General features: G+C 32.2%; 1 protein-coding gene across 1 annotated transcript; it reads left to right on the forward strand.

Annotated features, from left to right (window-relative positions):
• Window positions 1-438: 438 nt before the first annotated feature.
• Window positions 439-41,304, forward strand: LOC140059289 (uncharacterized). The gene is made up of 27 exons (XM_072105155.1): window positions 439-963; window positions 3,300-3,410; window positions 3,655-3,765; window positions 5,373-5,477; window positions 5,681-5,785; window positions 6,165-6,269; window positions 7,177-7,281; window positions 7,482-7,586; window positions 7,967-8,071; window positions 8,981-9,085; window positions 12,571-12,655; window positions 12,807-12,972; window positions 13,113-13,213; window positions 13,553-13,615; window positions 14,442-14,548; window positions 15,258-15,347; window positions 15,497-15,694; window positions 31,908-32,153; window positions 33,544-33,738; window positions 34,136-34,288; window positions 34,420-34,719; window positions 35,006-35,101; window positions 35,197-35,401; window positions 36,819-36,848; window positions 37,076-37,123; window positions 37,602-37,802; window positions 39,293-41,304. The coding sequence occupies exons 1-27, from the start codon at window positions 439-441 to the stop codon at window positions 39,820-39,822; spliced, it is 4,296 nt and encodes a 1,431-aa protein (XP_071961256.1). The 3' UTR covers window positions 39,823-41,304.
• The last annotated feature ends 30,785 nt before the right edge of the window (window positions 41,305-72,089 follow it).

The raw sequence follows: 72,089 nt of genomic DNA on the forward strand, positions 1-72,089 counted from the left end.
AATCGGAGCAACACCTCTGATTCAGTTGTTGAAATTAATTGCCGACTTTCCGAAGGAGAGAAAAAACTTCTTTCCCGATGACTTAAATTCTGCCCAAAACCAAGGCAGGTCGGCGCACAACAACTATCTTTGGATATGGAGTCTTTCTCCAGAAGATTACGATTACGTGAACATTTTGCTGATTCAGACAGCAGCACCACGCAAAACGAAGGCAACGCTAACAAATTTAAACCAACAAGTTCCTGGAATCCACCTAAAAATCGTTGTCCAGCTTTAGAAACATTTATTCAGGCTATTGAGGAGGATGTACAAAACTACGTCCCGAGTCCAGATAAACGTGACAATCTCTCAAAACAAGAGAGGCAGGCCATTGCCAAATTGCGTCAGCGTAATGATATTATCATTAAACCAGCTGATAAAGGTTCTGCCACTGTTGCCATGGACATCAAATTTTATGAAGTGGAGTCCGTAAGACAGCTAAACAATCCTCTTCATTATCGTAAACTTACAACGGATCCCACCCCGGAAATTGCGGATAAGGTGGCCAAATCTGTTTCTGTGATGGTAAAAAAACACTCCATCGATCCTAAGATTAGACCTCATTTGGCACAGGTCAATCCAGTATCAGTCAGATTTTATTTCCTACCTAAAATCCACAAAGCAGGCAATCCTGGTAGACCCATTATTTCGGGCAATGGCACTGCTACAGAGAAAATTTCTGAATATGTGGATGATTTACTAAGACCATATGTGATTGATCTCCCTTCATACATCCAGGACTCCACGGACTCTATCAGCAAAATTAACCAAATTCAAAATTTACCTAGTAATTCTGTTCTGGCTACATTAGATGTTTCATCATTGTATACTAGTATCCCTCACGAAGAAGGAACCGACGCATGTATTTTAAATTACATACAAATTCCAGGCAAAACGCATACTAAAGCTCATTTACGAGAATTGGTCATGTTGATTTTAACCAACAACAATTTTATTTGTTGAAATGACCATGAATTTGAAATTCATGGCACAGCGATGGGCACAAAAATGGCGCCATCTTTTGCAAATTTATTTATGGGACAATTTGAAGCCAATTTTCTGTCCCTCCAACCAAATAAACCACTTGTTTAGTTTAGATACATTGACGATATCTTCATGATCTGGACCCATGTTGAAGATAATTTGGAATCTTTTCTTCTCAATATTAATTCAGCCCACCCAGCAATCAAATTTACAGCTACCAAATCCACTAGTAGCGTTGATTTTTTGGACACTATAGTGACCATAGAAAATGGTACACTCAAAACTGACCTATTCCGTAAACCCACGGATAAATGTACCTGCTCCCTAGAAGTTGTCATCCCCGACACTGTACTAAAAACATACCGTACAGTCAAGCATTACGTATCAGACGTATCTGTTCTTCAGATTTAGATTTTCAGAATCGTACCAAAGAACTAACCGGACATTTCCGGAATAGAAATTACAAGAAGGAATACATCGAAACTGCTATAAAGAAATCAAAAGATATTCCTCGATGTCAAACACTGACGTACAAACCACGTCAGCCAAAAAAATTTGACCTGAGTGCCATTGGTCACAACCTACCACCCTAGGTTGCCTCCATTACGGGGTATTATTGAGAAACATATGCCCATTCCACAGTCCACAGAACGTCTCAGGACTGTTTTTCCGGAACCACCCATTATTGCATTTCGTAGACCTCCAAACCTTCGTGATATATTAGTCAGATCCAAATTTAAGAGTGAAATTAACTCTCATGACAGCCACAATTTGGGCAGTCACCTTTGCGGCAAATCTTGCAAAACTTGTTCATTGGTTGATTCTACTGAAACATTTGAGAGTAACCAAACTGGCCGCATTTTTCGGAAAAGACAATCAATTAATTGCCTAAACAAAAACGTCATTTATCTCATATACTGTAATATTTGTGGCAAACAGTACGTCGGAGAAACAAAAAACACTCTCCGTATGAGAATGACACAACATAGATCGGCTATCAAAACATTAAAGCTTGATCAACCTGTAGCCGAGCATTTTAATTCAGCTGGTCACTCGATTGCAAATTTCAGAGTTATTGCAATAGACCACAATGTCAAATGGAGCGACAAAACTCGCAAAGACAAAGAAAACCACTGGGAATTACTACTTAAAACCACAAAACCTTTTGGACTTAACATTAGGAATATACTCCCAGATCGGTAAAATTACTCCATTGACTACCAACATTTAAGTTTCAATATTAACCACCATTTAATCTATTTTTAAGTCTCATTCCAAAATTGTTTATATCTCTACCAAGCTACCTTATTTGTTTTCTACTCTTATTCAGACTCGACCATGGCTCCCTTTGTTATATTTCTTTTATTCCTGTCCACCCAGGCAGCACTTGCCAGCTTTATACTATGACGTTATCCAAATTCCTTCACTTGCACTGGTGAAGGGCTTGTGTTGCTCGAAAGCTCTGCTAACTTTTCTGGCTGTTTACTTTATCGTTTTGATTTAGCTTTTCCCTTTTTATTTTTGTATCTCCATTGAGATCCAGCCACTGATACCCACTTTAACGATAAAGTAAACAGCCAAAAAAGTTAGCAGAGCTTTCGGGCAACACTAGCCCTTCATCAGTGCAAGTGAAGGAATTTGGATAACGTCATAGTATAAAGCTGGCAAGTGCTGCCTGGGTGGACAGGAATAAAAGAAATATATATGTGCGTGTGTGTGTGTGTGTTTAATTATCCGCATCGTTTGTTTAATTACATTTTATATTGTATGAATAATACGTGTGATTTGCAATGAAATTGAGAGAAAAGTGACTTACGTACATCTTCCTTATTATAATATAATAATATATATTTATAAAGGTTTTTTACCACATAGTAAATAAATGGAGGTATCTTTTTTTGTGTTTAGTTCAAGTGATAGTTAGGTCCATATGAAGTGATACCAGCTAATAGCATTTTGCCTAACTATAATTATTTTTCTGCAATACACTGTATAATATACACTTCATGAATATAATTTCTTTAAGGGACGGAAACACGTCACTGCATAAATACATGCGTTCTAATGAACCTACCTTAGAAGTAATATATAGGCTTTCGATATGGTATAATTATGATCACACCAACAAACCTATAATCTGCACCGCAAACATTATCTTATCCACTTTATTTTATATCATATTACAATTATAAAAGAGCTGAATTTATGTTATCCGTTGTGTCTAACAGTATCATTTATAAGAATAATTATATTTTATGTTTATGATTTCTTCACAGAATGGATATGGATACACACCGATAAATATTTATCTGGAGCGTGATGATGTTAAATTAGATATATTGTACTGTCTGATAACCAATGGTGAATCACAAACATTACGAAAAGATGTAATTCGACAAAAAATGTAAATTGAAATAGTATGGCATACTGGTAATAGTACACGTATGCTTAATAATAATTACTATTTTTGCTCCGTTCTTGCTCATCATTAGTATTACATTCAAATACATGTTAATTAGTATTAACATGATGCAACTGCTCTTGGTATACATAATATATTTTAGCTACTTTCGATTAATATGATTTAAAAATATTTATTTATTAAAAATATAACATTTTTTATTTTTTTAGGAAGGAAGCAATGCTCTACATATACATCTAAGTGGTAGATATGTTAAACCTACGTTAGAAATAGTGACTAATCTCATTAAGCTTGGTGTATCTCCAACATTACAGAATAAGGTAAAGTGCATAAGAGTTGGCATATATTCCCGTGAACTAACATTGTGTAATTATCTGGTGGGACTCAAACACACCTCAGATCACGAGTGTTGTGTTGTTCATAACTCTATACCTGCACAAGAGTGGTTACAACAACCAAATACAGTTGGACACCACTAACGTTCGTGGTACCGAGATTAAATCTCTAAATAGGAAAAGAAAATATATATTTTTTTAATTATCCGCATTCTTTGTTTAATTTAATTATTTATTGTGTAAATTAAGTACGTATGATTTATAATGAACTTGAGAGAAAAGTGTCCTACGTAAGTAAAGTAGTAAAGTTGAAACCTAAGCTAATGCTAGCGACCTTGGTGCCAATCTCCATTTCCTTAGCGTTTGGGCCAGGCTCCACTAAGTATGTATGTTTGCGGGGGTACGCCACTCACGCAAACACGAGTCTGATTTACCTTCCCAGTACTTTTACATACCGGTACCCATTTCTATCACCTGGGTGGGGAGGAACAGTGTGGATAAAGAATCTTGCTCAAGGACTCAACACCGCCGTGACCGGACCGGGCTTTAACCGGCAACCTCTTGATTGCAAGTCCAATGCTCTAACCACTGCGTCACAGTGCTCCACTAAGTGCTGCCTTACGTACGTCTTCATTATTATGTAATACTACATCTTCATATCACATTTCATAAGGTAATAGGGATAGAGATAATTTATTGAATGAATTATCAATTTAACTATGTTTTATGTAGACATGTCATTATACAATGGTTGAATTTAGAATGATGACTGAAGCAATGTTCACATTAATCTGTATGTATAAACTACACGATTATGTTTTTTTTGTCAGTAAAATTGCAAAATTAGGGAATCCACAGACAATTGGTAAAATTCGGTCTACGTTCAGAGCATAAGCACCAGTAAAATATTTTTTTTTTTATTTATGTGTGTATTATTTATCATTGCATAACTAAAATTATTTTCTGCAATAACCTTTATGTATAATTTCTTTATATGATGGAAAAACCCCGCTGCATGAATACATGCGTTCAAATAAACCTACCTTAGAAGTAGTAAACTATCGTAGGAAACAAGGTGCTTCAATAACAGCACTAAGTAAGGTAATATAGGGTTACAGATAAGTTATTATGATTGCACCTATAACATACGTATGATCTGCACCGCAACAATATCGTATCCACTTATTTTATATCATATTACAATTGATAAAGTTATTTAGAATTACTTGCTGCTGCAATAATTATTTAGTAGTAATTAAACAAGATCCTACAGTTATTGTGAGATTGGTATATTGACTATAATAATTTTATGTGGACATGCTATTATAAAAGAGCTGAATTTAGAATCATGACAGAAAGCAATGTTTACGTTGACATATATGCATAAACTACACGATTATGATTTCTTTTATGATTCTGTAAAATTACAAAATAAGAGACAATTGATATAATTCGGTCGACGTTCACAGGATATCCACAAGAAAAACGTTTTATTTAAATTTCTTTGTTTGTATTGTTTATCATTATCTAACTATAATTATTTGCTGCAATACACTGTTTGTATAAACTTCATGATTATAATTTCTTTAAAGGACGGAAACACCCCGCTGCATGAATACATGCTTTCAAATGAACCTATCTTAGAAGTAGTAGACTATCTCACGAAGCAAGGTGCATCCGTAACAGCACTAAATAAGGTAATAATGGGCTAGAGATCATTTCAAAATAAGGGAATGCATAGACAATTGATATACTTCGGTCTACGTTCACAACATATGCACCAGCAAACATTTTATTTCAATTTTTGTTGTGTATTATTATCATTAACTCATTAACTAACTATAATTATTTCCTTCAATACACTGTTTGTATAAACTTCATGATTATAATTTCTCTATAGGACGGAAACACTCCGCTGCATGAATACATGCGTTCAAATGAACCTACCTTAGAAGTTGTAGACTATCTCACGAAGCAAGGTGCATCCGTAACAGCACTAAATAAGGTAATATATGGCTACAGATAAGTTATATGATTGCACCTAACGTCGGCGAAATTATGTTTATTTATCTATTTTTTACCTCATTTAAAATATAATGTTTTGGTGTGATGTCACTTACAACAATGGCATCAAAATAATCAATAAGGATACGAATGAATTATGACTGGAAGAACACGCCGCGGAATGTTCAAATGTTCTATTCCAGTACTAATACTACTTTCAATTACAACCTAACTATCTCATATTGCATCTTGCATAACACTCAACATCTCCTTACCACAATACTAATTTTCATATAGATTCCAATATATTCATGGTATGTGGTACTGATATTGTTTACGTTTAATAATAAACTTTGTCTTAATATTTTGTTTCTCTATAGGACGGAAACACCACGCTGCATGAATACATGCGTTCAAATAAACCTACCTTTGAAGTAGTAAACTATCTCAGGAAACAAGGTGCTTCAATAACAGCACAAAACAAGGTAATATAAGTCTAGAAATAATTTATAATTATGATTACACCTATAACGTACGTATGATTGTCACGAACTCCTCTCACGTATGTTTCCGGGCGGTTGAAAATACTTTAGAAACTCCCTTGTGACATAAAAGTATAAATACAAAATCCACAAAGTTGTAAAATAACTCAAAACAAAGCTTTAATTTCAATCAACTTCAACTTTTAACAATCCAGTAAGCACTTTAAACAACAGCTTCACAATGACTTTACAATATAACATCCAACCTCTAATCCAACAACCTTACAATAGTTTACATTCCTTTATATACAAGATGCTCCTATCCTTCTAGATCATTCTTTATCATTATTACATGAATACAGTTTCTATTAATAGCACTTCTGGAATGTTCTTGATTGTTCTTATTAATTATACATGGTTTCTTAAATCAAAACATCTTATTCTAGAATGTTCATGTAAATACTATGTTACTCTATGTTAGAGAATGGTAATTTATTACAATGATATGTGCCGCAAATATATGTTATCCACTTTATTTCGTATCATATTACAATTGATTGAGTTATTTAGAATTACTTGCTGCAATCATTATTTAGTAGAAATTAAACAAGATCCTACAATTATTGTGGGATTGGTATATTGATTATGTTTTATGTGGACATGTCATTATAAAAGAGCTGAATTTAGAATCATGACAGAAAGCAATGTTTACGTTAACCTGTATGCATAAACTACACGATTATGATTTGTTTTATGATTCTATAAAATTACAAAATAAGAGACAATTGATATAATTCGGTCTACGTTCACAGGATATGCACCAGCAAACATTTTATTTCAATTTCCTAACTATAATTATTTGCTGCAACACACTGTTTGTATAAACTTCATGATTATAATTTCTTTAAAGGACCGAAACACCCCGCTGCATGAATACATGCGTTCAAATGAACCTACCTTAGAGGTAGTAGACTATCTCACGAAGCAAGGTGCATCCGTTACAGCACTAAATAAGGTAATAATGGGCTAAAGATCATTGCAAAATAAGGGAATGCGCAGATAATATTGATATACTCCGGTCTACGTTCACAACATATGCACCAGCAAACATTTTTATTCCAATTTGTTTGTGTATTATTATCATCATTACCTAACTACAATTATTTCCTTCAATACACTGTTTGTATAAACTTCATGATTATAATTTTTCTACAGGACGGAAACACTCCGCTGCATGAATACATGCGTTCAAATGAACCTATCTTAGAAGTAGTAAACTATCTCACGAAGCAAGGTGCATCCGTAACTGTACTAAATAAGGTAATATATAGCTACATATAAGTTATATGATTACACCTAACGTCTGCGAAATTATGTTTATTTATCTATTTTTTATCCTATTTAAAAATGTAATGTTTTGGTGTGATGTCACTTACAACAATGGCATCAAAATAATCAATAAGGATACGAATGAATTATGACTGGAAGAACACGCCGCGGAATGTTCAAATGTTCTATTCCAGTACTAATACTACTTTCAATTACAACCTAACTATCTCATATTGCATCTTGCATAACACTCAACATCTCCTTACCACAATACTAATTTTCATATAGATTCCAATATATTCATGGTATGTGGTACTGATATTGTTTACGTTTAATAATAAACTTCGTCTTAATATTTTGTTTCTCTATAGGACGGAAACACCACGCTGCATGAATACATGCGTTCAAATAAACCTACCTTTGAAGTAGTAAACTATCTCAGGAAACAAGGTGCTTCAATAACAGCACAAAACAAGGTAATATAAGTCTAGAAATAATTTATAATTATGATTACACCTATAATGTACGTATGATTGTCACGAACTCCTCTCACGTATGTTTCCGGGCGGTTGAAAATACTTTAGAAACTCCCTTGTGACATAAAAGTATAAATACAAAATCCACAAAGTTGTAAAATAACTCAAAACAAAGCTTTAATTTCAATCAACTTCAACTTTTAACAATCCAGTAAGCACTTTAAACAACAGCTTCACAATGACTTTACAATATAACATCCAACCTCTAATCCAACAACCTTACAATAGTTTACATTCCTTTATATACAAGATGCTCCTATCCTTCTAGATCATTCTTTATCATTATTACATGATTACAGTTTCTATTAATAGCACTTCTGGAATGTTCTTGATTGTTCTTATTAATTATACATGGTTTCTTAAATCAAAACATCTTATTCTAGAATGTTCATGTAAATACTATGTTACTCTATATGTTAGAGAATGGTAATTTATTACAATGATATGTGCCGCAAATATATGTTATCCACTTTATTTCGTATCATATTACAATTGATTGAGTTATTTAGAATTACTTGCTGCAATCATTATTTAGTAGAAATTAAACAAGATCCTACAATTATTGTGGGATTGGTATATTGATTATGTTTTATGTGGACATGTCATTATAAAAGAGCTGAATTTAGAATCATGACAGAAAGCAATGTTTACGTTAACCTGTATGCATAAACTACACGATTATGATTTGTTTTATGATTCTATAAAATTACAAAATAAGAAACAATTTATATAATTCGGTCTACGTTCACAGGATATGCACCAGCAAACATTTTATTTCAATTTCCTAACTATAATTATTTGCTGCAACACACTGTTTGTATAAACTTCATGATTATAATTTCTTTAAAGGACCGAAACACCCCGCTGCATGAATACATGCGTTCAAATGAACCTACCTTAGAGGTAGTAGACTATCTCACGAAGCAAGGTGCATCCGTAACAGCACTAAATAAGGTAATAATGGGCTAAAGATCATTGCAAAATAAGGGAATGCGCAGATAATATTGATATACTCCGGTCTACGTTCACAACATATGCACCAGCAAACATTTTTATTCCAATTTGTTTGTGTATTATTATCATCATTACCTAACTACAATTATTTCCTTCAATACACTGTTTGTATAAACTTCATGATTATAATTTTTCTACAGGACGGAAACACTCCGCTGCATGAATACATGCGTTCAAATGAACCTATCTTAGAAGTAGTAAACTATCTCACGAAGCAAGGTGCATCCGTAACTGTACTAAATAAGGTAATATATAGCTACATATAAGTTATATGATTACACCTAACGTCTGCGAAATTATGTTTATTTATCTATTTTTTATCCTATTTAAAAATGTAATGTTTTGGTGTGATGTAGCTTACAACAATGGCATCAAAATAATCAATAAGGATACGAATAAATTATGACTGGAAGAACACGCCGCGGAATGTTCAAACGTTTCTATTCCAGTACGAATACTACTTTCAATTACAACTATCTCATATTATTGCATCTTGCATAACACTCAACATCTCCTTACCACAATACTAATTTTAGAATACAATACAATTCATGGTATGTGCTACTCTTATTTTTTAAGTTTAATAATAAACTTCGTCATAATATTTTGTTTCTCTACAGGACGGAAACACCCCGCTGCCTGAATACATGCGTTCAAATAAACCTACCTTAGAAGTAGTAAACTATCTCAGGAAACAAGGTTCTTCAATAACAGCACACAATAAGGTGATATAAGTCTAAAAATAATGTATATGATGATGAGTTATTTAGAATTACTTGCTGCAATAATTATTTAGTAGTAATTAAACAAGATATTACAGTTATTGTGAGATTGGTATAATGACTATGTTTTATGTGGACATTTTTATTATAAAAGAGCTGAATTTAGAATCATGACAGAAAGCAATGGTCACGTTAACCTGTATGCATAAACTACACGATTATGATTTTTTTTATGATTCTGTAAAATGACAATATAAGAGACAATTGATATAATTCGGTCTACGTTCACAGGATATGCACAAGAAAAACGTTCAATTTCTTTGTGTAATGTTTATCATTATATAACTACAATTATTTGCTGCAATACAGTGTTTGTAAGCTTCATGATTATAATTTCTTTTAAGAACGGAAACACCCCGCTGCATGAATACATGCGTTCAAATGAACCTACCTTAGAAGTAGTAGACTTTTTCACGAAGCATGGTGCATCCGTAACAGCACTAAATAAGGTAATAATGAACTAGAGATCATTTCAAAATAAGGGAATGCACAGACAATTGATATACGTCGGTCTACGTTCACAACATATGCACCATCAAACATTTTATCTAAATTTATTTTTGTATTATTATCATTATACCTAACTATAATTATTTACTGCAATACACTGTTTGTATAAACTTCATGATTATAATTTCTTTAAAGGATGGAAACACCCCACTGCATGAATACATGCGTTCAAATGAACCTACCTTAAAAGTAGTAAGCTCTCTCAGGAAACAAGGTGCATCCGTAACAGCACTAAATAAGGTAATATGGGCTAAAGATCATTGCAAAATAAGGGAATGCGCCGATAATATTGATATAATTCGGTCTACGTTCACATCATATTCACAAGCAAAACCTTTTATTTCAACTTCTTTGTATTACCAAATTATAATTATTTGCTGATTTACACTGTATTTATAAACTTCGTGATAACAATGTTTTCTCTATAGGACGGAAACACCCTGCTGCATGAATACATGCGTTCAAATGAACCTAACTTAGAAGTAGTAGACTATCTCACAAAGCAAGGTGCATCCGTAACAGCACTAAATAAGATAATATAGGTCTAGAAATAATGTATATGATTTCAACTAACGTACGTATGATCTGCACCGCAACATATCATCTTACCCACTTGATTTCATATCGTATTAAAATTGATCGAGCTATTTTAATTGCTGCAATAATTATTTAGTAGTAATTAAACAAGATCCTACAATTATTGTGAGATTGATATATTGAGCAATGAAATTGATACTTTTTTTATGTGGACATGTCATTATACATTTTTTGAATTTAGAATAATTACAAAAAGCAATGTTCACATTATCTTAAACTATTATGATTTCTTTTTTCTTTTCTTGGATTTTTCTTTACATTTCATTAACATTTCAAAATAAAGGAATGCACAGACAAGTGATATAATTCAGTCTTTGTCCACAACATATGCACCAGCAAAACCTTTTATTTCAATCTATTTGTGTATTGTATATCAAAATCTAACTATAACTATTTGCAACAATAACCTGTATGTATAAACTCCATGATCATAATTTCTTTATAGGACTAAAACACCACACAGCATGAATAATTAGTCATTTGAATGATAGTTGTTTTGTTTCTTCAAAAACATTTAATCCAAATTCTAGCAAATTGATTACGTCGCCCATGCATATACACTATACTAGTACAAAAATGCCTTTCATTAAATGTTCTTTAAACTTAATTTTAAATAGAGTTAAAAACAAAATCATTTTGTTAACATTAATTATAAATACTATAACTTTATTGCGTGAATTAGTTCCCTTTGAAGAGACGTTGTTTATTATTGCATGAGTTATTACCACATTGAGGGCGCAGTTATTTTGTATGGAAGGCTGCACGCAATTTTAAGTTTATCTGGAAATATAGCTTTTAAAAGGTATTCCCTGATTGTTTACTATGTTTAAATTTACCAGTATATAGTGTACGGTAATGATAGTTAATTATTATTGGGCTTACGCGGAGCTACACATTGGAAGGATGGGAGATGTCCTGTCACTGGTCATTCAATATTACATTTACGGCGAAATTATGTTCCTTTATTTGGTTTTGACCCCATTGAATTGAATAGTCATGAAGAAAGTAATGTATTGTGTATATGGTTGTATATATACATGATTTGCAATATTGTAATAAATACCAATGGATACGGAATTGTTTGTTAGTTAGTGTAAATAAGAACCGTTCTTCATTATAGACATCTGTAAGTACAAGGTGTTTAGAAGTATACTAACTAGAATGTTTTACATATGTATATTTGTTGTTTTTAATTTATTTAAGTTTACCGCAATTTTAGGTTTGGGATTCCCTTTTGATGAATACATTTAAATTAATATTTGAATTTCAGAACGGGGTTTACAATTACTATGAAACAGTGTACTTTGTACTGCGACACGGTATTTTCTTAGAAGCTCTATGCTTAATTTAGAATTGACTTATGATGTGTCTACAAAAATATTCATTTTGATTTGCTTGTTGTTTGCACTCACTTACTACGATTGGGGTTTTATATATGTCTGATTCCATAGACATATTGTTTCTTTGATTTCTAAATCGGTTTATGAACAAATATTTCTACTATTAGCAATGCTTAAAACACTTTTATGTTTATAGGAAGGAAAAACAGCAGTATCTGTTTTAGAAGAAAATACGCAGATAGAACAAATAACAAAAATCAAGATTGTAGAGTATTTTGACAGTAAGCTATTATAATAAAATTTTTAACATGAAAAAGACAATGTTAGTAACAAATATTTGAATTCTGAAACAAATGTTATTCATAATGTTTACATAAAACCATGAATTTGAATGTATGTATGTTATGCGTATTTTCTATATCTTAATATTAGAATTGTTGGTTCCTCCTGAAATATTTGCCAGGGGTAAACAGGCTATAAAAATATATAAAAATGAACTTAAAGATGGTAAAATTGCAGTGGTAAATTCGAGATGTATGTTTCTTGGGAAGGAAGGTGCTGGTAAGACTAGCTGTGTAAAGGCCATGCTTAAAGAAAGGTAAGTAATTGCAAATTATTTAACGTATACATCATACATTTTAGTATTGAAAAAATGATCAGTGTATTTTTAATTATATATTTGATGTAGATACTAATACTATTTTAACCATTTTACCTCACCATACGTTGTTAAAATAGATTCAATCCCGACGAACCATCGACAGACGGTATCGTTACACGGACAGTGTTTCAATCAAATAGTAAGAGTGAATGGAAGAGGATTAAAGATGAAAACGACGGTAAGATGTGTGTAACTACCTGTAGAGTAGAAAATCGAGTTTCTGCCGTCATGTGATGCCAAGCGAACGTGGAATTAATATCTGTGATTGTAGTACTAACAAGTAGAGTTTTGTTATACTCTTACTCTAGAGTTGTGGCTTGTTAAATTGTGTAGACCTATACTTATTAGAGAAATTACCAACAATGTACCAGGAATAGGCACGATGTTATATGTAATGTTTAAAATGATTTTATTACACATTGATCCAGATTAAATGAAATTCAGTGTTTCCTATAAACTCCAACCAGCATAAATATTTGTATACATATTGTTTTAACCAATTGCTATTTTTGTACAGATGCCGACCTAATCAGGAAAATGCGTGAACATGTAATAATACAAAGGGTTAATAAGGAGTTAGGTATGTAATACCGCAACACAAATTATAATATAAAGCTTTTTAACAATTGAAATAAATCATTTAACCTTGAACCATATTTTTTAAACGGAACTATTATACAAATAATGAATGTTTATTAGTGTAATGATACAATATGCCCTAATTGCATGAGGTTAATGATGAAAGGTTATATATCAACGAGGCAACGCCAAGTTAATATTTAACCTTTCATCATTCACCAAATGCCATTATTTGTACCATTACACGAATATAACATTTATTATTTGTTTATATAACATCAAAATAGATTCCTGTCATTTGAATCAAATAAAAGGTAGCCCTCTAGCCAAGGCCTACATTTGATTCACATTGATTAAAACAGTAACATTTGGTTTTTAATAATATTATATTAAATGTTATATTTATATGGATTTTATAAACACACGTACTTTAGTGTTAATTATGTTCATAAACGACCAAACAATCATAATACTAACAGGCCTAGGCTTATGCTAAACCCTAGTAGTAGCTTGACGCTGATTACATTTTAATGTACTATTATGTAAATATGAAATGCAATTTTGACAGTACATGGCCAGGCAATACTGCCTCTCATATGTTGTTGCTGTTGTTTGATATTGTAGGTATAAGTTAAAAACGTAAAGGTAGGCGTCTGGATCGTTTAAAATGTACAAGTTAAATAATACGATTTTATGTAATATGAGATAATATGAATGTGAATAAAAGTGGTGTTTGCGCCACAAAAGAGAAAAAAAAATGGTACTTTGTCAAAATGGTCGATATTCGGCAATCTATAAATACTTTTATTTTATTTATTTTATAATAGAGGACAACCAAAGCTACCCAATTGGAGGTGATTCTGTGAACATTCCAAATGAAATAACTAGCATATGGGACTACGCTGGTCAATTGGACTATTACATAACGCACAGGGTATGCCTATCAATATGTTGTTTATTGGCAGAATATGATCTGATAATCACATAATTAATGTAGTAGTAGTGATATTGACAGTGATGGTGGTGGTGGTGGTAGTGGCAGTGACATTAGTAGTAGTAGTGGTAGTGGTATTAGTATTTAGGGCCTATATTGCGTTTGAATAATCTGAAAACAATTATATTCTAATAATTTTTTCTCGATTTACAGTATATTGTTTTCCCCCCACTTGTTAAACAAGCGAAGATGGCTTTATCTCAATAGAGTTGCCCAGACATCTATCTAATGTTACATTAAGATTACAATTATGAGTAGTGTTTTATTATAATTATCATGACTTGCACCATGTTCTTGACACGCACGTGTATATTAATTTGTAATTATGTCTTTAAAACATTGTTTAATAATAGTCTTATATACTACGAAGAACTTGCGGTCCACATTCTTATATACGCAACGGTGTTAAACTGTAATTATTTTCCTCCTTATATTCTTTAAAAAGGAATAAAAAGAAATATAATATGTAGCGTTCTGATTTAACATTAGTATCGACATACTCGCTTCAATATGCAGTATTCCCGCTACAATTATTGCATCGATGTAGGCTTACTACATGTCACTAATTATAATAAAAGACTCTCTCCCGATAGAATATGGATAATTATCCATCATAATAACCACCTTATATCTGTATTTTGTTGTTCAGTTTTTCCTCACAAATACAGCATCGTACTGTGTTGCATTTAATGCTTTGGATAACTTGGATGAACCAGCTAATGCAAGAGATCCATCAGTTGTAAGTTCAACATTATTTTAAACTTCAATTATTACTATCATTAATTGTTACTCGTAATAAACAAAATGTTTTATTACAAAAAATATATACTAATATAGTATATTACCGTACATTACAATTTTTTTTATTTTACCTACCTTTTATTTTAGGGTCCACTAGGAATGACTAACTTAGACATGAATTTGTTTTGGATAAGGTCAGTATATGAGCATACTGTGGCGCAACATGCTTCAGGAAACCCCATTTCAATTGATGGCAGGGTTTCCATAGAGTCACCTCCCATCAGTTTGGTTGCTACTCATATGGACAAATTGCCATCATGGAGAAAATCGAGAAATCGTAAAAAGGTAATTCATTCTTGAGTGAATGAACTGAACAATCTAACATGATATGATACTGAATACCAATGATGCTAATTTAGCTTATCAATTATTCCTCATCCAATTTAATTCTTGTATCAATAGGTGCTGTCATTAATGCCACGTAATAGTTATTAACTTTGAACCAAAAGTTGGATAGAAAAAACAATTATTTGCCAAAAAAAACATTAATTTAAAACAAGGTTAAGTAGAAGAAAAGGTACTTCAGTCAGGAAATGACCTTGGGGTATTTCATGGTGGTTGCGCAAGAGTTATGTAATTACCGCCAGGTGTTTCTAATGAAGGTCATTCATTTCCTGGTACTTCAGCCCAAAGTTGACCTTGGTGTATTTCCTGGTGGTTACGTAATAATAATAATAATAATAATAATAATAATAATAATAATAAATAATATATTTATACAAGGATAAAACAATCAGATAACAGTGTATCTGTTTTACATTGTGGTCCTGTCTTAATCAAAATATTCAAAAGAGAAACTTAAAGATGTATTGTCCCTTTGACTAATTCCAAAAAAATAAAAAATAAAAGATTTCGAAAAAAGGTGGGTCATTTTGAAGTATCATAATAGTTATTAACTATCACCAAAAATTTTTCAAAAAAAAAAAAAGTTTAACTGAAATACAGACGTTTTTTTGTTTAAAAAATAACTTTGACTTCCAGTCAAAGTTTTCAATCAAAACATATCCCATAATGAAACGCGATTGTTTGGCTACTCTGTATGCATAATCATAAAACTTCCTCATGATCTGTGTGAAAATACCTTCTTAACCGTGACGAGTTTTAAACAATCCTAATTTAGCATATACATAATGCATACTCATGGTTTGAAATCTTTGTTTACTTTCGCTCGTGACAATTTTCCAGATGAAATGTAATCAAACTAATTTACCTGTTAATTACGTAAACTTGTTGTTTTTGGCTCAAATTTTCGACTTAAAGTGAATAACTTTAATATTACTTTGATATGGCCACTTTAAATTTAGAATATTTTGACCTTCATTTTTTTGTGTTTCAAGGGACAATACATCTTTAATTAAATATAATACATGTCAGTTTTTTATGAAAAGAAATGAGATTTGTATCTAGCCTTAAAGGACGTAACTGTTGGTGCCGATTTAATATTAACTGGTAAATTGTTCCATATTTTTGAGCCTGCAACTTTAAAGGACGAATGTAATTTCCGCCAGATGTTTCTAATGAAGGTCGTTCATTTCCTGGTACTTCAGACCCGAAATGACCTTGGGGTATTTGCTGGTAGTTTCGCAATAGATATGTAATTTCCACCAGATGTTTCTAATGAAGGTCATTCATTTCCTGGTACTTCAGCCCAAGGTTGGCCTTGGTGTATTTCCTGGTAGTTACGTAATAGTTATGTAATTTCCACCAGATGTTTCTAATGAAGGTCGTTCATTTCCTGGTACTTCAGCCCAAAGTTGGCCTTGGTGTATTTCCTGGTAGTTTCGCAATAGATATGTAATTTCCGCCAGGTGTTTCTTTGTCTCTTATTTATTAATTTTTGGCGCGATGTTCTGGTACGTGGTGAGTGACGTCATTACTTTATTTATGATTTAAGACAGTGAAACAAAGTGAAGCGGTTATTGTTGTACTATTTTCCTGTTTTTTTTTGTCTATTTTTGCGTAGAGTATCTCTTTACAGTATTTCATTATGTCTGGAAGTATATATTTTTCGCAAGGGAGTTGTGCAGATAATGTTATAATAACTAGCGATGATGAGGAGACTGTTGTTCCAGGCAGTGATAGATGATCGTTACACGGGGGTCGAAGAGGTTATCCCCGCCGGTATAGTTGAAGGAGTCGAGAGGAGTAAAAGGCCTACAAGTTGTATATTTACGTACGTAGACGAGGTGGAGAGAGAATTTTTGCTGAAAATGGAGCGTTTGATTAAACAACCAGTTGTTTCCTTTTAATTGTTTGCAGTGATTACCGTTTAGGTATAATAAATTATTTTTCTGGCGCGTATTTTTGATTTGTCCTTTCACTACATCTCTCAATTGTTTCCCTTTGTTGTTTTAATTAAGGTGTTTCCGGGGTCCATGTTTTCCGTTTGGTCGAAGGCTAAATCTAATGGTCACTGTTGTGGGAGGGTCTTCCTAATTATGTAAGGGCTGTTTGACCAATCTTAATAGCGGACACATTTCCTAAAGGAAGTTCTAAGTATCTTTGTTTGCATATATTATTAAATTTAATTAGTGTCATGGGGTGGTATAAAAAACAGCGTAAGTGTGGGTATTTTTTCATTCGCTTACTGATTATTCTAGACTTATTACTAATTTTTTTACAATGGCTCATTACGTATCATCATCATCATCTTCCGATTCTAACGATAGCTTGTTTAAGATAAGATAAGATAAGATAACTTTTATTGATCCTCAAAAAGGAAATTCATTGCCCGTCATAATAACAAAGAAAACACTATAAAAACAAATATAGCATAAAACCAATCATATAAAAACATCTAAAAAATTACAATATAAAATTATCTTCTTGACTTCCTGTTGTACTGGATGATACCGGAGGGAATAAAGGATTTAGCAAATCGATTTGTTTTCACACTGAGGAGCCTCAATCTACCACTTGGATTAAGTTGGTCTATGATCACTTTGTGGAGAGGATGAGAGGCATCCGACTCAATGCGTTCGAAATCTTTCTGGAGGTGTTCTAGGTGCACATCGGTAAAGGAAGGCAGTTCCAGACCAATCATTTTACCAGCCCGACGGATGAAAGTTTCAAGGCGTCCTTTATTCCCTCCGGTAACATTACCAGCCCAACAGGAGAGGCAATACGTCCAAACACTACATATTACGGATCTATAGAACGAAAGTAACATCAAATCACAGGAGTTAAATTTATATAAAGTTCTCATACAATACATTCTGGGACTTAATTTTTTGCTGATGAAGTCTATATTGTCTCCCCAACTCAGTTTATCATTGAAAACAATTCCTAGATACTTGTACTGGTCAACAATTTCAATTTCTTTACCTTTGATAGTGATTGGTTGAAAATTAAATTTATGTTTAGTCCTAAAATCAATGATCATCTCCTTTGTTTTTGATGCATTTATTTGGAGATAATTATCGTCACAAAATTTAACAAATCTTTGTATTTCGCTACGATAATTTTCATCATTGTTTGAAACTATGATACCAATAGTACTAGTGTCATCAGCGAATTTAACAACGGGGCAAAGCTCATCATTTAAAGATCTGTAATCCGCCGTATACAAGGAATATAATTTAGGTGCGTTGACAGTACCCTGAGGAACACCGGTGTCAGAGGTTACGATTTCTGACTTAACACCATTAATATTAACAAATTGTTTTCTATCACAAATGAAATTTAAAACTAAACGAACAATCGGACGGGGAAACTCCATATTCAACATTTTGTCTGCTAAGATATGGGGTTGTATGGTATTAAACGCAGATTGAAAATCAAAATACATAATACGTGCCGAGTGGCCTTTCTTTACATTATCTAGATGTGAATACAATTTATGTAATTTAAAATAAATCGCATCACTGGTACTACGGAGTGATCGGTAAGCAAATTGCAACGGGTCTAACACTTTTTCAGCATAAGGTTGCATAATTTTTAAAATAATACGTTCCAATATTTTCATCGCGACAGACGTGAGTGCAACGGGTCTCAAATGATTCATGCTGTTAATCTTAGGTTTTTTAGGTACCGGTATTATGCATGAAAGTTTCCAAATATCCGGGAACGCATGATAAGAAAGACACATATTGAAAATAAATGTAAATATACCATCAAGGTGAGGAGAGCAGACCTTAAGTACTCGTGGTGGGATTCTATCCGGCCCAGCAGCCTTCGATGAATTGAGTTTCATGAATTCGTTATGTACATCAGAAATACTTATACTAAATTTGGGATCATCTTCAGTCACCCGACACAAGCTAAATAGAGCCTCTCTTTCTTTTTTAAAATCATGAACATTAAAACGGTTATAAAATTCATTTAACTCATTAACATATTGCACAGTAACATTCGGAATCGAGGTGGGTGTATTACCACCGTTTGTGTAACCACTCATAAGTTTCATACCCTGCCAAACTTGTTTCATATTATTAGACCTGAAGTTATGTTCAACTTTTTTCCTATAAATGTTCTTCTGTTTCATTATTTCAGATTTAATCTCTCTAGTCAATATTTTCATACGATTAGAGTCGCCCATCTTAAAGGCTTTACGTTTCTCACACAACAGTAATTTAACGCCTTTCGTGATCCATGGCTTGTTGTTAGGGTAGATTTTCACTTTTTTAACTGGAACGCATTTATCAATACAAAAGTTTATGTACGAGCTCACTGCATAAGTAATACTATTCAAATCTTCATCCTCCGTAAAAATATCCCAATCGGTAGATTCAAATTCCGCTATCAGGGCTTCCTCGGCTTCAGGAGACCATTTACGTACATTAATAATTTTTGGTTGGCATGTCTTATTTAACTTGCGAATTTGTGAAGGAAATGTTTTCCTCATTAGAACTTTGTAACGACAGTGATTTGGTAAGTAAATTTCTTTTTTTTTCATTTATTCTCATTTTTGGTAATCAAATGTTTCTATATTATCTTTTATTTATTATTATTATTTTTATAGGAACTTGCTCTATGTAGTACGAAGCTAGGAATTAACAAAGCATGGTACTTGATCGACTGGCTAGTAGACATTTATAAGGCCTTGCTGGAACGAATTGTTTGGTGACGTTGGATAAATAAAAAATTTAAACAAGAAAGAGGAGAGATTACAATATTTATATTGGATACGATAAAATAAAAAAATACAGTCACCATTACGTACGTCTTTTGTTGTTGTTGTTGTTATCGTCATCGTCTACGTCAACATTAAGAAACAGACAAGTATATATAAACAAGTACAGTGATTCAATTTATTTCAAATTTCGCATAAAACAAAATAACTTTACAAAAATGTATTTGCTTAATCTGCAAAATGAGAAACGGTATCGACATAAGAATTCAAGTCGAAAAATATTTAAATTAAAATTACAAAAATATTGCTTAATCTACAAAAATCGACTTTATAAGTATAAAATGTATTAACATTAAAACAGTTATAACAATATTTACTTAATCTACAAAAAAAGAGAAACGGTATCGACATAAGAATTCAAGTGGTAAAATATTTAAATTAAAATTACAAAAATATTGCTTAATCTATAAAAATAGATATTATAAGTATAAAAGTTATTAACATTAAAACAGTTATAACAATATTTACTTAATCTACAAAAAAAGAGAAACGGTATCGACATAAGAATTCAAGTGGTAAAATATTTAAATTAAAATTACAAAAATATTGCTTAATCTATAAAAATAGATATTATAAGTATAAAAGTTATTAACATTAAAACAGTTATAACAATATTTACTTAATCTACAAAAAGAGAAACGGTATCGACATAAGAAATTCAAGTGGAAAAATATATTTACTTAATCTACAAAAAGAGAAACGGTATCGACATAAGAAAATCAAGCGGAAAAATATTTAAAAATATATTTACTTAACCCGCAAAAATTCGACTTTAAAAAACGGGTATAAAAATTATTTATATTAAAACAGATATAAAAATATTTACATTAAAACTACAAATATATTTTGTTCAAACTATAAAAAGAGAGAGAGTACGGTGAAGAATGTATAAAGAGTAACAAATAATTATCTATAACGAATTATGTTTACATTTTTAAAAAGAAATTTATGGCCGTGATTCACCAAACATACCCGTAAGGAACTGTACGATAATTTTCGATAATAATTCTTTTGTCGTACACGATTCGATAGTCTTTAGTCGATGTTTCGTTGACTATCTTTCGTATTTTTGGCTTGCGCGTTATGCGATTCTTCTCAACCGTCTTAATTGTATCGGGGCCAACACCCCTTACCATATTGAAGACGGTGTCAAAATTAATTTTCTGAGCGTTTGTAAAGTTAAGGGTAAAAATAGATATTATAAGTATAAAAGTTATTAACATTAAAACAGTTATAACAATAGTTACTTAATCTACAAAAAGAGAAACGGTATCGACATAAGAAATTCAAGTGGAAAAATATATTTACTTAATCTACAAAAAGAGAAACGGTATCGACATAAGAAAATCAAGCGGAAAAATATTTAAAAATATATTTACTTAACCCGCAAAAATTCGACTTTAAAAAACGGGTATAAAAATTATTTATATTAAAACAGATATAAAAATATTTACATTAAAACTACAAATATATTTTGTTCAAACTATAAAAAGAGAGAGAGTACGGTAAAGAATGTATAAAGAGTAACAAATAATTATCTATAATTATCCAACACCCCTTACCATATTGAAGACGGTGTCAAAATTAATTTTCTGAGCGTTTGTAAAGTTAAGGGTAAAACCCTTAACTTTACAAACGGTCTTCCCCGTATCCAATTTATAGGCGTAGTTCTTAGGCCCCCCCAGAAACGAAGGACTCGATGAATTTACCATCTTTAGGATCGACCTCGGTCGTTAACTGACCCAAATAGTCGCCCAGGGGAGGGTCCCAATCCCCGGGTTTTGATACGAAGATTACGCTGTCGGTATCGTAATACAGGACGCGCTCCTGTAATTGTTCCAACAGCTCGTACAATTTTAAACGCGCTAACGCTGTGGTAAATGCGGCAATGACAACGTTAACCTTTCGGTTAACTTCTACAAATTGTTCCTCGTCCTCGTATTTTACCTCCGCCAAATCATCATTAACAAAATTTATGTCATGAACGGTTATCCCAGGGTTCGATAAAATATCGTAAACCTCGTTAGGATCTTGCGTATATTTAATTCTCGTGAGATTTTCACGCTGGCCAAATTTACCCCAAAAACTATTTAGCATTAATTTGGCCAGAGATCGAAGCCCAGGATTGTACGCAATGTCGTCATGATTCAAGTCGATACCTTCTACGGTTCGATAATCCGAAATGTATTTTTGTTTATCTTCGGGCGTTTTACACCATTCAGGCCAACCCGAAGCTTCTTGTTTCAATTTTAAAAAGGTGTTAATGTAAGAGGCAAATAGACCGGACGAGTGAGAATCTGCAGAGTACGCGCTTTTATTTTTAAAGTGCCATACTACGTGAACTTTACGTATCTCGTACCCAACTTCCACGGCTTTAGCGACTTCGATCGTTGCCCAAGAACCCGTAAATTCTCTATCTGTACCGGAATGATTGCAAGCGGTTTGTTGTTGGGAATCGGCGCATGTTCTACAGAGGGCAAACATTAATTTACCGTTTGATCTATAAGGTAAGACCGGATTGAATAATTTTTTAGGCGCTTCGATTGTACACTTTATCAAGCCGAAATAATCATTGATATCCGTGGACATGTCGTTGCGATCATTGATTTCAGGATGCCCTACGGGGTAGGTACCGTATTTATTTACATAAGGGTACAAGGAAGTATAATCTATGTAATTAATTTCTTCACCCGGTTTTACCTTATAGAACAAACAACTGGCATTAGTCCACCCACCGAAAAACGCGTCTCTTGGATTCAAAGTTTGCCTAATTAAAGGAACTTTGGAGACGATAGATTTAATGTTTGGGCCAACGATTGTTTGATCCGTTTCCATTCGTGCTCCCAAATTTCGACGTACTCGAAATCCGGAAATTGTTCCTTCAGAAACCGTGATTTCTTGCTTGTCTTGACAAAGCATTCCAACATGGTCTCGTTATTGAAGGGATTAATGGAATCGGGTCTATAACAATCTTGGCACCCGTGGAAAAAACAACCGATAAATTCGAAAATTATTTTGTTTTCTGAACATGCGCCGTCGACAGAGTAAGGCCCAAACATTTTTTCCCCTCCATTTCTGGCATGATGGATAAAGACCCCCCTTTTATGCGCCTCGTAGCACAGCCATTCCATGCTAGAGTGAGAATGGTTAACGGTTGTTAGATACCCTGATGATGGAAATAGAGCGATGGTGGATGGTTTTTAAAAAATTCTAGAAAATACGTGGTTACACGCTGAGGCAATTGCCATTAAATTATTTGAAAAGGGGTCAACACCGCCGAGTAGAGGGTTTTTCGGCGATATAGTTACTTTCAAAAAAAGATGTCTAAAAGTAAGACAACACTTTCTGAGAATATCTACATCGCTGATACAATAGTCGACGAGTTCTTTTTTAAGATCAAATAGTTGATTACTTTCAATTTTCTGGTTGTACCATTTAAAGAAAGATTCTCGACCTGAAGTAGTCATTTTATCGGGGGAATAATTTGAAGAATCGGGGTAAGGACCTACGTAATTTTGGTTTTTTAAAGAATTAAAATAATGAGGAAAGTAACCCTTTTTAAGTTCGGAGATGCCAAAAGTTTTGGGCAATTTGGATAGAGGCATGGGCAGAAATGAAAGGGAATCGATGAATCGAATACTCGTTTCTTTAGTCCTAATCGAAATAAGTTTACCACCGCGAGCAATTACATCCGGTACAATGGAGTTTTCGTACAGGTAGTTGAGCACGAAGTAGCTATCATAACCCTGGAAGTTGTGAGCGATACACGTAATATTTTCGTTAAATTTGTAATCTTTGAATACGTAATTGCAGAAATCTTCGCATGCAGACCCCCCGTGAAAAACCACTGTTTTATCCCCACACACATCACAAACGGCGGAATCATTAGCACCGTCGATACAATTAAGACAAGTTTTTTGAAGAACGCATACATTTGGTTTGTGTTCGCCTGTATCTTGCGTGCATTCGAAATCAAAAAAGAAATATTTGGTGACAGCTCTGTTACGGGCCTCCTGATTCTTAAACTTTTTTTAGTATGCTTAGGGGCTACAACCGGTTCCATGTAGCATTGATGATCGTATGAAACGAAAGTCCTACAAATTCTACAAAAGCGGTTTTGACAATTGTGATCTTTTTGAACGATCCTATTACAAGTTGAACAATTTTTAATTTTGCCACATACTGAAACTTTAGAATCAGGAGATTTTTTATGATTGGTGAAACATTGCTTATCCTTAAAAAATTACATTCTATTCAATTCTACTCTCTCTATTTTCAAAATAATTAGAAGAGGGGCAGTCATTGTGCTTGCACAGCACGCACGTAAATTGACAATTGTGTTGGTATTTGTGAATATACCCCTTATGACATCTATCGCAGAAATAGTCAATTTTTAGAAAACCTGTCATTGTGGTTATGAGATCGTAATGGTTAGAATGATGATAAAGATATATCTGCTTCATTCTATAATCGCCGCTAAAAATGACAGAATTTAAATTGTCTTTTTAAATGACAATAATTTGGTAATTTGGTAATTTTGATTGCATCTTTTTTATTTCCTCGATGCCGCATGTCTGCTCCCTAACCCCCGAATCTCTAAGTAAATGAAGGGCGGCTATTTTTTGCTGACCCCAACCTCGACTAATGTTATTCCATCTAGTTACGTTGTTAATTTTGTCTTCGAGCATAGAAATACCCGTAACAATAGCGCGTGCGCAGCAGATAGTTTCGTTATCATCATTCTTAATCTTAATTATACATTTAGCATTTAACAATATGTCGATACCGTTTCTTCTATAGCCCCCACCCCTAGGCATTCTCATGTGGAGAACGTTAAATTTAAACTTGTTATTTTTTTTTTTTTTTGTCTTGTGTGGTGTCTTCCCACTTTTATTATAATTCTCAGATTTATATGTATATATATTATATATAAAATAAAGGTACATTGTAGCAATTAATTATTTGTATGAATATTTCTATTTCTGTTGTATATTACTAAGATTGTTACAAGTTAACAAGTAGTTAAAAAGTAGGCATATTTACATAAAAAGATGATTAATTTCAATATAATAACCATGCTTTCATTTTCAATTTTAAAAAGATGTTAATTAAAATATAAAGATAAAAGATGGTAATAAAAGTCTATGAACTGTCATTAAAAACGTACTTATAAAATCTTGTTCATGTTCTGGTAGAGAGGCTATAAACTCAGAGGAGGAATATAAAATATCCTCCCTTTTCACCAAGACAAAAAGGATGAGATGAAAAAAGAGGAATGCAAAAGTTTGAAAACTAGATAAGGATGATAGAGTGGAATGAAATATTTAAATGAAAACCGTAAGGTTAGAGTCCATACACCGTGCAAGTCCAAGATGCCATTTTGGCTCTGTGTGTATGTGAGACGCTTCATACCCGATGACATCTTATTATAATACTACTTCTACTTCTGTATACAATTTGTAATTGGGAAATAAACAAAACATATTGCATTTTAGAAAACATGAAAAAAAAAAACTTCATACAGATTATATTCATGCTATCAATTGTAACAGAGTTTCCTTTTTTGCACCCCATTTACGTTGTGCCTTAATGAAGTTACACATATGTTCATTTTCTATTAGATTTTTAACTTCAGCAGTGAAAAGAATCCAGATCTTTTTTTTATCATCTTTATCTTTTCTTCCACCATTGGATATTATGTGTACCTTGTATATACAGAATAAAAACATAGAAATCAATTCATTTACAATATTGTTTTTTGTTCCTGTAACAATTTTAAACCATGTAATATTATCTTCAGCTTGAAAGCAATTAGCCAGCACACCTTTAAATTTGTGCCATGTCCATTGAATGGCATTGCATTCAAACAGCATGTGCTGTTCACTTTCTATCTGATTTATACAATTGTCACATAAATTATTTTCTGCCAAATTCCATAATTTTAATCTTTTTTTACACGGTAATATTCGATGTAAGAGTTTAAAGTTGAATTGAGCAACTTTAACTATATGTTTCATCTTGTATACCTTATAATACCATACTTTATTCCAATCTATTTCTACGTTATTTAGCTCACATTCCCATTTTCTTTGTGAACCTGGTTCAGTGGAACGTTTGTTTATAAAATACTTATAGTAGATAGATCCTTTAATGTTCTTATGCAACAATGAGTCATTATTACCTACATCTTGATTATTTGTATTGTCTTTTCTAATAATTTCTTTCCACCCATTTGGTATGGCATTCATAAGCTGTAAATATTCAATTAAACCATTATGTTTTTTATACAAATTTGAGATTATTTCACCTGCGGTACATACTCTATCATTTATAAATATGTCACCAATTATTTTATAATCAGAATATAACCATGATTTGAAGTACAATGATTTATTGTTAGATAGTATAAACTTATTTTCCCATAGTTGTTGATTTTTTATTTCTATTAAAGTTGTTGGTTCTGAATACACAATATTATTAAATTTTACAACAGCATTAATCATGTTCTTGTAGAATGTAGGCATATCTCTCAAGTTAGCATGATCATGTACATTAAGTTTAGTACTTTTTATTGTATATTCAATTGGGTGAAGGAAATATTTTGGTATGCATTTCCATTTACCTGGATCTGGACTTAACAGTCGCTTGACCCAATTCAGTTTAAGTGATTCAACCACAGAGCTAATATCTGGCATGTTTAAACCACCTTCCTTAATATTTTTAATTAAGGTTATTCTCTTTATCTTTTCCCTTCTGGTTCCCCATAGGAACGTATATAATAGTTTTTCTATTTGTTTAACTATATCTTTGGGAACATCAATTATACTTGCGTTATATATAAACTTAGACAATGCAAGTGTTTTAATAATAGTTATTTTACCAAAAAAGGTAAGATTCCTTCTTTTCCATAAATTTAATACGTTTTCTAGGTTGGTAATTTTTTTGTCCCAGTTTCTCTTTTCACATAAATGCTTATTGTAACCTATATGGATTCCTAAAAATTTAACAGGTTCACTAGTCCATGTAATATCTAATGGTTTTGAAACACTATTTTCGTTTACACCAATCCACATACCATTTGTCTTTTTTCTATTTAATGTTAACCCTGAAACACTACAAAAAGACTCAATCTCATTAAAGAAATATTTTAAACTACCTTCGTCATGTGAAAAAATTACGGTGTCATCCGCTAATTGAGCAATTTTAACGATATTATCATCATCGTCATTGCTATTAGGTAACGTAATTCCTATACATTTAGAATTATTTCTGATATTTACTGCCATTATTTCTGATACCAGAATAAATAGCAAAGCAGATAATGGGCAGCCTTGCCTCACACCACACTACATTTTAAACTTTTCTGACAACCATCCGTTGTTTACTATGACACATTCTGTTTCTTTATACATAACCTTTATCCATTTGATAAATGAATTTCCAAAACCAAAGAGTTTTAAAACCTTAAACAGCAGTATTCTGTCTATTGAGTCGAAAGCTTTTGCATAATCAAGAAAAACAATAGCACCTGTCATACTTTTTGCTTTTGTGTAGTCTAGTATGTCGTTTACCAGTCTTACATTTTCTCCTCCAAACCTTTTCTTAATATAACCTTTTTGATCTTCATTTATAATGGAACCTATAACGTTGTGTAACCTAATAGCTAGAATGTGAGCCAATATTTTATAATCCACATTAAGTAGTGTTATTGGTCTCCAATTGTTTAGGTTTTCCCTCTGTCCATTTTTGTATAAAAGATTAATAATACCTCTCCTTTGTGTTGTTGATAACATGCCTTTAACAAAGCTATAATTCAATGAATCACACAATAAATATTTTACATTCTCCCAAAATGTACGATAAAATTCTACACTTAATCCATCAATACCAGGACTCTTATTTATTTTCATTTTAAAAATCGTTTTTGTGCATTCTTCGACTGTTACAAGACCTTCACATTTTATTACATCTTCCTCTAACAACGTTTTTAATTTTGTGTGCTTTAGATATTTGTTCATATCGTTTAGAGGTATTTCTTTATTAGAGTATATGTTTGCAGAGATTATCGACGACATGCTCGAAAATTCGATACAGTGTGGGCAGAAACACCTCTAAACTTATATGTTCAATATTAAAAAAATTTACTAAAAAATCGCTAATAGTCGCGTTAAAACGTTGATTATACCTATCAGCTAGTTGAACGATTCTACAGAAGTGATTCAACTCTACCTCATCAAGGTTAAGGTCCTCGTCTTCAACAGTATCAATATCGGCAAATTCTTCTTCTTCTTCTCCGTCTTCGATTCTGAGCCTCTTTCTTTTAACGCCCCTTCCGTATTGTAGGGGTACAGGCTGAAAACAAAAAGAGAAAGACGGTAAAGAAAAAGAAATAAAAGACGTTGTACAACAACAACAACAACAACAGTAGTAAAGAAAATAAAACGATAGTTACCTCAATAATCGAAGACTCCGTTGAATCATTAATCTCGACATTTCCTCTCAAACTCAAACATTTGGTGTGAGCACCAACACCGTACTATACAGAAAAAACATAAATAGATAAATTAGAAAGGAAAACGCGTATAAACCGTAAACGCAGAAAGACTTTGTAAATTACTTTATGAGATATTTAGAAGGTAAAAAAAAATAAATAAATAAATAAATAAATTAGAAAGAAACACAAAGAAGCCGAAAAATGCTGTAAACATACGTTCGGTTACACACAATCTACTTTTTAAGAATTATACACGGTAAAATAAATATTACGTAAAAAATAAAATAAACAAACACTTACTTCTACGTCATCAATACGCAAATTAGCCGATAGCTCCTGCACTATCTCAATAGCATTATTACAAATATCCGAAAGTGAGAGACTATCGGCTTCAGAAATACTCTGGCTAACATCTAAATCAAGATCCTGGTCATTAAATACGAAATCTTCTAGTAGTCCAATATCGGGGATAACATCGTCGGTATCGATATTTTCGATATTATTTCGCGATAAACTAACGATAGCTTCTACTGCTCTCTGGCATTCGAAAAACAAGCTATCGTTAGAATCGGAAGATGATGATGATGATACGTAATGAGCCATTGTAAAAAAATCAGTAATAAGTCTAGAATAATCAGTAAGCGAATGAAAAAATACCCACACTTACGCTGTTTTTTATACCACCCCATGACACTAATTAAATTTAATAATATATGCAAACAAAGATACTTAGAACTTCCTTTAGGAAATGTGTCCGCTATTAAGATTGGTCAAACAGCCCTTACATAATTAGGAAGACCCTCCCACAACAGTGACCATTAGATTTAGCCTTCGACCAAACGGAAAACATGGACCCCGGAAACACCTTAATTAAAACAACAAAGGGAAAAAATTGAGAGATGTAGTGAAAGGACAAATCAAAAATACGCGCAAGAAAAATAATTTATTATACCTAAACGGTAATCACTGCAAACAATTAAAAGGAAACAACTGGTTGTTTAATCAAACGATCCATTTTCAGCAAAAATTCTCTCTCCACCTCGTCTACGTACGTAAATATACAACTTGTAGGCCTTTTACTCCTCTCGACTCCTTCAACTATACCGGCGGGGATAACCTCTTCGACCCCCGTGTAACGATCATCTATCACTGCCTGGAACAACAGTCTCCTCATCATCGCTAGTTATTATAACATTATCTGCACAACTCCCTTGCGAAAAATATATACTTCCAGACATAATGAAATACTGTAAAGAGATACTCTACGCAAAAATAGACAAAAAAAAAACTGGAAAATAGTACAACAATAACCGCTTCACTTTGTTTCACTGTCTTAAATCATAAATAAAGTAATGACGTCACTCACCACGTACCAGAACATCGCGCCAAAAATTAATAAATAAGAGACAAAGAAACACCTGGCGGAAATTACATATCTATTGCGAAACTACCAGGAAATACACCAAGGCCAACTTTGGGCTGAAGTACCAGGAAATGAACGACTTTCATTAGAAACATCTAGTGGAAATTACATAACTATTACGTAACTACCAGGAAATACACCAAGGCCAACCTTGGGCTGAAGTACCAGGAAATGAATGACCTTCATTAGAAACATCTGGTGGAAATTACATATCTATTGCGAAACTACCAGCAAATACCCCAAGGTCATTTCGGGTCTGAAGTACCAGGAAATGAACGACCTTCATTAGAAACATCTGGCGGAAATTACATTCGTCCTTTAAAGTTGCAGGCTCAAAAATATGGAACAATTTACCAGTTAATATTAAATCGGCACCAACAGTTACGTCCTTTAAGGCTAGATACAAATCTCATTTCTTTTCATAAAAAACTGACATGTATTATATTTGATTAAGTTTCTCTTTTGTATATTTTGATTAAGACAGGACCACAATGTAAAACAGATACACTGTTATCTGATTGTTTTATCCTTGTATAAATATATTATTTATTATTATTGTTATTATTATTATTATTATTATTATTATTACGTAACCACCAGGAAATACACCAAGGTCAACTTTGGGCTGAAGTACCAGGAAATGAATGACCTTCATTAGAAACACCTGGCGGTAATTACATAACTATTGCGCAACCACCATGAAATACCCCAAGGTCATTTACTGACTGAAGTACCTCTTCTTCTACTAGGTTAAATTGACTGGAAGTCAATGGGTTTTGGCTGAATTTAACCATTTATCTTTTTCAATCCATAATAATTCAATTACATCAATTGTATGACAGGTTGTTTGGGTATTATATAGTGACAAGTCTACCTTGCTAACTTAAGTTGTATTATTTGTACATCTTTAATTTTATCTCATTTACACTATGCTAGTTAATGCTGGGGTAAAGCTAGATCTACATTATTAAATTGTTGAATTATTTTGCAAAAGATAACTTGAAGGATGGATTGTGCTAAGGTTCCTAATTATTACTTTTTAATTCTCACAAATATTTTGACTGTTTAAGGCATCCAAACAATCTCTCTTTCGCACAAAAAAAGGTTTCCAATTTAGTTGTGTCAACCACCAAAGCCCGTTCGCTTTTCCACAATATGTCTTATTTGTAAAGTAAGTAAGTCTTGCAAGTTAGTCAGAGCAAGATGTTAGAATTTAATTCAAAATACTGGCACGTGCATGTATTCACGTCGATTATGGCAAATGCAAATGACATAAGAATGGTATAATTCCACTGAAACAGCATTACTCATTGATTCACATAAATAAATCAATATTTAAATAAATGTTCAAAATAAGAAGGAAATATGGAAGAGGTCTACATTACACTTATAAAATCCAAGTTTTATAAACTTATAACTGTAACGATGCTAATATCTTTTTAAATTGAAGGTTGAGGGTATGTTTAACGAAATGTTTGATAAAATGGAAGGAATGAAATATGCTGCGCATGTAGATCGTGAAATGTACATGGTCGACAACACTGTGAAATCACATGCAGATATAAAGAAACTTAAGAAAAACATTGGTAAATACATGCAGGCAATGGGAATGAAGGAAGTTCCAATAAACTGGCTTAAATTTCAGGAAAGATTGCAAGACATTGGAAAAACAAAAGTGTGCATTCCTTATAATGAGGTAAAGTAGTGTTTGTGTTCTAAATGTATAATACAAGTGCGATATAAAAAACGATTTTTACAATTGCGGTATATAAATATATTTAACTTAAACTGATCATAACTTATATAACTCATTTTTGATCAATTCGCTGTTATTTGATTTAGAAGAAAGCAATGGATTTGACTGCATGAAACAGTTGTTTTATTTAAATCATATTAGGCAATAACTTTGCGATTCACATTATTGCTTTTTTCGGGGTTAAAGGTCACCGAATAAATGCCGAACTACACACAAATCCTATATTAAAAATAAATCACTAAAATAGTTCTGACTCCTGACCAGTCGATTCTCTGGCCCTAAATTTGACATAATTATTTCTAGCAAAGCTTAAGCAAATGTGTCTCCGACATTGCATAATAGGAAGCGATTTAATACTTTTTATGCTTGCCGTTTTAAAATAAGTGTATAATACATTGGCGCGGTTACGCTTGATTGCGCACATTAATGTACTGCAATCGCACTAACCTGACACGAAGAAGGACTCGAAAGTGCCTGCATAGGAAAAGAGGATGTTGACACTTATGAGCATAATCATTCATGGGTGTATTAAGCTACAGGGATTCAATATGAAATAAACAACTTTGTAATCTCCATTCGGCTGGTTTATTACCAACATCGAACTAGCGTTATTACGTGTACATAATGTAGGTGAGATGGTACAAGTATGGCCATCACAAGCTTGGAACAAGGAACGTTTTTGTTTAGTGGCGAAACTAAACTTAATAAGACAAATGGAAAGGTGCCGTGAACATCATCCCAGCTAAAAAATAGATTTCTGCATCGTTCTAAACAAAGAAAAGCGCATAAGCTTTAAGTAGAAAAATAGTACCAGAAGAACGTTAAGTAAAATTTATATTGTAATAATATGTTCTGAATTTTGCAATTTTTTATCAGCAGTTCTAAAAATTGTACAGCCAAAACCTTTGCTACGCAAAGTTCAAGAGATTTTGAAATACTCTCCAGTAATCCGAAAATTAACAGTGACTCATAAGAAGCAATATAATAGAATTAAACAGATGAAAATAATATTTAAAAGATATAATACCATATAATATTTTTTAAGAAAAACGATAAAGTAAAACAACCAGAAAAAAATTAATTAGTACACGTGAGAGAAGTAAGAATATACTATAAGTTAAGCATGAACTGCCCGAGTGGATTAGAATAAAGTAGCAAACAATTACGATAGTTTGGTATATATAAACAGTAATACTATTTAACGGATGCAATCGTAAAAATAGTAATATCTTAAAAAAAGAGTAAAATTAAAATATTTATTACCAAAGGTTTTTTTAATATAAAAAATGTTATATTATTCATATTTACTGATTGCAATTTTGTATTATAGGCTTCTAGAATTGGCACTGAGTGTGGAATTTCCGAAACGGCTATCATAGTTGCCATAACGTATATGAATGACATTGGAAAGATTATGTATTCCAATAAAGACGAGAAATTAAGGAACACAGTAATAACTAATCTTCACACGATGATACAGATGTTGACAACTGTAATCACAGTATTTCCACCAGATATTAAAGATGTATGTTAGACAATTATATATTAATACTAGAAATGCGATCAGATTAATTATGAACACATGCCTACAGATATCCTCAAATAAATATTTTAAGAGGCGGATCCAGCCTACTTAAAGATAGAGGGGCAGTTGTTTGATCCACTGGAAAAGAGAGTAATTTTGACAATTAATTTGTTATGGTAACATTTTACAAATGAACATTTAGAGTGCGAATCTGTTCTATCATTTGTATCTGAAAAATATGGCGTGAAAGTAGAAAAGTGAAACTATCTAAACTACCCTAGATTGGTCTTTTGTACAATCCCGGTTTTTCGTTAATAAGTTAATGTAGATGTGATCAGTATTACTGCGATTTTAAGTGAAAATGCTCTTTAAAATAATTACTTTTATTTGAGTACAGAAGGAAATGAAAGATCGATGGGAAAGACTTGGAGTTGAAGGTATTCTTGAGGAAAAGTTATTGCGTTATTTATGGCAAAATCAGGACGAAGGTAATTTTGACATCTTTATAGAAGTGATGAGGGTGTTCCGGTTACTCTTTGAGAAAAAAACGGTATGTACGAAGCTTACTCATTATATTGATTAATGTATAATCATTTAAAAAAGCCCTGGCTTAATAAACATTAAACTGAAATATTGTATCCTCTTTTCAATATTTTTTTAAATCAATTTTTATAATAACAGGAAGAAGAAGGTAACCGTGAATTCTTGGTTCCATGTCGGATGAAAGTTTTTACAAATACTAGTCTAGAAGTGACAAAAGATGACATGCAGATGGTATCAATTTACCTGACTCCGACAGACTTTCTTCCTGAGGCTGTGTACCACACTTTAGTTGTTGCATTTCTTGAATTGATGACGGGTACAGATAGTGATGATTCAAAAGTGTTCCGGAATCGTAGTGATTTTGAATTTAAAGATCACAAAGTCAGTTTAGGTGCCGTGCAAATTAAGCGTGAAAATGAAAAACCACACGCAATTAAGGTAGGACAATTAATTGTTAAATATTTCTCACTATGTTTGTAGCATATAAATAAATACTAGATCAATTATTATATATAGTGCATGTATTACTTATATTACATAATGGCATAACGCATCTTGTACTACGCACCTACACCTACCAACTTAACATATCTCTTATTAAGTAATGTTTACAACAATAACACAAATCAACCAACCAAATTATCAAATGATGTTTACACATCTTTAATAAAGAGAAAGAAACAAACACTTACTTTTGATTTACTTTTGTTTTATTACTTATTAGCTGCAAATATATCGTAGGACAGAACGTAGTTTCGACACAGAAGTTGGTGGCGCCAAACCAAAGAAACGACAACTGAAACCGAGTGTTTGCATGGAGGTAATCATTATTATGCATGATATTAACACTTCTAAACAAAATGTAATGTAAATGTAAATTAAATGTAATATCGTACACCACTTCCATGTGTTCAGGTACTAAGTTACTTGAGGGACCAACTACAAACCGTATGCAACATATACGAAGGTTGTGGTTACAAGCTACGTGTGGTATGCGATGCTTGTAATCCAAAGGAACATCACTTAGTTGACCTTAAAAAGTGTTTGAAGAATGATGTAGTTCCATGTGGAGAAGATACGACAATGAATACAGCTCATATCAAGCGATATTTTTCTAAAGGTAAATTTGTTTTCTGTTTATGTTCCTTCGTCAATTCCATTACCTCATCTTAATTAAATCTCAATCTTTTTTATCATCTTTATTCGTCATTACCATTGATAAATACATCAACAACACACTACAAAATGAACTTAACTCGTTTGAAAAATTAGGAGTCTAATGACAGGCGCCTAGCAAGAAGTGTTTCAGTTATGCATCACATATCATTGACGTTATCGGTTTACATTTAATCTTTTAAAGAGCTGCTATATTATTTCATTGAGAGTTTAACAATAATACAGGTATCGCTCCCCTGTATTTCATTTCAAAAACTAAGATGTTTGTTCTTTTAGCAAAAGAGTATATAGCTCTTACAACTTTGTCACTCAGATACTGTGTCCGTGAGAGCTAATCTGTCACTAAACATTTGCAAGCTGTTAGATAATTGAAATAATAGTACTATCAATATTTAAATTCAATATACAATACAGATATTACAATTAATTACTATACAATAGTTATACACACATGATACAATAATATTGGTACATTTTCTCATATAAAATATGTAAAATCTCTACGATTTCTACAAAACAAATGTTGCGTGGATTGTTGGGAATATTTTGTTTAAGCAAATAAAAGACGCATTGCTTCTAATTTTCTTATTATTTGGTAAAATTACTAATTAACAAAAATTGAGAGATGAACAAATCCTCTGCCATCCAATCTAGCTCTTGAAAATAGTGTAGCTGCTCCTGTTGAATACTATATCGTCCAGTAGGCCTATTATGTCTAGAGACAATCAACAGAACCTGCATTTTACTTGTCTGCCACTACCTCTCCAGCACATAGGTTACTTTTTAAGTTCCCTGGGTCGTCGCAAATGTAAATACCATTTATGTTTCTGGCATCATACGGGGTAATATCATTTTACTACTATAAATCATGTTAATTGTATTCCTATACATATTATTATTTTCTATTACAAACAATACTATACACTGTGTCTATAATTCTTGTGGGCACATCTAATATACTAGCAGTAGTGTAAATTAGCTTGGAAAGTTTCTATGTCCGTCACTTTACCAAAATACTTTATTACCAAGCTTTTAAGACGTTTTTTAAATTGTTGATCTTTTCACCCCAATTATTTTGGGGTGTCAATGGAATTCTAAAATGTTTGATAAACCATCACTGCCTGAAGGCTTATTGGATTTCATTTTTAAAAAACGTGTTTTATATTTATCAATGTTTAGAATCCATTCACATATTTCTGTGTTCTTCTGATAAGGCGCTGACATTAATACTATTTAGTAGGTAACTTAAAATACCTACAATTGTGGTTTCAGATCATTATATAATCATTATAATGTAACACAAATAATCTAGAATTTATATTTTTAATGGAAATGGTTATTGTATTGTTTATTTACAATAGGTGTTGTTGGGGCATCCAGTTCAACTACAGGTATGTTGTATATATTATTGTATTGGTTTAGATTAAGTGAATATTAATTAAAATGTACAACTTTCTTCAATAAGAACTCATTGTCAAACATTAACAGAACATAACAGAGAACCGAATAAAGGAATTTGTTGATACGTATAAACAAGTATACAACATTCCGTGCAAATATAGGACACGTTTAGATAATTACAATGTTGAATGTAACATCGCACTTTGATTACTTTTAGGCAATTATGACAAAACCAAAGGCGCATCACTAAGTCGCCAAAGTGAAGGTAAATTACCAGTAGATAAAGATATTAATGATGTAATTATTGTCATGATGAAACAGTGATCTTTAATTATGTACTTAATGAGCTGTTTCATCTAATTCATGCAAAACACAAATTCACTAAAAAATGCACAGAAACATAAAACATGACCATTTCACCGAATAATAAATGGTAGCGAGCTCGCCAGCATTCACACATAGGTTATTAAGATAAAATACGGAATATACAAGTAGAAGTAAATAGTTATACTCAATTATTTGTCATATCTCATATATTAGAATGATTTAAAAATCATAATGCTACTATTACAATTATTTAATTAAAAAAATCAACCCCAAAGTTAATGGATGGATGTCGGAGAGCAATGGATGATACGTTTTGAAACCTGACAACTTTTTACAACTTTACACTTTCAAACATATAGCATAATGTTCACAAATACGAATTAATAAACACTAAATGAAATATTTTTTTAACAAAGTGCCAGTTACAGAGACAAATCCAGAATCAGAGCCAGACTCGGTGCCTAGGGTAAATGAAATGCATGTGCCAGAGAATTTGCCAGTGTCAGGGGTAGTACCAGTATATGTGCCAGAGGAAACACCAGTGCATGTGCCAGAAGTAGCACCAGTGAATGTGCCAGAGGTAGCACCAGCGCATGTGCCATCACCAGGACATCAAGGTATCTATAATATTTATAATATTTATGACTAACAGACATTTTAAAAACTCTTTTGAAAAAACACCTTTTTAGTTTGTAATTCAATCTGTTTCTATTTGCTTTGCGTTATGTTCCGGCATTTTGTTCACATTTGTTTTGTTTAATGTTGTGTTTTACACTTTTAATCATTAGATATTGTTTTTTTAATGATCAAATAATATAAACTACAATTTGCCATCATTCAATTAAAGACTAATATACAACACTACCAAAACCATATTCCTTGGCTTTGCCTGCTAGTTATTACAACTGTCTGTTACGGTTTATGAGTGACAATCTAGAAACAAACATGTGAATGTTATATTTATTAGGCGTTGTTGTGTTTAAGGTGCAAAGTGTTGAAAGTAATTGCTAAATGATGGTATTACATAATGTAACGACAAGTTTTATAATCTAGATGTTTGTATGACCGTATGTATCATAATTATCCAAGATATTTTTATCAATGATATTGATCAACAAATTTGAGTTTAAGTTTTTTGTTGATGTTTTATTATTGGGGCGCATACTTTGATTTAACGAATTGCGTTAATTTATAAGAGGATTTTTAAATTAATGTTTACGTTTTGCGATTTGCAGCTCAACCTTGTAAACATAATTCTAACACAAATACATTAGATTAAATGTTTTTGTTGGTGACCTTGCATTGGATGCATCTTAATGTGTAACACAACGAATCAGGAGGATTGAAAATGTTCATCTGGTTTGTAGCAATAAGTTATTTGAAATGTTTTTTTTTTTCAAATCAGCAATTAGTAAACTAACATTGACAGTTTTGCTGTCGTGATCGGACAGCTTCTTCAGAAATAATGACGATCTATCATCAAACAGATTTACCTCTAGAGGGCCTATTCTGTTTAATGACAGGGTAATAGACGTGACTGAGTTGGTGGGCGCCCTCGTCTCTGTTGATGATTTGGTTTCCTCGTCGGTGGATCCAGATGGCTTCCCTGATGTCATTAAACAGAATAGGCCCTCTAGAAGTCAATCTGTTTGATGATAAATCGTCATTATTTCTGAAGAAGCTGTCCGATCACGACAGCGAAACTGTCAAGGTTAGTTTACTAATTGTTGGTTTGAAAAAAATAACATTTCAAATAACGAATCAGGAATGTCAATTCTTTATGAAAATACATTATAATATCAGAGTATATGATACGATACGATGATACACTTAAATGTATGATCGTTATCATTAAAACACAAAGAATATAATGTTAAATAAAAAAAAATGAAATGGGTAGTTTATATTATTGTATTGAAGTGGTCGTTATTAATATTGCAATGCTTTGTTTCATAAATTTATAATCTTAATCTGTAAACATCGATTATTATTTCAGCAATAATAAATTATCTAAAGTGATACTATCTAAGCATTGTACTCCCTAATTTACTATGCTTAATACAATTCATACAACACAAATATTGTTTTTTTGTGTTCCTTTGTACAGAATCGATCAAGAAAGAATTTCAGACAATGTTGGTACAAGTATCAAACTGGTATGATAAGCGTCGTGTCCTTGATAAACTGAAGGTGTTGTGCAAAGACCTAAAAATATCTTACAGTGATCTACAAAAGACGGAAAGCACGATGGAATTATTCAATTTATTAAAATCCTCTGGCCATCTTACCACTACCAACATTGACGTTATTGTTGATATGATTAATGTCACTGGAACCAACGGTGTTCTGGAAACCAACGCACTGGTAAAGAAGAAGTACCATGATGTGGATCATCCAGTAAAATCCTTCTCTCCGTATCGACAAAAGCTGATTAAATTCGGAAACGCACTTTCGAAAGAAAACATAACAAAGCTCCGTCATCTAAACGATGTTTCTTATGAACAATGTTACAACCAGTGGATTTTAATATTGATCCTGGAGGATATAGGTGTCCTTAGAGAGGACAAATTACAGTCTTTTATCGGAGATTTAAAGGCGAATGCGATGGCTGTTGTCGCTGAACAGTTAGAAGATTAGAACACCAAGTTAACGATGTGGATACTACAGTACTGCAAAAGTAGTAAACCACCTACATCAATGGTGTAGATAAGTTTTGAACAATTATAGTAAACCACCAAGTTAACGATGTGGCTACTACTGCAAAAGTAGTAAACCACCTACATCAATGGTGTAGGTAAGTTTTGAACAATTATAGTAGACCACCAAATTAACGATGTGGATACTGTTGCAAAGTAGTAGACCACCTAAGTAAATTATGGAGATGAGTTTTTAACAATTATAGTAGACCACCAAGTTAACGATGTGGATACTACTGCAAAAGTAGTAAACCACATAATTAAATGATGGAGATAAGTTTTGAACAATTATAGTAGACCACCAAGTTAACGATGTGGATACTGTTGCAAAGTAGTAAACCACCTACATCAATGGTGTAGGTAAGTTTGAACAATTATAGTAGACCACCAAGTTAACGATGTGGATACTGTTGCAAAAGTAGTAAACCACCTACATCAATGGTTTAGATAAGTTTTGAACGTAGTATTGTGCCTTTTGACATTTAAGAAGTATTATGATATTCATATTGCCAACCTCATGTTCAGAGGATTTACGTCAGTTTACATTGTACAAAATAAAAGAATACTGTACATATGTATGATTCATGTTAACTAATTATGTCAGTTTCTTCGTACTAATTATTAGAAGTTCTCAATTTACCGCATAATTGATATTATTTTGTGTTTTACTATCAATTGTTGATGTTATTTAGTATACAAATAATTCATATTTGTGAGTTGAATACGGTAGTGTAATGCAAACGTCCAATACAACCATTTAATATAAATGTTACGTGCAGTATAACTAATATCGACACTTAGTACAAATTAACCAATGGACTAATGGAAAACGATTCATTCAGGTTTTGCAGTGTAGAACAACTAAACGTCATATCCCGGTAAACTGATCACTCGGATTGTATTGCTATTTATTAGAAATTAGAAACTTACAGAAAATACATTCCACGATCGTTTATGACATATTTAGTAGGGTTAAAGTAAAATAATTGATTTATAAGGAGCGTATTAAAAAAGAAATAGGTGTACATTCTTTTAAAAACAAAACATTAAAACTCGAAAGAAGATCACATATTTAGCCTGATCAATAATTATGTTTTTTGCCGTTTAATTTGTATTATTCTGTCCAAGCAAGAGCATTAAATATGTTTCTTTCCAAAGTATTTGCAGTTACGCCCGATTAGGGTAGATGATTTTAAATGAAATATTGGTAGCCGGTTAGTGTGTATCTAGTGACAGCTAGAAACGAGTACAATACGTGTCGGTGATAAAGTGTAATCAAAGAAGTTAAGCACTAAGCTACATTTCTGCACTTAATCTTTATTTCACAAACGGTTTACATTTACAAAACAAAACAAATTGTAAAACAATATGATTACGTTATGATACATTACCATATTGATGAAGATACCTTTTAGATAATAAACCATTCTCCTTTTCAATGCAAATAAAACACAAAGGTGTTTAAAATAATACAAAATCAACCTTTTCTTTGTATGTTTATATTATTAAAATAATTGAATTTATTATGTAATCACATAACATTACGGTTATGTCACGCTATAATTCTACAATTTCCGAATACGTCATTTTTCGATGTTAAAATAAACGTACAGTACATAAGTTGGTTTTGTATTTTTATTTATTATTTTCTTTTAGTTTTTTGTTAAGCCTAATGTTAATGTAGAGCAAAAGAAAAACGTCCGTTGTTTAGAAAATTGTAATAATCGTCACACCGCCATATATGGAGGTGGAATAAGTTGTCCTTAATTGGCAAAACATCCATTGGCGGGGTGACCAACATCATTACCTGCAAAACAATTATGATGAAGTTCAGATTTTGATTGATGTGATCGTCTGAATTGATTACGTTATACATGTATTTGAAAAAAAAATCTACTATAACAATTACTATTCTTAGGAATATTTTATTGTTATTTTTACCATAGTTGTCTTTGTAATTCCGTGTACCAGTTACACGTCTTTCTGGTCCAATCCGAAGAAAATATCCCGTACTCGAAAACAACTTTATGCTATGAACGTTGTCGTGTTGATGTATTTGTGTTTAGTTTAAGTCGACTGTTGAAATTGAGTTAGTTGACAATTCCCAGTATGCTCCTGTAGAATAAAATAGAAAAAAGCTAAATCTCCAAAACATATACTTTTAGCATAATGCGCTCTAATTTATTTATTTATTCAATGAAAACATAATTAAATACATATCTGCGTTATATAAGAAATCTTTAGAATATAATAATGATTTGTTAAATTCAATACACCAGTGGCCGTATTCACCCATCACACTGAAGTGATATTTCTCTTAAGTATTTTATTTAACTCAATAAGTATTTACCTTAAATCATATTCACTTAGATATGAGATTATTTTTATTGTTATTGTGGTTCCCTTAGATTAAGTGGGAATGGTGTTTAATCATTCCTAATGTTTTGATTTTTTTTTTAATATACACTGTTTTGACACAATAATCCTAGACAAATGGAACAAAATCAAATCAAATCAAATCAATCAAATCAAATCTTTATTCGTTCCATATAAAATAAATTGTACATGGAAAAATGGTTTTCCTCGACAGAAAAATATGGTAAAACATTCATAATTACATCATACATAGAACAAATTTACAATTTAAAAACATTAATTAAAACATCCATCAACAGTAAAACTTTAAAATATATATTGCACATGTGCGCTATTATGATCTAACAATCTTTGAGTTAAAAATATGAGTTGAATTTGGTACAAAAGACAGTCGGTTTCTTGACGTATCAGCTCTAGGAGCCCGTAACCGGCCTGACTTGTTCTTAAAAAATCTCATATGTAATGGATGTTTCTTATCTTCTAAAATTTTACTTAATTTACTTAGGACCTGTTTTTCATAAAGATATTTTAAAGAAAATTTTGTAGGTAATGATATGAGTAAGGTTTGGAGGGGAATGAGGCAAATGAGCGGATATGCAAAATCGCCACAAGGAAGTGGAATTGTGTCAAATTTGACTAAACAATATGCTAATGAATTAAATACTTTTTTTAATAGGTTCGATCGCTATAATTTTTCTGATGAACAGATCTTAATCAAAAGTAGGTTGGCCTTACCAGATGAAAGTGGTTTTGACCTTAAGACAAATGCGGATGAAGTTACCAGCCACTTTAAAGGTCTGAAAGCATCCAAATCAGCTGGACCAGACCAAATTATACCCAAAGTTCTTAAATTATGCGCAACCCAATTGGCAGATATTTTTGTATATATTTTTAACTTGATTTTTGAAACACAAACCTTGCCAGAATCCTGGAAAACGTCATGCATCATCCCAATCCCTAAACGACAAAATATACAGTGTTATAACGATCTTAGACTATATTCATTTATGATAATGAGATAAAAGCTAGATGAGTGTTAAAAACTATTTTTATAAATGAATGTATTAATCCATGCATTTGTTGGCAGAGCTAGCTGCACTTCGATTATCATACACAAAACACTTTGGTGTAATTACTAGTAGTAGCGGCCCATTTCCACTCAGCTCTAAAGCTTAGTATTATTAGCTCCTAACCACCTTATACTCGGTAATAATATATTAGATTCAACAAAAAAGTTATAAAGTGATGGGCTATATACAGCAGATAACAGCGTGTATTATTCGAGCGACATGGTAGCTGCCTATTGACTATTTTCACATAAGTCATAATATTTATAACATTAATTCAGCAGTCATTAGGTCATAACATTTATGACAATTTAAAGGTACATGTTAAGTCTCGGAATACGCTAGTTATAGTGTATAGTACAGGAAGCACTAATTTCGGGGCTTCCTGGTACAGTATTGACTATTTTCACATAAGTCATAATATTTATGACATTAATTTAGCAGTCATTAGGTCATAAAATTTATGACAATTTAAAACTACATGTTATGTCTCGGAATACGCTGGTTATAGTACATGAGGCTGTGATTTCCGGGCTTCAAGGTATTGACTATTTTCACATAAGTCATAATATTTATGACATGATTGTGAAGCTGCCATTAGGTCATAAAATTTATGACTTCAGAAATACAAGAATTTCTCTGTAAAAATAATTAGTAGACAAAGTTTTAGTGTGCTATACAAGCTTTTTATTAATGACAAAATATGAATACACTCATAAGGTGTTTTTTCTCAGCCGTACATCAAAGAATTAAAGAACTGATAAATTTTAACTATTTATTCACTAACACTGGTTATTAATTTAGAATGAATTAAACTCGGCTTCTAGTAAAATAAGTATTGTATGCATTACTAACTATTTATACGTGATTGTAGTAGAAAATATTTAAAAGATATATACATTTCACAGGCACAGAATAATTCTAAACCGCCCAGTGAAATTTAATTATTTAATTTTAAACGATAAAGATGAGGAAATCAGTGAGAATGCCCAATCCAAGATCCGAACCCGGAACATTCTGCTTGATATGCAGATGACCATTAGACCACTGTCGTAGTAAGGCGGAACATTACTAGTCTCTCAATTGTATACAGTATATATATAAACATCACAAGGCACAGAATAAATTTAATAAATTAATTTGAAAATTTATATAAAATGTGACTGCAAGGCATGTGTCCAGTATCATGAATGCTATTTTCACCCCGGAAATGTGTAGTCGTCCTCCTCATTTGCCATCTCCGCATTATCTTCAACCTCCTCATCTGTACTGTCATCCTCATCTGAAATGATGAATAAACCAAGGCCCTATTATTTAATAGACCTCTAAATAGTTGTATCATTTTTTTAGAAGCTCTGTGTAAACAAAATTTTAAAATAGAGAATCTTGTTTTTTTTTAAATTTGTATTACTATATGTTTCAAATTGGGTCATAAATTGATTATTGGTATTTTGAATATTGATTAAAAATCAAATGCATGGGCTGTGTTTATACAAGTTTACAATACAGATAGCATAGTATGCCGTCCAAGTTATGAGAATACAGCTTAATATGCCGTTTTAAAATTCCTGAACAAAAAGTAGCAGTATATTGCACTACAAACATCAAATCATCAGCATTGTATTGCGACTTGAATGTATACAATATCGCTTGTATATTGTTCTTCGTATTAGCATCCATGACAATAGATAAACAATAAAGTTAATTTAACTTAAACTTACCATCCGATTGGGCTCCATTTTCAAGCTGAATGCTGTTTTCAATTTCTTCTTTGAAACGAACTAATCTGGATCTTAATTCAGATTCCCCATAATTCTCGAGCAAGGTTATACAATTGCGCCGTTGCAAAATTATTTCCTTGAAGACTGTAATTATAATAACAATAAAATAGATTTCAATTGAATATTAAATTATTTTGTTAGTTCATTAATGTCGTTTGTACAAACGACAATAGTAATGACTCAAAGAACAAGAATTTTTCCCATTTGATTGGATTTTAGCGACATGCCCAATTGTCACGCGGTATGTTTTTGGTTAACATCAATGAAAAAAAAAAAAAACTATTTAAACAACGAATATTTTAAATGACTTGATTTCATTAACAACCTTGGTATCACATAATCATGTATGTTAAAAGAATGTCCAAAGAAAGTATAAAACAAAAATGATAGTATTTATTTTGTATTTCCATTTGAGATCCAGACACTGATACCCATAGCATAAATAAAATAAGTATATGTACCTATTCAAGAATTTAAAGTGAAATCTGCACAAAAAATTATTCAATAGCTTTAAATAATGTGTTTTTCCAAATAGATTGCATTCAATCAATTAAATCAAATCAAAATATTATACAACATTAGGCCTACATTTAACACGAATTATTTCTTTTATCTACGAATTGCTAAACATGTACTTTCTACAGTAGTTATTGCCTCCAAAACTGATCACAATATGCAACGAAAATATATATAATCACCTAATAAAGTAAGTAAACAATGTTAAAAACAGAAACAACGTTGAACAACACGTTGCTATAAAAATTCAATATAAAAAAGAATATATGAGGGTAAGTAGGAGAGGATGTAAACAAATTATAATTTCCTGAAAAAATTCACAGCAATAAAGTGGGGTCATCGGTGTCCATCTGTAATTCTGTATGTGATATCAAATGCACACTTTCTCATAATTTTTATTTAAAAACATTTAACAACAAGCAAGGATTGATTTTGTTTGCACACAATAATCTTAATATTGAGTTAAAGTTGCAACAGATAGCAGCAGCTAAGTTAGAAAAAAAGGATGCCAAACAGTATGTTTGTTTTATTGTACTTAATACGTATCAAAGTAAATATAAGTATTTATATAATATAAAACACTTGTTATTTATATAGTTTATATAGTTTTAATTACATTTTAATCTCGACATAATAATTAACACTAATTGAGTTAACGCTTCTGTTTGCAAAATTAAATAATGTGCACTCTTTATTGTTATGTTTCCCGGCAAAGTACTGCTCTTACATTATTTCTAACAATGTAATTTACATATATTATTTACAATTTACACTGATTTCGTAAATGTTTATTTTTTTCGATGTATGTGAAATGTCAAATACTTCCATAATGTGCATTTTAGTAGTTAAGTACGTATGTTACTAATTTTTAATATTTTTTTTCATCAAAGACGTTTATTCACTTTCGAAGAGAAGATTTTTTTCTGTATAACATTTATCTTTTACACTTTTTGTTTTTGCGAATTGCGAAACACAAAATTAATTGTTAGTTATGTCACAATCAATTCCAATATGTATTTAAATCACCCAATGAAATGAGTATGACATATGTCATGACACTGTTATACCTTTTTTACAAGAGAAAATGTAATGTGTACTTGATGTTATGGTACGTATATTCAGAAATCGCCAACCTCGTCACTGAGTATTATTATCTGTAACATTATAAGTCTCAAATAGGATTACACAATACACACCCTTGTGTAGAAAATATCGTCTTTGATACTGTTTTGTATACTTATATTTCCAACACTTCTTCAGAAAAGCCTTGTATAATATACAAGTATTTATTCATAATTCCATAACACGTGTTCTCTATGTTCTATATAATAATAATATTGCCAACTTATCAACACGCCAAAAGGGCGTGCTATCCTAGTCATAATTATGTAATTTATTTAAAAACTAGTTGAGTCTAGATGAGTCAACAAATATAAACCAATTAACATTAAAGATATTAAGTCGAACAAAATTTAATGTTTTGTAATTATTTATAAATTAATATATAGTCCAAATTTCATATAAACATTCCCAGTACAATGGCGCTCATTTTTATACCCATTTGATGGATGCGTGCAGGGAGAAAAATGTGTACAACGCCGTCTCTCTCTCTCTCTCTCTCTCTCTCTCTCTCACAGACAACTGTAAGTGCTGTTACTACACTGGTCTTGCACTCACTACAAAGCGATGTACTGTAGCAGATCTTGGCGGTATCAGACAAATAATGTTGCAGTGATGTGTTGTACATAACAAACACGTTGTCTGATACCGCCACGATTTGCAACACACAATAAATCAATTGCAATTGCGGGACTAGTACCTGACATTACTTGTCTACAATTGTATCCTTAAAAATGTAACACTATCAATTTCGAGTTAGGCACTTCTCTATATCATGTTACTTTTAATGTTAAACCCTTTACAAAATAATCAGAATAGCCTTTTATAATACCATATATAATCTGTATTCATAATACATCCAATCGTGTTCACACGTCTAGAGGGCGTGATACCATTATCCATACATGTAACAGATACATACCTAATCTATCTAAAATGTAGCCTAAAATATTATTGCTCCATTGTCACTTAGAAAGGGTTACTCTAAAGCATGTTTCCTAAAAAAATTCGCGAGAATCAAACATTTCTGAGTTCTCATTTGTTGCGCATTTTTTTACGTCACAAAAAGTAGATGAAATTATAAATACGCATGCGCATTAGTAAACACTTTTCGATTTGAGTGACTACATTTCCATACTAAACACCAGCTTAACGCGATATGACAATGTCGTCGTTAGATTTGCACCTATTAAAGGGCATTATCTAGTCAAATGAATATGCATGAGGCGATGACGTTATGCTTGTTACTTTTTGTTCTCACGAATAGCGATGTTGTTGTGGTTACAGTGTATATCGGCCTCAACTCCGATCTTCTTTACGTTTATCTGTTAAAAAAAACATTTTTTTGTTAAATACACTTTTAAGAAGGTGCACAATCATATGAAGAACGTCTGCATACTTATCAACGCAATGTTCCTCAAAAACCATAATTATTTTCTTTGCAAATGTATTAAGGCAAACTCAACACAGGTGTACCAATTATCATTTATATATACATTTTAATGTTTACATAAGCCTATATTGTTGACCATGGACAAACACAAAAAAGGTAAAAAACATCATCGCGTTGTTAAAATTCAAGAATTGTCAGCACGTACCTATTTTTTCAACAACTGCAATGACGTAAGCCTACTTTGTGAACCATTTGATTGGTCAGTTTTGACGATGGTTGAAGTTAAACTCGGTTCAACTTCAATGATTGCAGATTTTTAACGTTTATTTTTACACGTTTTCCTGTAAAATCGTTTATTCTGATCAACTCAACCCAACTCACCGTAACGTTACGTTGACAGGAACACAAGATTACATAAGTTATAAAATTCCGAGAAAAGACGTTTCAAAAAATAAATTTGAGATAAATGCAGATATTAAATATTTCTAATCTTATCTTTACTCTATTTATAAATAAACATTTTTTTTAACTTGCAAAAAAAAATCGTCAGAATAAGGACACACTGTAAAATACGTGGTTTTATTCTGATTAATCTTACCTAAAGAAGAGCATTATAATAAAAACACTGGCGGTGTGTTTCAACTTAAGTTATTTCCATAAAACAACTTACTTTCAATACACATAATTAGGTTGCCACGTATGGCCATAACACGCCAGATATATTAATACGTCAGTGAGATAGTCAGTGATTTTTTTTGTGATTATTTAGACATACATAGAACTTCATGAATAAGAAATCATGGTGAGTGGCAAAGCTTGTGATATAATCATCATGTTGGTGATACTTATAATGATAGCATATCCTTTGTAAATGACATTCGTCGGTACGAAAAGATAAACATGGGTAGGCAACTATCGCACCAAATAATGTTCTTTATAGCTGATGTAATGTGTTCTTATTTCATTAGGTTTCTCTCTAAAAGATGAGATGACACAATCAAACAGTAAAATCCATACAAGTCATTGTGTGCACCGCCAGCTGATTCTTCCAACATAGACATATATTGTCACTCAAAAACATGAAAAATGAGGGTTCATAAAATCACATTTTGAATTCAAATAGATTATTCATAAATAGTCTATTTTGGAAAGTTAATTACGTTTGTTGTAAAAAATATTGTGTGGTATATTCAATAACAACACAATTTTTCAGGAGACAATATCCTTAATTGTAAAATTAATCAACGGTGTCATTTTTTATATGATCATGGAAAATTTTGAATTACTGTTTTTTTTCTTAAATAATGCCAAGATAAATTGCATTTGTTAATATAATATCTGTATTGATGAGTGAATCATTATTATGTTGTTATCAATAAAGACTACGTGACTAAAACATTACTTGAAAAAACAATCTATAGGTGTAAATACAATAAAATAAAAGACCTAATCTATGGTGACTTAATGTTTGTTTATTACTTACATGTCGCAACAACACCAAACAGTTGTGAATATTTTGTTTAACTTAGCTACAGTTAGATAACAAAGTATAAAGTCTAGTTTGTGTATGTTAGGGACAATCCTCATAAAACATTGTCAGCGTACAGGTACTGTTGAAATTACGTCTAATTTTGGATAAGTTTTTCTTTTCAAACTGCTTATTTTGACATCATCATTAGGCAAGATATCAATTTACATTGATTGAAATCAAGGTAATAAAGTTGTGTTGCAGCGGAATAGCTATACGTTTTTAAAGTAAGTATTTAAAATAAATAATGCTAAGAGTCCTCAATAGTTTTTTTAATAGACCCATACCTTTTAAAATAAACAATTATAGTCCTATGTTCAAAAGGACTGTTTATTTGATACAACTAACTAACAGTTAAACGAGTAATATAGGAGAAACAACATTTTAAGTAAAATTCACAAAAGTGACTACTGTATTAGAATAAAGTAGTCACATGTACATGTTTTTTTTAGTTTACGAACTTAAGTAGTATACATATGAAACGACGTATGTGCCAAAATGTTATCTTCTATATATAAATTTACGTAAGTGCCAAATTCTGTAAATCGCGCCTTACTTCTATAATTTTTACTCGATAGTATATAAAGTTGGTTCGTACTTTCGGTACTGATTTTAACCGCCTGATGTAACCCTGTTTACTAATTAAATTAAGTTAGATAATTAATTATTGATGATTAAAACGAATTTAGGTTCAACGATTTGCCCCAAATAGGGGTGTTTTCCGATCGTGGTATACACTGTATAATGGATGTCCATCTTGAAAAATATCCGCCACAAAATGCGAGGAGGCTTCACATTTTCCTATCTCCTCCTACGGTAATAGTTTTTAATAGCTGAAAACTGGTTGAACAGCTAGAGTACAGCATCATATTGTTGAAGAGAGGCCGATTTTCTTAAAAAAATAATATTTTGATAGATTTAATATACGATTATACAAATGTATTGATTTGCGATGAATGGAACATCTCAATCTCTCAGTCTGCCACAGTTTGGTTTAGCACAAGTAGGTAGATTTATGAGCCCTTGGTTTAACACATACGGTAGGTAAATATATGGTGGACCCTTTGAGAATAAACTTGCAATATTTTGACAATACTGTAATACCTATTAACTATTTTTGGTCCTCATTTGAATCGAACATTTCTTACTGTAAATGTTCGTACATAAACGTATATATACAAATAAACTTTATTACTGAGATTGTGGTTAGGCTCTACTGTTAGATATATAATCACATTATTATATACAAATAAACTTTATACTGACAGTTCCTTCTCAACGTTTGTATTAATTAATAATTACTAATAATATAAACGCCGTAGTGGTGTATCGTGACATGTACTTTAATATTTCAATCGATTATGACAGTGACAGTTTTAACAAAGATTAAATCGCAAATGTTTTACTGTATTTAGAGGTATATTATTAATAAGCCATAGGCCTATAAAACATGAAAAAAATATTTCGTTAATGAGTGGATAAAGAATATATTTAAAAATTGTTCCTCTTTGCACCTATCCGCTTTCCCATCCCTCAACCCTAATGTTACATCTCCCTGGTTACATACAAAACACAAATTGGGTTTCTTTAAATGAGTCGAAATCAAAAATTTTGACTCATTTTGTGATAAATTTTTCCTTCGGAAGTAATTCCCTGGGTGCTAATTTTAGTTGACTACATAAATCATCGTGTCTATTTATTTGTTTCTGTAAACGACAATGTATTATAGTCCTGCGGTACGTACATTTGAAATCGCCAGTTTTGCTATTCTGAAATTACTGTGTATTCGAGAACCATCTATGGGTACGACCTAGATGGTACGCGAGCGAAGCGAGCGTACCATCTAGTTTTATTAATTAAGTCAAAACACAGTCTAGAATCTACACTAGCCGCCCTCTAAAAAGACAAGTAGAACAACTTCTCTAATGATATTTCTGTTTTATACCACTACTTATTTCATAACATCAAAGTGTGTCATACAATTAACGCTTTACTACCAAACCAAATGTAGAACCCTGGCTAGATCAACAAGAACATCTATGTTATGTAACATATATTGGCATTTTTCTGAATTATACATGAATTATTCCTACTATACTTCAAATGAAATACATGGTCCTCCTCTAATGCATATCATCTGTTTTCTGGTTTTTTTAAATGAATATCTAGTTATTCGTTTTCTAATAATAATATAATAATATATTTATTTCCCCCAACGTTCACAAAATGACAACAAAATAAATATACGAAAAACGACATACAGGAGGAGGGCAGACAACTGCACACAATAACAGACACATTTCGTTTTACAATCCCAACTTATCATAGGCAACATTAAGTTGGTTTCCATTTGTGAGATATCTGAAGAAGCATTCCGAAATACTTAACTTTACATAAATCGTCTCAACATCGAATCGCGAATATATTCTCGAGAATCAAACATTCATGGGTTCTGATTTGTTGCTCCTTTTTTCACGTCATCAAATGTAGATACAAATATAAATGCGCATTAGTCAACACTTTTGCATACTGAAAACCAGCTTAACGCAATAGGACAATGTCGTTCACTTTTCAAATTCAGGATTGGTTTACTTATTCCCTATTACTTATATTGATAGCATATCTTTTGTCGTCGGTACGAAAAGTTAAACCTGGCCTATCGCACCAAGTGATGTTCTTTAGAGCTGCCGTAAAGTGTTATTTTATTAGGTTTCTCTCTAAAAGATAAAATGACACAATCAAACAGTAAAATCCATATAGGCAACAAGTCTTCGTGTGTCAACTTAAACATTGTACACCAAAACATGAGAAATTAATCTGTTGTCAATTAATGTTGCTGACGTTCGGGTAATACGAGTTGGTCTATTGATTAAGGGTAAAAGGAAATTACTAAAAACAGAGTTAACAAAATTGTTGGATTGATTATCGGACTGATGTTTAAGTAGGTCAATGTTAAAATCACCTAATAAGTAAATTTTTTTGTTAGTTTTTGCTAGATTATTTAACAGGAGATCAAAAGCGTCAATAAAAGCATTCGTATCAAGAGATGGTGCCCTATAGATTACACCAACAATAATGTTTTGATTGGATTCAATCTTCTTCTGTTAATTTTTATTTTCTATGAAAGACAAGAGAAATAAATGTTACTTTGATTGATTGATTGATTGATGATAAAATCAGACTTTGAATAATCTATTTTGAAAGTTAATTAATGCCAAAAAAGCCTAAAATCTTTGTTAATATAATATATATATATATATATATATATATATATATATACCTGTATTGATGAGCAAAACGTCATTCTGATGTTATCATTAAATACTACAAGACTAAACAATAGTTGAAAAACAATTTAAATGTTTATTTAAAATAAAATAAAAGAACTAGATCTATGGTGACTTATTATTTGTTTTACTTGACTGCAGTAGGATAAAAGAGTCTAATCTGTATAAGTTAGACAATCATCATATAACATCGTCAGCATACATGTACTATTGACAATGGCAGGCATATACGTTTAAATAAATTAACAGGGTAATACTGGTGATTTATGGTCTGTATACATACACTATGACAATGATTTTTTGTTTGTTTTAACGAAGCTAAGCAGAGAGTTACTATAAAAGAGTACAATGTCTAAATTAGTTACAAAATCTTCATACAGTATTGTCAGTGTACATAACTGTTGAAAAGTTGAAGAATTATGTGTAGGTTGTTCTGTTCAAACTGTTTATTTTGACATTATCAGTAGGCAAGTATAGAAATTTACATTTATAGATAGCAAGGTATTAAAGTATTTATGTTGAAACAGATTATCTAGTTTCTATATGAATGTAGGTGTACAACGTATAAGCCTACGCTGAGTTAAGTATAACATGTTGTTCAGGACTATATGCCTTCGTTGCAGTGGACTAGCTTGTTTCCAAGAATGACGTTTACACCTTAAGGGCATAATGTAGGCTTAAGTTTACGAGGTCTACATGGCGTTTGTTGCAGTGAAATATCTTGATTCTAATAGATTCTAGGCCGTTCAGGACTAGATTGCTTCCTAATCATTGTCATATATTTCGTAGTATTTCTGTTTGAAAGAAAGGAATTAAATTAATTTTTGGTTATCCGCACTTGGCGGATAACCCCTTGTTATTGTCAGGATCTTTTTTTTTTTTATCTTATTCTTATTTCTTTCCTGGAATTTTGGTGCACGTGTATCTCTAATTCTGGTCAACATAAGTTTGTATAACTTTGTTATAAGGTTGACCTGTAACTGTAGATGTGCAAGACACTTTGTTATATGACGTCAGAGTCGCGCTGCGCAAGTTACGCTCGATTTTATGACAGTTTATGGTTACTCATACATTCTGAAAAAAAAAGTTATTTTTCAATGAAACTTAAAGATGTATTGTCCCTTGAAACACAAAAAAATGAAGGTCAAAATATTCTAAATTTAAATTGGCCATATCAAAGTAATATTAAAGTTATTCACTTTAAGTTGAAAATTCGAGCCAAAAGCAACAAGTTTACGTAATTAACAGGTAAATTAGTTTGATTACATTTCGTCTGGAAAATCGTCGCGAGCGAAAGTAAACAAAGATTTTAAACCACGAGTACGCATTATGCATATGCTAATTAGGATTGTTTACAACTCGTCACGGTAGAGAAGGTATTTTCACACAGATCATGAGGAAGTTTTATGATTATGCATACAGAGTAGCCAAACAAGCGCGTTTCATTATGGGGTATGTTTTGATCGAAAACTTTGACTGGAAGTCAGAGTTATTTTTTAAACAACAAAAAACGTCTTTATTTCAGTTAAATGATTTTTTTTTCGACAAATTTTTGGTGATAGTTAATAACTATTATGATACTTCAAAATGACCCACCTTTTTTCGAAATCTGTTATTTTTTATTTTTTTGGAATTAGTCAAAGGGACAATACAGCTTTAACGAAAGTGTATTTCATAATATGGAGCAACTTTTGACATGATAAAAATGGCGTGCTACGCAAAAAATTACGCAAGTACGAGTATTTGAAATTTCAAAATGCGCAAAATTAATTTCTAATCAATTTCGTGTACATTTTTCAGGCCATTTTCAGCATTTCAAAATTTTCTAAATTGTTTGCGTTTTGCGCACGCACTTACGCGCAGCTCGTAAAAAGCGTAGAAAAATGTTTTTTGAAATTTATTTTTGTTTTTCATATCTTAATATGTAGAAGATCAAATTCATTTTGATGAACTTGAATTGCAAAATAACAACGCCCATGCCCGTTACTTCAAGAATCGTGTGCTAAAAAATGGGTAATTTAATGCAAATTTGTGCAAAAATATACCTAATTTTAATCAGTTATAGCTCCTCGGGATGGCTAGTGACCCACATATTTTAAATGTTATTATGGAAGCTGATGAGTTGTAGTTATCAATTAATTTACAATTTATATCTATCGGATCTTTTGACGTCACCATATGGCCACTCGAATTAAAAAAATGTTTCGCTTTAGTACTAATTAATCCCATTTCATAGAGGGCTTTGCGCTTATGCTTACCCCATATCGCACTATATTTGAATATGTTTTTTCTCAATGAATTTTCTTTCCCATGAGTTAAAACAATTTTAATTTTTATTACGTGATCAAATAAAAAAAGGTAGAATAACGTGACTTGCTTAATTTTATCTATACAGTACATTTCAATCTGTCATAGCTCCTATGAATGAAAAGTGACTTGCATGATTATAACTTATTTTGGAAGCTGTTGAATTGTAGATATGAATTCATATACACATTTTGTCTATTTGATGTCATGACGTCATCGTATGGCCAGTTAAATTCAACAAGTCAGATTTTCATCTCTTTCGTAAATGTTTGTCGTGTCGTGTTAAAATTGGATTAAATGACGGGTCTCTTAATTCGTCTATACTACAATATATATAACATATACAGAGTATTCCGTAAATACTGTAATATGCTGTATGCTACAAAACAGGTACAATTCAGCACTGTAACATATTTAATATATAATGTTAACAGTCCACAATGGTTTTTGTTTTTGTAATACACCTTTATACATATACAATTTATCTCGAGCGAAACCACGCCTATTAAAACAAATTTCGAAGAACGTATAATGTTCAAAATGACTTTATTTGATACTACTAGCTTATCAAGTAATATAGGCACAGCTGTTCCAGAAATATGAATTAAGTGCAGCGCCCCCAACGTTTCATAGCGTTTCATGGAGTAGCGATTCCGAAAACATATTGTATACAAACCACACGAGGAACCCGGAAGCAATCAAGCATAAAACGACTGTTTTTTAATAGCCAATAAAAACAAATAAAAACCGCGAAAGTCAGAAAAATAATGAATATTCATTAGAACAACCCTGGATGAAGGTGAAAACATGTTGTCGTCGTTTAATCACGTGGATTTTAAGAGGTAATGCAATTGAAAATTGTACACCCAACGCCAGTTTTTTTCTCAAGTGATACATTTAAAAAGTAGGTATAAATGTTGTTTTCCATATCAGTTTAAAAATAATTTTTTCTGTTGAATTCTTTGATTTAGTTGGATAGTTTAGTTATCCTTGAATGTTTTAACAAGGATCGTATTCATATTGCCTGGCTGGATTTTTTCCTATGCTAGCTTATAATAGGCTATGCCCAGGCCCCTTTGCGTGGTTAAAACCAGCAGTGTAAGACTAATGGCTGTTTATTATTAACACGTAAACATGTATATTCGGTGGGCCTGAGTGACAGTTGACCCTAAAGCTGATTAATTACTTGTTCCTGGTCCTAATTATAAATTATGCCTAGGCCTAGGCCTAAGCTTTTTTAATAATCATTCATAATGGGAGAGGAGTACAGAGTAGGCCAAGCTACAGGCCTAGCTAGGCCTATATTATATATAGGCTAGGCTACATCATCAGCAGGTTAAAGGCTAGCAGCCTACCTAGCATGTCTTAGTCAAAGATCTGTAATATATTAATAGAAAGAAGCTATAGAGTACTGTGACATTAGATATTTAATCATAAATGCATATTTCTTTCATATTTGTATTGTATATTTATTATTTTGATATGCAATCACAATCTAAATCAGTAAATAACATCAATTTCCGTTATCAATAAATAATTATTAATATATAAACCAAATTAAAATAAAATAACTGTTTATTTTTAACACGTAAACATGTCTATTCGGGGACCTGAGTGACATTTGACCTGTTATAAAACTGATTAATTACTTGTTCCTGGTCCTAATTAAAAATTAGGCCTAGCCTAGGCCTAAGCTTTTTTAATAATCATTCATATTGGGAGAGAGGAGTACAGAGTAGGCCAGGTTACAGGCCTAGCTAGGCCTATACTATATATAGGCTAGGCTACATCATCAGCAGGTTAAAGGCTAGCAGCCTACCTAGCATGTCTTAGTCAAAGATCTGTAATATATTAATAGAAATAAGCTATAGAGTACTGTGACATTAGATATTTAATTATAAATGCATATTTCTTTCATATTTGTATTGTATTATATATGCAATCACAATCTAAATCAGTAAATAACATCAATTTCCGTTATCAATCAATAATATATATAAACCAAATTAAAATAAAATAACTTCCAAAAAATTAAATTCAATTACAATTCATATACCATTTGTTAAATATTTACAAAATGATTGTTCTAGCAATAACACAAAAAAAATACTACCATTCATACAGTATACTGTACATAATAATATGCAATACTGTAACAATTAACTGAGAAATAGCAAACTATTCCTCAACTTTTCTGCACTTAGTTACCGGCCTAGTTACTTCATGCTGGATCTCAGGTGAAATAAACGTCAGATGTGACTTCATGATTTCCCACAAAACTCTTTCCATGGTACTGCTGTCGAGGAATTTATTTTTTCTAAATACCTCGTCCATTTTTGTACATAGAGGTCCAGTTTCAAATCTCTTGGTTCATACTGTAGTAGTTCGCTATATAAAATATATTAAAGAAATATGGCTTTAATTTTTATAGTATTGCATGTTTTAGACATAATTTTAAAGGTGTATAATGTAGGACTGACCAAGTCTTTGACCTCTTGTTCTTTTAGATTTATTCTGTGGCCAGTCTCTGCAATCTTACTATGCTGTTTTATCACAAGTGACACTGAGAGTTCATTTCTTAAATGCTTAAGATTCTCTTCTAAAGACTGGATTTTAATCATTGTACTTTGTAGCATGTCGATGTGCTGCAGCTTCTGATTTTCTCTTTCTGCTAGATGATCACCTGAGATTAAACAATATTGGTCAACCAAATAAATGTCAATCTGCATAAAAAATGAGCATCAAAATTATTATATTTTAAAAATGTTAACTATTTCTTGTAGCAGATAATGATAATATATGGATAATTCATAGGAAAATAAGTTCCAGCCAAAGGTTTGCTTTATTATGCATAAAAATAGGATAAACAATTTTGAAATTCTATGCTCAAAGGGACAATGTATATTTAAAGAGCAACTTGACCAATTGAGTTATTATGTAATGTCAATGTAAAGTTGAAACAACATTTGAATTTACCAGTCAAGATGTCAGCATCCTGTCCCATGTTGAATATTATAACATATTGACACCTGGAAAAATAGTTGATTGAGGAAATATTTAATAAAGAAAAGAGGTATATTTATAAATTACTGTAACAATTGTTTGTTTCGACAGTTATTTTATACTAACATTGTTCTTTAATATGAAGTACAAACACACATTTCATTGTTTGGAGTGTGTATTAAACTTTCTAAAGAGGTGGTTATGATTATTTACCTACCCTGTTTAATTCAACGTCTACCAGGTATGGCCTAACAACGCTGTGCGATAATGTTTTGCTTCTTTTTTATCACTGCCATGGTCTACAAAGACTTGTAGGCCTTGAGATATCTACAGGCTTGAGGTACATTGTTGGTTCTAATGTCATCTTGATTACAAAAACAATAGATGTAACAGTACTTTCCTTTAAAAATAAATCAATTTTTAAATCTACAGTACTTCAGTTTTGTGTCCAAACAAATCCAAACAAGAGAGCTAATAGCCAAAATAATAAACCATTATTATACTGTACAAATGTATTAATATTAAGAAGGCCTAACCTAGGCTGTGACACCAGCTAGCCTAAAAATGCACCAGGAAAGCAATAATTATTATTATAAACACATGCCATTAATTATTTGGTAACAGTTATAATGATTACATTTAGGATTAGGGTAATTAAAGGTTAACTATTACGAATTTTCTATGTTTCGGCCTAGCTTCATTCTAGGCCCACATTACCGTCACGGTCATCGCGCGCGTCAACGCACTTTGTAAGCCTATCGCCAAACCGTTTTCTCGCCGATAACAATAACAATGTATAAAAGGGTTGCAAAATATGCTAGTTTTACTAAAAACTGAACCAGGCTATATTAACAAAACTAGTATTATTTTGTTTATATAATAATGATGGACTATATTCTAGTTCGTTCTTTTTCTAAAAAAATGAATTATATCCAAAAAAAAAATAAAGAATACAATGATATTTTCTACTTACGATTGTTTACTATTTCATTACACAGTTTATCTCAACTTCCTGGTTTATGTGCGGGAGAGTATTTCAGTAAAATGGACAATATCGTCGTTTATTTATTAATTTATAGTAAAGAAACAATAAAATATTTATTTTTTAATTGAACATACACTTTTTTTAATCTTTTAGTTTTGTATAAAATGTTTTACTACATAAAAACTCACGATAGCGAAATTTAATTTGGCGTTCGCGAAATAATGGTTTGTAAACAAAAATTATATGTCCGCGCGACTCGGGGGGAGCCTCGTCTGCTAACACTGGGGGCGCTTGACTTTTTCTGATATCTTAACACTAGTTGAAACAGCTGTGTAGGACAAACACCATTTGAAGTAAAATTTACCAAAGTGAATTCTGTATTATAATAAAGTATTAAAAAAGTCGTGTTTTCCTAGACTGGCTAGATCATCAAGAAAATCTGTGTTATGTAATAATTATATTTTAGTATTTTTCTGAATTATACCTCTGAAATACACATCTAATGCATATAATCTGTATTCTGGTTTTGTTTTTTTATGAATATCTGGTTATTCATTTTCTAATAATAATATAATAATATATGTACTTCCTCCAACATTCACAAAATAACAAAAAAATTAATGTACGAAAAACAAAATACAGGAGGACCATAACCTACACATTCCGTTTTACAATCCCAACTTATCATAGGCAACCTTAAGTTAGTTTCCATTTGTGAGATATGAACAAAGTAGTAGTAGTAGTAGTAGTATCTTCATCTGAAGACGCATTCCGAAATACTTAACTTTTCATAAATCGTCTCAACATCGAATCGCGAGTATATTTGCGAGAATCAAACATTCATGGGTTCTGATTTGTTGCATATTTTTTTCACGTCATAGAAAGTAGATTAACATATATATACGCATGCGCATAGTAAATAAATTTGCATACTGAAAACCAGCTTAAAGTGATATAACAATTTCGTAATTCAATTTCCAAATTCAGGATTGTTTTACTTATTCCCTATTCCAGCAGAATTATTCTTTTTCTAATTGGGCAGAAAGTATTAAAGGGCATTATCTAGTCAAATGAATATGCATAAGGCAATGACGTTATGCTTGTTGCTTTTTCGTTGTCACGAATTTCATTTCATTTCATTTCAAAAGACATTTATTTTCCTCCATAGCAATACAATACAAAATAATAAACAGAAATTGTAAGGTATATTAAAAATGAAAAAGATGATTTTTGGATATACAAAAGAAAAGTGAATTAAAGAAAATTGGCTATGGAGGAAGGCATAATCCCGAGAAGATGAGGAAATCTTGTGCTGGGTATGCCTATGCAAATAAAATGGAAATTAAAATAAGAGTGAAAATTAAGGGAAACAAACAAGACAAAAAAAAAATTAAATAAATAAATAAATAAATCTAAAAAAATAGATCAATCACATTGTAGAATCAGAAAATAAAACTCAAAAACCACAGTAGATCAATGTTCAGCAGCATAAATCAAATTGCGACATTCGATCGTTGTCTTTTTAATAGTTTGACATTAGGGGTTGTTGTTGTGGTTACTGTAAATAACTTGGAGTTATTAATATAAAAAGCACACGTACGTTAAGGAAAACAAGTCTTCTTTTATTGCTACCTCAATCAGAGTGCCGCCAACGATATTTTTGTTCGTACATAAGTTTGGGACCCCTCATGAAACGTCACAAAATACACATGAATAATACATCAGTTAAATTTATTGTTCCATTTGCACCCAAGCGTATAGATTGATTACAACTGCGATGCGATTCTAGGCCTATATCTCCGCTGTGGTTGCGGTGGGCGATTTCATAAAAGAATAGCGGCGTTTTATGTGGATTGTCAAAATAAGTACAGCCTTTAGTTTATGGTGTTTTTTAATAGAATTTATTACCAACGAATTACGTGTTTAAATTGCATTTGTAAACGAAAGGTCCATTAATATATATTTTTTAATTTCTTTGGTTTTATTGGAAATATTGTAGGCCTAGGGCTAGCCATTTTTTATCAAAAGAATCGGTGTACGGAGGGGAGAGGATGAGATTCATTATGATCGATAATTGTAACTGTCCTAGACTTATTTGTACAGCCGTCGATTATTTTACATTTGAAATAGTGCGCTACGTGCGCCAAGAATGTGTCGATGCATTTTCAGTTACCTCATAAGAGCATGATACGTCGTATACTTTAGAATGACGAAATAGTATTTAAGAGCATGGAAAGTCACATAAGAGTGACGAAAAAGTATAAGGTCATTAAGAATGAGTATAAGAGCATTAGGAATGAGAACATTAGGAATGAGAACAATATAATGGTGTGCAGTATAAGAGCATAATTGAATGGTATGATAGAATGACATCACCGCACGTGAAGAGATTACTGGCGTTCGATAAGAGTGCACGAAGGTAATCACGTGAATGGTGAACAACTAATGAATTATTCATGTTTATTTTGTGACGTTTCATGAGGGGTCCCCAAATTATGTACGAAAAAAAAATCGCGTGCCGCCAGTGCGGTGATACAGTTGCACATGTGCCCATCGCGTACTACATCCGGGGCAGTTATCATGGTAACGTTCAAAGGTCAGCAAATAATATTTATATGAATATTACAGTTACAGTGTGTATCGGCCTCAACAGCGATCTTGTTTACGTTTATCTGTTCATCTGAAAATATTGTTTTTGTTAAATACAGTTTTAAGAAGGTGCACAATCATATTAACAACTTTTCTGAATTGTGTTGACGCAATGTTCCCCAAAAACCATAATTATTTTCTTTGCAAATGTATTAAGGCAAACTCTACAAATGTGCACCACGTACCTTGTAATGTTTACATAAGCCTATATTGTTAACCATCGACAAACACAATAAACGGACTTTCCAATCCAATCTGATATTCTATGCCAAAGCACTGCTGTCAATCAAATAAACACGCTATTTGAACACCATGTATGTATCAAGAATTAAATGTGAGATTAATGCAGATATTACATTTTCTTAATCCTTTTTTTACTCTATGTATAAATAAATACTTTTATTTTAACTTACAAAACATCGTCAGAATAAGGAAAGTTTGTAAAATACGTCTCTGATTTTTTGGATTATTTTTATTTTACAACGAAAATATTGGTGGTGTATTTAAACTTATAATTTCGAGTACGTTATAATAATTAATTCCAGAAAAAACTTCCTAACAATACACATGATTGGCTTGTGACTCATGGTCGTACATACACGACACATATAATACACCAGTGAGATAGTGCGTGTTTATATAGAACTTTCAAAATCATGTTAATTGACGATAGTTATAATGATAGCATATCTTTCGCAATGGACTATCGTAGGACTGGTACGAAAAGAAGGTATAAACCTTAATTTGAAACGATAAAGATGAGGAAATCTGTGTACTATCGCACTAACCTTGTTACTGTTCTTTAGAGCAGCTGAAAAATGTTATGACAGAATCAAACAGCAACATACATACACGTATTAATTCCTCTTAAAACAATTAGCAGAGGTAACACTTACAATAGAGAAACAAACATACAATACTGTATAACCTATTGAATCAATTTTCGATCATTTGTGAACACCATGTATCACCAACGCCTCACATGTGTTTTTATTTTTTTTTACTTAACCACAATCATGAAAAGAGAGTAAACGTTTTGTAAAGGCTATGGTTATTGTCTCTCATCTCTATTATCGAATCAATATACGGGTAAATTGGACCGTCTGTTTTATAGTAACAACTTACTAGTACCAAGGTAACACTAGTGCAACGTAGGCAACACCGGATCACACACGATCGAATTATTAGAAAGGTTTATATTATGTATATTCAACTCATTAGATTATCGCCATGTCCGTACTATTTAGTATACCGTACATTATACATTAAACTGTGAGTCGTTCGGTATGTGTAGACTAGTCTGGCAATGAGTCTGTTAACTTAAAGATGTATTTTACCCCCAAAATATGAACAATGAAGGTAAATAAGTAATTTAGCAGTTTTAATAAAGTTAATCACTTTCGTAGTATGTCACTTAAAAAGAAAAAATAAACGGTAAAATTCAATCAAAATCCTATTGACATAATGGCAAAACAAAAATTGCCAATTTGTTTGTTGATATCTGGATTGATGAGCGAAACGCTATTCTGATGTTATCATTAAGACTATGCAGGACTAAAACTATGTTTAAACAAGGCCAACAGCCATTAAGTCGCGTGCTACATTGCATAGTGATACCGGACCGACAGACAAACAGACCGACAGACAGACAAACCGACAGACAGACAGACGGACCGACCGACATAGTGAACTATACTGACCGAAATTACTGAACATGTTTAAAAATGTTGAAATGTTTAAAAACATTTATATTTTTTTAATTTACACGTGCGTAGCCTGTCACTTTTGACGTACTCGTATAACGTAATTTCGAGTTGAAAAGTAAGTCAAGAAAACAGAAATCGGGCAAAAAGAGTGCGCAATAACATTTAACGCGCAGTGCGCGCGCAAAAAACTGCGCACTCATGGCAATTTTGTAAACGCTTAAAATTGCCTGAAACGTACTCTTATTTCATCGAAAATAAATTTTGAAAATTTTAAGCGCGCGTACGCATGCGTTACATGCGCTACGCACGTAATTGTATTGCCATATGATGATTTATGCCCTGAAATGTATGAGTACCAAATTTTATTTAATTGTGATTCATGGTTGTTAAGATATGATTACAAACGTGATTTCGTTAAATCGTGCGTAGACCGCGTAATTTTTTATTGCGCACCGTGAAAACATAACCACATCGATTCCTGGCCATAAGGAATATTCTGTGAAAAATTGACTTAGCTAGCTTAAACTGATATCAAGATAAGGTCATAAAGCGATAAAACGCATAGTGATTCCGGACCGACAGACAGACAGACCGACAGACAGACCGACAGACAGACAGACCGACCGACCGACATAGTGAACTATAGAGTCGCTTCCACGCGACTAAAAACAACAGCCATTAAGTCGCGTGCTACAATGCATAGTGATACCGGACCGACAGACAGACCGACAGACCGACAGACAGACCGACCGACCGACCGACATAGTGAACTATAGAGTCGCGGCCACGCGACTCAAAACAGTCAATATGTTTAACTAAAATAAAGTAAATACCTACAGTATCTATGGTGAATTATTATATGTATACATTACTTATATTTCGCAACAATACCAAAGAATGGTGAATATTTGTTTTATCTTAGCTACAGTTAGATAACAAACTACAAAGTCTAATTTGTATAAGTTTTACAATCCTCATACTGCTTCGTCGGCATACAGGTACTTTTGAAATGACATCAACTTTTGCGCAAGTTTTTCAGTTTAAACTGATTGTTTTATAACTATCATTAGACAAGTACGTATAAGATATACATTGATTGAAAGCAACGTATTGGAGTTAAACGAGTAATATAGGAGAAACAATATTTAATTGTATCATTCACAAAAGTGAATACTGTATTATAATAAGGAATTTGTGAGAAAACTAGCTTATTATTAGCTTATCTCCCGTTCCTAGTATTAATTGTTAATTATATATTATTGTGATTTAAACTTACAAAGATACTAAGCATTTTCCTCCAATATTTCTGAATAAATCTACAACTAAAAAACAAATGATTTCCATTTTCAATTTCTCCACATTTGTCACACGTTTGTGTTTCCTTAACTTTCCACTGATACAGCCGTTTGTTGGTAGGCAGTATTCTATGTAACATCGTATAATTGAATTGTGCTAGTTTCTTATCTTTCATTTTACATACTTTCCGTAACCAAGAAGTTTTCCAATCAATGTTGTTATCATTGAAGTACTCTTCCCATTTTAGTTGTGACATTGGAATAATGAAATATTCTTTCACAAACCATGAGTATATTAGTTTGGTAGTATTAATCTCATACTTGGTCCCAACTAATTCATCATTATCATCACAATTGAAAATATCTACCTCCTTAATAGTACGTTTCCATTGAATTGGTATTGCCTTAATAATGCACAAATACTCATTTAACCAGTTTGTTTTACATTGTAGTTTCACCAGTATTTCGTTTGATGTTAAAAAAGTGTTCTTATTAAGAATGTCTTTAATACTGATAATGCCACTGTCAATCCAATGCTTGTAGAAAAGCGATTTTTTTTTAGTTGAACGTAGTGGTTTCCCCACAGTTGCTCATTCATTATATTGTTATAAGTTTCAGGTTTTTTTTTAGAGATTCTGTTATAATTTATGTAGGCTTTTATCATATTTTTGTAAAACAGTGGAATTTTATCATAATTAACATCAATAATGTTATAACATGACATATTAAGTAAAACATTAACATCACATATTTTTTTAATATAATACATTGGAATATTTTTCCATTTAGCACCATCATCATTCAAAATTCTTTTTAACCAGCCACACATGAGTGCGTTAACATGAAGAGTAAAATCAGGCATTTTAATGCCTCCCATCTCAACATCACCAATTAGAGTTTTTCTTTTTATCTTTTCCCTTTTATTGTTCCAAATAAAATTATATATTAGATTTGTAACTTGTGTTCAGGATTATTATTCTACCAAAAATTGAGAGATTTCTAACATTCCATTGTCTTTTCAAGCTCTATTAATTTAACATCCCAGTTTTTTCTGGTACATTCTTCTGTATTATACCCTACATAATATATATGCCTAAAATTTTGATCGGGTGTTTTACCCAATTTAATTATAAAGGTCTATCTATTCTGTTCTTCCATTTACCAATCCAAAAAGCATTGTTTTTTTTTTTAGTTAGTGTCATTCCAGATACTTCACAAAAACGTTCAATTACACTGACTGCTGACTTAATACTTTTGTCATTACCAACATACAAAACCGTATCATTGGCTAATTGGCTTATTCTAGCTTCTATGTTATTTTCATTATTTTGAAGTTTAATACCCTTATAGTCATCTTTGTTTCTTATTCTAGATGCCATTACTTCAACCACTAGAATGAATAACAGAGCAGATAGAGGACAACCTTGTCTAATACCTCTTTCCATTTTAAAATTGTTTGAAACCCAACCATTGTTAACTGTGACACATTCAACGTTATTGTATAATACTTTTACCCAGTTACAAAAGAACATTCCAAAGTTAAACTTTTCTAGAACATTGAACATAAAATCTCTACTAATAGAGTCAAAAGCCTTCTTAAAATCTACGGTAATTATTGCCCCTTCGATATCATTAAAATCTGTATAATAAAGCAGGTCTTCTATTAACCGAATGTTTTCACCAGCGAAACGGCCTTTTATATAACCTTTTTGGTCTGAACTTACTATTGATTTAATGACCATTTTAAGTCTGTTACTTAATACATGTGCAAGAATTTTGTAATCGGTGTTTAAGAGGGTAATGGGACGCCAATTATTCAAATTTTCTCTTTCTCCATCCTTGAACAAAAGGGTGATTACACCTCGTTTTTGCGAAAAGGATAATTCTTGAGAATTATAACTTTCATTTAACGCATCGCAAATTAAATGTTTAATATTATTCCAAAAGAACACATAACATTCAACACTTAGACCATCCGATCCAGGTGTTTTATTTTTTTCCATCATTGAAATGGCCTTTTTACATTCATCAATAGTGACGTAACCTTCACAATTTTATTTTTCTATTTCTGAAAGCTTGTTTATAATAGAATTACAAAGGTATTTATTAATTTTTCCAGGGTTTTTAACATTTTTTGCGTATAAACCTTCGAAATGTTATATTTGTTCCTTTAAAATATCAATTGGGCTCGTTGCTAAGCTCCCATCTTTAGTAATTAAACTTTTTATGTGTTTCTTTTTACTTTTGGATCTTTCTAACCCAAGAAAGTATTTTGTATTCCGCTCGCCTTCCTCTATCCATTTTACTCTGGACCTAATTTGCGCGCCTTTTGCTTCTACATTATAAATGTCTTCAAGCTCAATTTTTTTGTTTTCAATTTTATTTTCAATGGTTATATCACAATTTTGAGTATTCATAATTGTTTCATTTAAGTTTTTTATTTGTTTTTGTAATGTTTCTTTCTTTTTATTCTGGTTTTTATTTTTTTGTTTTCCGTATGCAATTGAAAATGCTTTTATTTTTGTTTTTACAAGCTCCCATAACAAACTTGCACTTACAGGTTCTCTATTATTTTTTAGTATTGAAACATCAATTATTTGAATTACTAATTTTGTAAATGTTTCATCTTTCAGAAAGCTATTGTTGAACATTCATAAACCAGGACCGCGTTTTTTTTCATGCAAATCTATTTTAATTGATACCGCCTGGTGATCTGTGAGAATAGCTGGACGAATGTCCCAGGCTAAAACATCTCCATTTGAAAAGAGATCTTCTGATATTAACCAGTAATCCAGCCTACGGAAAATGTTGTTAAATCTCTTACGCAACGTAAATTGTCGCTTATTCATGTTTTTGGATCTCCAAATATCATTTAAATTTAAATTTTTCATTAGGTTTTTAATCGTAAAAACAGATTTTTCAGACCTATTTGCGCTACCTTTTTGGTCAATGTCACTATTCATGATGCAATTCAGATCTCCACCTAGAATGATATAATTACCCTTCACTCCATCAAAGTCATTGTAACATTTGTGTATGGTCCTAAAGAATGCACTTCTATTTTTGTTTTCATTAGGAGCATAAATATTTATAATGTCCAATTCCTTTTCATTTATCATTAAATTAAGAAATATATATCTTCCATCAATATCAGTTAACTTTTTAACAATTTTACATTCAAGACCTTTTCGTAATAGTATCGACACTCCTCTACTATGTGAAATACCTATACTATGGATCACTTCACCTTCCCAAACAAAGTTTGATTTATTAATAATCTCATTTGTTAGATGGGTTTCCTGAAGCAGACATATATCCGCTTTTTGATCTTTTACCCATTGGAATAGCTTATGTTGCTTATTTATATTTCTAGCTCCTCTAACGTTTAGTGTTATACAATGTAAATTCATAAGATTAGAGTAAAGAGCTTCCTAGGAAAATTACAATTATTTGGAATACATATTATTATTAAGATTAAATTACTTGTTTTTGTTTCTCTTTCTTAAACTTCTTTTTTCAATACTCTTTGTTTTTTCTTCTGTCCTGCCTTCATTTCCGGACTGTTCCTTCAGATCTCTCGCTGCTTTCTTGTTTGAGCTAACACTTTTACTTTTTTGCATACTTTTTTTCAAAGTAATCAGTTACCTTCTTCTGTTCATGCTCCTCTCTTACCCCAACTTCCTGCTCCTCTCTTTCTTCAGATTTCTGGTACTTTCTTCCCGGTACTTCTTGTTCCTCTCCTTCTTCAACTTCCTCCTCCTCTCTTTCGTCCACTTCCTGCTCTTCTCTCTGCTCCTCTCTGTCATCATCTTCCTGCTCATTTTGGTTTGTGTTGTTCTATAGTGATCACACTTGTTTCTTTCTGCGCATTTTCATCATCTGATGATTCACTACTTCCATCAATACTAAACACTTCATCATGTGTTTCTGTATCAGATTGTACCGTAGCTCTTTTCCCGTAGTGGTTATCGTTAGTATTATTATTTTTTTGGGTTTTCAAAGTTAAAAACCGATTCCCAAACTTTATTAATGTATGCACCAGGTGAACCAGATGATGATACATTATGCGCTTCAACATTACATCTGTCCCTAGTATGCCCTGGTAAATGACACTTGAAACAGATTATATCAGCTTTTCATTGAAAAGCTAAATGCCCAGTCTTTGTACATTTGTTGCATTTCACTTCCTGACCGTCATGAAAAGCCCGTGCTCTAAAACCATTTATTATTATCTGTCTTGGTATTGGCGATTTTAGCTTTTCTACAACGACAGCTCTGTCACCGTTTAGCCAGCTGGTTAATTGACCATTAACCCTTATTTTTAGCCTTGTAACATTTCCTATTGGTTTGCATCCTAGCGTTTTCAACTTGCTAGCAATCTCTACGTCAGCAACCGATAATGGTATATCCTTTATGACTATTCTCGTTGTTTCCATGTTGTTGTATGACTAATAAGGATTTTTATCATGAATTGTAATATTACAATTCCTAATGTTTAGTCCATTCGTAATTAGTTTCACTCTATCATTTCTATTATTTAGATAAATTCGCCATAGGTTCTGTATTTTTTGAACACCAATTATACTTTCTGCAGCAATTATTTTTAGTAGGGCTATACATAGGTCTTCATCTTTGAAAAAGCTTTTTCCTGTTGGTATTTGATCAGCCTTCAAAAAGATTGGCTTCACTACACTACGTTCTTTGTTTACTGTTTGCCCGTTCATCCTGCTGTGATGGGTTTGTCACACGGAAGTGAGCCCTCTAGAGTAAAAGAGAGAGGAGATGAATAAAGATGGACGACAACTACAACGTGTTTTGTTATGTTCTTATTGTTGGTTTCAGCCTAACGAGCGAGCCCGTAACAAATTGGGGGGTCATCCGGGAACAAAGTGCGGAATTGTAGTTGTAGATCGAACTGATGGTAATTTTAGTTACTTATTCTAAGCTGGTTTTAGGTTTAGAGGCGTTTTATAACGAACGAGGTTTGGCGGTCGTCGAGCCAGTACACTGTGTTGTTGTTTTAGGCTTGTGTAGGCTTGCCTGTGATAGTAGAAGTCGGTTTGGCTTTGATTTTAGGGGTCTAGTTATTGAGACCACGGTGTACGGTAGGTTTAATACTGTGTGGGCTTGGCAGGTAAATAATTACTGGTGCCTTAATTATCGTCATATTGGTTATTTTAACCTGTGTTTTTGTTTGTTTGTTTCGAAGAGAAACTATGTCAGAAAGTGATTTTGACGAGGAATTTTTGGATAGCATGTCCATTGAGGTGGTAGCTCAGCTATCAGAGGAACGTTTGCGACTCCTAGGTACTAGGGTTGGAGCATCTATAAATGATTCCATGAATAAATATGACTTGATAAATGTGATTGGAAATCATGTTGGTTTAATTACTCATGAATCCGTAAAAACTGCGAGGAATGAGGTAGAGTTGGCTAGAATTGAGTTGGAACGTGAAAAATTGATTTTTAAAAGAAGAAAAATAGAGATGCAAACTCAAAGAGAAATGGAAAAAGAAAAACATGAATTTGAGTTAAGGAAATTAGAATTAGCTAACCAAATGGGTCACACCACACGGGTTTCTACACCTAAGGATTCAGAGATTACTCAGAATATTAAATGGGTTCCCAAGTTTAATGAGGACGAGGTAGAGACATATTTTTTAGCTTTTGAGAAAATTGCTAATAGATTAAAGTGGCCTGCTAGACACTGGACTGTGTTGTTACAAACTGCTCTTGTGGGTAAAGCCCAAGAGGTATTTTCTGCATTGGCTGATGATCAATGTGAAAGCTATGATGCGGTTAAAACTGCTGTTTTGTCAGCTTATGAATTAGTTCCAGAGGCGTATCGTCAGAAATTTTGGAACTTAGGTAAACCTTATGATCAAACGTTTACAGAATTTGCACGTAAGAAGCAGATTCTTTTTGATAGATGGTGTAGTTTGGAAGGAGTAAAGGGTGAATTTGGAAAGCTTCGTGAGCTTATGTTAGTTGAGGAGTTTAAATCTTGTTCCCCTACTGAAGTTCGAACACATCTAGAGGAGCAGAAAGTTGATAATTTAATGAAAGCGGCTTCTGTTGCCGATAATGATGTGCTCACGCACAAGGTGGTGGTGACCAAATCGGTTTCCAAATCTGTTGATGATTCTAAGGTCCAAAGTCAGAAAACTACAGTTAATAGTAGTATTAAATTTGTCAGAACTTGTTTTTACTGCAAGAAAAACGGTCATATAAAGGCAGATTGCTGGCTGTTTCAAAGCAAATCTAAAGGGGATAATAAGAAACCCAAATCACTTCCAAACACGTTAGTAAATACAGTCCCGTTGAAAGTGACAGCGAGTCATGACGTTGATGAATGTGAGAAGTTGATCCAATCTTCAGGTCCGGAAAAAGTGCGAAAGCTATTTAAGCCTTTCCTCTCTACTGGTTCTGTAGCATTGATCGACGATGTGAATCTGAGTAAAGTTCGTGTCTTAAGAGACACAGGGGCGTCACAATCCCTGATAATAGAATCGGCATTGTCATTTTCAAACGAGTCTTCTGCTGGAGCAAGTGTGCTCATTCAAGGTGTTGACGGGGTTATAAGGAAATCCCACATCATATATATAACATATATTGTTAGCGGAGATTTTGTTGTCGGTGTAGTTCCGAGTCTTCCAGTATGGGGTGTCACACTCCTTTTGGGGAATGATTTGGCCGGAGACAGAGTGACAGTAGAACCGGTTGTGTGCAAAAGTCCTGTTGAAGACGAAAGCACGGTGTGTTTAGAGAAAGAATTATCACATGTGTTTCCATCATGTGCGGTGACGCGATCTATGGCAAATAAAACCATAGATGAGGATGAGAGTATTGACTCATGTGTTTTTACGGAGAAATTACAGATCGCGTTTCCCAAGAGGCTCAGGTCCCGAGTCACACACTGCCCAGGCTGAACAACAGCACCCAAAAGTGTGTGATTTCGGTCCGACAGTTCTCAATCGGTCTAGGTTAGTGGAAGAGCAGAGTAATGATCCTGATTTGGTGTCATTTGGTCAGCAAGCTCTTTCTGTAGAGGAAATGTCTATTGTTCCTGTTTGTTATTATATAAAGGATGGCATACTTATGCGTAAGTGGAGGCCACCAGATAATCCAAGAAGTGATGTTTGGAATGAGATTCACCAGATAGTTATTCCTAGTGGATACCGTCAGGATATTATTGG

The sequence above is a fragment of the Antedon mediterranea genome, chromosome 9, assembly GCF_964355755.1.
Source record: "Antedon mediterranea chromosome 9, ecAntMedi1.1, whole genome shotgun sequence".
Classification (NCBI taxonomy): domain Eukaryota; kingdom Metazoa; phylum Echinodermata; class Crinoidea; order Comatulida; family Antedonidae; genus Antedon; species Antedon mediterranea.

What these genes read in the sequence shown, in the direction of transcription:
- LOC140059289 (XM_072105155.1), top strand. Translation starts at nt 439, where the DNA reads ATGGACATCAAATTTTATGAAGTGGAGTCCGTAAGACAGCTAAACAAT. An exon ending in CCGTTACAGCACTAAATAAG is followed by an intron (nt 7,282 to 7,481) that starts GTAATAATGGGC and finishes ATTTTTCTACAG; the next exon opens with GACGGAAACACTCCGCTGCA. An exon ending in GATTGTAGAGTATTTTGACA is followed by an intron (nt 12,656 to 12,806) that starts GTAAGCTATTAT and finishes TCTTAATATTAG; the next exon opens with AATTGTTGGTTCCTCCTGAA.